Raw genomic sequence first — 72089 nt, forward strand, 5'->3', positions numbered from 1 at the left:
ATTCAAAAGACCAAAGTTACTAGCCTGGGACCAGTACTGGGGAGGTTTCTTTGTTTTCCAGAACAGCTAATAGCTGTGCCCCATGAGTTCAGCTTAAAATATCCACACAGGTACTTCGTCCTCCCTCGGGTGGGCAGAGAGCTTTGTGGTCCAGGTTGTGGTCCAGTCCCCGGCTGCTTTAGCTGGCTTTAGAAAAAACCTGAAATTAGAATTAAAACTGTTTGTACCTTCACCTGTGTTACTTACAGTGATATGTTATGTAATTTGTTAACTGTCTCTTTAAGCTTTCAGCAGCTGGAGAGTTAAAAATAGTCTGTGTGAAAATAGGCAGGCGGTGAACTCGAGCCTGTGATACGTTTTTAATGTCAGGCTGTGACCACAAACACCAGAGTGGTCATCAGCATTCAGATCAGCTGATAGTAACCAGAAACGGCTTTATGGTCATTCTCTTAATTGTTATTGGCGTTTTCTTTTATTTGACTTGTTTAAAATAATAAAAAGCTGATTTGGGTTCATTTTATAAGCAAATCACATAACTTAATACAACAGAAATAAACTGACAGAGTAATGGAAAATAAAAAATTATAAATGTGGCCCAAAGCTACACGGATCACTGGCCACAATTCATTCAGCTGGAGGTCTTTTTTTTTTTTCAAAGTTAATTTTAAATAGAAATAAATGTGGGCAAGAAATTAAAACTAAATAGGGAGCAAGCCTGAACCCTAAAGGCTTTACTAAGTGTTAATTATGCAGGTTTAGACATGGGCTGATTTGTAAGCTTGTGATAAACCTTAAATAAGTATATATGTATATTTTTGTCTGTTCCCTTGAAACGCATGCAGGTTCTGCAGGAGTTTCACCAGCAGCTGTTTGTGCAGAAGAACATGGCGTTCCAGCAAGCACCAGACTTCATGTTCCAGCCTGTCGACTCAGATACGGTAAATACTGATGTTTTTCTCTTTTTATTCATTATTAAATGCATAAAATATCACATGCGATTGCTTTTAGTGATTATTGGGGAAAATAAACTCGTATTTATTATGCATGGAATGAAATCCCCAACCTTAAAAATTTAGAACTTGATTTCTCTAAAATGTTCAAGTAAAACTTGAAGAATAATTTTTGAAACTATTAAAATCCAAATCTCAAAGTGTTTGGGTTGCTTTTAATACAAATTTTGTAGCATAAAATAAGGTTCGTGTTTGACTAATTTAGTTGGCAGGAGGTGTTAATCAGTTTACCGGAAAATCAATTTCTACAGAAAAGTGAAGTGAAATGTGGATCCTTCAGGTTTGAACTGCACAGGTTGGAAACCACAGGTAAAATGCTGTAATGAACACAGATCAGAGGAGATTGTTGAGAAGTGGAACAAAGCTCAACAGATGACAGATTAATTTGTTTAGACAACAATCAATACAAAATCAGACGAGTGGAACAAGCAGCTCACGGGCATCCTGAAAGCTGAGCTGGCCGTGGCCACAAAAGCCCGGACTGGACTCGGCTCAGGACCTTGATGCTCAAAGCGGCTTTAGGCAGAGCAGATCCACCTTTTTGGTCCAGAGTTAAACATCTCAACAATACCAGATGCAGAAAAGATTTTTTTTTTTTTAGACATTCATGATCACTGGAGTATGAAGCTTGAGAAGCTGGGTGATGACCTTTCCTCTAAATTGATACACAAGCAGGAAAAAATGTTCTAATTTTCTAAAAAATTGTAAGTAACAGACAAAGTAGCTCCATTGTTTGAGTGTCAATAATCTGTCTGCACTGAAATAAACAACTAATTTAAATAGATTTTAATCACAAAAGTGCTGCACACACATTATGGAACAGTCTGGGTAAGAAGTCAAAGCAGGAAACATAATAAGTCCTGCGTGATTGGTCTTTATCTTTGTTAGTCTGAACTATGAGCCTGAAGGCAGAACAGTGAACTTTGTACTGTACTCCTTGCCCTGCACAGGAACTTAGATTATTTCCCATTTTTAGTTTTTATTTACAGATGTGTCGTCTCATTTCCTCACCGTGGGACTATTTCCAGCTCGTGTTTGTTCCGACTTTATCAGACTGTTTATCTTCCTAAATAAATGCACAACCTCCACTTTTAATTAAATATTTGGATTGGACGTGGATCTTTAACATGTCACCAGGTGAAGGACTGGTGACATCCTTCAGAAGATGCTCATTTGTGTCAGATTTTAGTCATAGGTAAAGTTATGACTGTAGACTGACGGGTAAATCAACAGGGATCAATACCCTGCTCCTCTTTTTTCCAATACAAGTTCCTCTATCAAATCATTTTTTGACACTTGAGTCAGCAGTCCAAGCAGAGATGACCAGAAGTTCCTTTTCCCACTTAAGTGGTATTTATGGTCACACAAATGCGTCTGACAACAGACAGGCAGTGAATACTGGGATACCAGTTATAATTCTGACTTTGAAGTAAAGCCAATTTTGTTTTGGCTGTTTTTAATCAGTTCCAGTCGTGTTTAACCCCCATTTAGATTTACTTTCCCAAACTTTGTGGCACTAATGATTCTGTGTCCAGGTTTAAAACACCTGCTCTTTGAATTTGTACAGAAATTCTAGTTTAAGTCTGAGTTTTGTGCTGCTTTGGAGTATTAGTTGTTTTATATTACCTGAGTCCTGAGTAAAGTGTGGTATAAATGCAGGCATGGTCTCAGTGTTTTCTTCAGTGTTCTGGCTGATGTTATTGAAGCCACAGTGAGCATTTTTGTCCGTTCACCAGTGTGGCGGTATTTGAAAAATATACATCACGGGTGAAATGAAGATGGTTAAACTGTTACATCGCAGCTTTAATTTGAATGAACGTGTTTGTCTGTCTGCAGGCTTCTCAGCCAGACGAGCTGACCATCGAGGAGCAGGAAATCTTGGAGGTCATCGATGATGGCGACATGGAGGACTGGGTCAAGGTACAAAAATAACACAAACACAGTTATGTAGCAGATGCACTCTCATGTTTGAGGGTTGGTTGTTTTGTGTATTAGTTCACTCTCTGGCTCTTAGACTGTTTGACAAACATTTAGTTTCAGTTTTTATAAGACCCCGCACCGGTACAGACTATCTACTGGACGTTTTAGTGTTTCTCTGGGATCAGTTGAACTGATGTGGCTTCAGGAATTAGAATAATTCAACTAAAATGCCTGCGGTGCATTGAGGCAGGTCAGGTTGGCCTGGGTGGTAGAAGCTCTGCTGAACATACAGACAAATCAAAAAATGTACAAATACACAGTTCTCTGCTTCTTTTTTGGCCCTGCAGCCGTAAAGGGCTGATGGGAGATTCTCGTCACGCAGCCGGGCAGGCAGGTGGGCGGGCATGGCACCCAAGTTTGTGAATGCAATAATTCATGAATGAGGCAGTTTTTAAATTCATACCTTAAGTGCAGCTACTGAAAATCTGGGCCAAATCCTGATTGATGGTGATCCAATCCTGCCTCAGCAGCGCTCCGGTTTGATCACAGTTTGTCAGCTTCTGCTTTTTAACAGCGGTTCGTGGACTCTTGATCAGTTTGAGATCTGCGGAGTGACCTGGTCATGGATATAAAATGTTAATTTGATGATCTCCCAGCTACTTAGTTGTCATTTTCACTTTGTTTGTCACAGACTGTTACAAAGTTGCTCCTGGACCTTTGGGAGAAAATTTGAGAAGTCTTTGAGGACATTTTTCGGGTGGTCAGTGGTGTCTACTTAAATGTAGAAATGTCAGCTGTGGATGCTCCCATCATTGTGTGAAGTCATTCTTTTATAAACGCCTCTGCAGAGCTGCTGGTGTGTAGTCATTGTGTACTTTGTGTGTGGTTGTTTTCAGATCATTTCCCTGAAGGAACATTGTGCATTGTTGCTGTTTTACTTTTGTTTATTGTGTAAGTCTGGCTTTCCTGTGAGCCATTGTGCAAATGTTCCACGTGTTGAGCCAATATTTTATGTATATTTACTTAGGTGATTATCTTTTCATATACAGATATAGTGTTTTAATGGGGTATTTATTTTAATGAATATAATCATACATAAAAATGTGAGCAATATCATTTATATAGATCTGTTTTAGCATGCCCCAACAGAGATCCCAATACCTCTGAGTGTTTTCAATCTGAATGAAAATAAGTAAGCAGCGGAAGGGGAGGCCACCGGTGTTCATGAAATCAAGCTTCATGAATTCAGCAGAGGCTTGTTTAGGATTTTAGATTTCTCGTTAATTCAGGAAGAGAGAACAAAAGCTCTCCTATTATTCTCTTTGTGGCTGTTATTAAATTCTGGCGACGATGCAGTGATATTGTTACAGCCCTACTCTTTACATCTGACTTTATTTTTTCTCATTAGGAGTTTTCCTGTTGAAACATTTTTGGCTGTTGTCATCGTCTGTGTGCATTGTCTGTGTTTCCAGGCCAGAAACCGTAGCGGACAGGTGGGCTACGTCCTGGAGAAATACCTGCAGCTGCCCTCCTCCAACAGCCTGCTGAGCATGCTGCAGTCGCTGGCCGCGCTGGACGCCCGATCCCAGTCCTCCAGCAACTCCACCGAACCTGAAACCGAACTCCCAACCGGCTCCGTCAACGGAGACTCGAGGAGTGAGATCCGCCTCCACCAGATAATATCGGAGTTTTGATTTCCTGCTTTGTTTAATACCCTCGTTGCCACTGTCTGTGTTGCAGTTTCATTCGCAAAGGCTTTGTACGACTACGCGGACAAACGGAAGATGAGCTGTCGTTCCCAGAAGGCGCCATCATCCCCATCCTGAGCAGAGAGACCCACGAGGACGATGGCTTCTGGGAGGGCGAGTTTAACGGCGTTGTTGGTGTAAGAGTTCAAATAATAGTTTGCAAAAGCTTGTGACTGCAAAATTGTGTCTGCCTAAGGGACAGTTTGTTCCAGGAGATAAGCGAGAGTTAGAAGATTAATAGGAAGCACCTGGCCTCCAGACGGAGAAGATGTCCTTTTAAATGTGTCCAAAGTCGTCAACAGAACATTTGTGGTTTTGAAACTTATGCCTGTGTTGTATCTGCTTGACGCATGAGGGGGCGTCATAAAAGTAAACCCTGATGGTATAAAACAACTGCTTGTGTATCATTGGGCGGAGATCGATGCTGTCTGTGGGCAGTGTTCATCTCCCCACGCACGTGTTCATTAAAAACATTGTTTGACCGAAGCTCTTCTGGACCATTATTGTTTTGTGCTCACCCTCAATATTTGAACTCGTAACAAACAGCAATAACAGCAAAACATGTAATGGACGTGCTGGTCCACTAGACAACATCATGTTGATGTAAAGCTTTGGGTCTCTTATGCAAAGTAAAGAGGCTGAAATAAGGTGTCCATGAGTATCAGTTTTCAACATTCAGTATTAAGAGACAAAGACTGTACGGGTTGGGCCAGTCGTCAAGTCCTGGAGCAAAGTGAGCCTGCAAATCAATAAGATGCAAATCAGTTTATACCTTTCATATAATGTTTGAATTTGTTTATTCTGAGTTTTATTGTTCAGTTAGTTTCCACAGTTCATATATCATGTGTAATTTTTCATTAGTTTCAGTGTTTGTTTGTATTTTATTCTATTCTTGATGGTTGTGTTGACAGATTTGTCCAAATTTAAAGCTATAGATGTGAACTTTTGGTTCCTTTATTATTACCTGTATAATTAGTTTCAGTCTTTGTGAAGTGGGGAAGGAGGACCCAAAAGCAGGACTCGTGCGATGGAGAGTGCTCTTTATTTACAGTGGAGTAAATAAGACAACACAATAATCTCTTGAGCTCCCTCGACTCCTGTGTCATGTCTTCACCCAAAACTCCGTGCTCTCTGCTCCGTGGCTGCTGTCCACCTGTGCTCCACTCTCCTCCTCCTGGGAAAAAAACAACAGAGGCAGCCGTCAGGACACCATGCCGCCTAATCAACAAAAAACAGTCCCAGTCTAAATAATCTAAAAGACCAACCACGGCTCCAGTGATGGCAACACACAGTTCTAGTGACCAACCCAGTGGGCGGCACTCGAGACAAAGCAGTTCAGGTGGCCTGCATACATTTAGTATCAGGCTTTACAAAAAAAAGTATCAACTATGTTAGGATCCATGTTCATCATGTGTGATGTGTGTTTACATTTGAAGGTGTTTGTGGATTTGTCACCTCTCTTCAAGGTGTGGTTTGTGTTTGATGCTGAAAGAGATAAAGACTGCTGATTGGCTGAAGTAGGGTTCAATAAAAATTGTTTGGTTGTTGTTTTGGGCACTGCTCAGGTCCACATTAAATAAACTGCTGCTCATGTGTGTTTGTAGGTTCTCAGTCATCCAGGTCATGGTTGTCTAAGGAGCCTGGAAAGAAAGCGACTTTACTTCTTTAAGGTTCTGGATGATGTTTAACTTCTGATCCAAGAAGCTTCTTCAGTTGATGTGCTTCCTTTGCTCATTTTCCACCTCTGCACAGTTTCATTTGATGACAGTGCAGTGCAGTTCTCCCAAACATACAACAGAGGGCGCTATGCACATTCACTGAAGTGCAGAAAAATACAAGTGGAGGAGGAAACAAACAGCAGCATCAAGAGAGAAAACTGAAGTGTTCAAAGCGAGTTACTTTAGTCTCTTATTGTAATATTAATCGACATCTAAACATCACGTTGATGCTTCATGTTTGACTTCCGTGTCCTTTTACTGCTCAGTTGGAAAATATTGATGCAATTTAAAAGAAGAGGAGAAGAGTAATTTCTCTGTACTACTTCAAAAGTAATTTGAAAGCACTGCCTCATATGGAAAATGAATCATGATGAAATCCTGAAACAAATAGTGTTTGTGAATATGAAGAGTTTAGTTTTCATTTTGGTCTTAGAAGTATAAAAATGCAGGACTGAAGACAAGATGGAAATGATGTGTTATGAGAAATAAAACATATATGTCACTATGTACTATCATTTTATTTTGTTTATTTTTTGTTCTTGTAGGTTTTTTGCTTTAGTGTAAATTTTGAAAGCACTGCTTTTAGTTTGAAAATTGGATTCAGTGTTTAGAGTTCAGACAAAACAATGGACGGTTTCAAGAAATGTATTTTATCAACAAAACTTATTTTGATGGTTACTGTATTTATTTTAATGCCCTCAGTGCAGTGATTGAAAAAAAGTTCATCTGACACCAATGAGCCAACAGCCTCCACGTAAACATTTCTTTTTTTCTTTCTTTTTTTTTAAACAGGGTTTAATCAGCGCTGACATACAGACATTTATGCGCTGGGTATAACAGACATGCTTACCGTGTGAAAGGACCGCGGATGTCTTGGAGCAGAGAAACATGCTGTATTGTTGTTTTTCTTTATTGCATAAGCAGCGCCCGACTGTCAGAAACGCTCTGTGCGGGTAGCAAAGTCGGCTCCAACGCACCTGCAGGCATCCATTTGAAAGAAAGGTGTCGCTGCGGCTAGGCTCTCGGGATAGTCAGACTTTTATTTATATTTGCGGCATTCTGGTGCGTTAAAACTAGCAGCCTCTGTGTCCCGCTTGGATCACCATTCTGAAAATTCAGATATTTAAATAAAATGATGAATCGGCGAGTGATGAGGAGCCACGTAGATCCTGAAATGAGGTTTGATTAAATTAAACTCTTATGAACAGTGATGACGCGTTCCAAACAAACGATGCTTTCTACATGGCCAAATTGTGTGCTAACTACCTCACAGCGCTGTGTCCGGGGTCCGAAAAAAAAAGTTAAAACGATATACCTTGCGAAAGTTGTGAAGTGCTGAGGAAAATACTGTGTGTCTGATGGGGTGTTTTTATATAGGTGGACTTGGTTTCAGTTGACCTCTGACATGGAGAGATGAAAAGAGCAGTTTGTAAAGAAAAAAGGTGGAAACTATGGAACTACAGTTGGGATGTGTGTGCTGGGATGCTCTTGATAAGTATGCAGCTTTTATTGTTTTATGACTTGTTTTGCTGACTGTTGGGGCCCTACCTGTAACCCCCTCTGTCTAATCATCAAGTCTTACTGTTGCAGTGCGTTTGTGTGGCTACTAGACAATTATAGGTTGTATTAAAGCAGGGGTGTCAAACTCAAATACACAGTGGGCCAAAATTCAAAACTGGAACAAAGTCGTGGGCTAACATTAATATTTATTGAAAAAAAAATCTTCCTCCAGATATAAGAATGAATATTTTCTTATGGACTCAAATAAGTTTTGCTGGAAACCTGAATATGGAACAAGCAAAGCTTAATACTAAACAATATATATATTAGCTGTATAATACCAGTAGGCCAGCTCTAATAGTAATTTGGTATGGCTTCGCGGGCCAAATGTAATTAGGCTGCGGGCCAGAGTTTGACACCTGTGTATTAAAGGAACATTGGGGGGTCGATACAGTGCTATTGTGGCTAGTTAAGAATGTGGTTTTTAGAAGTATCACAAGAAAAGTTTATTTCTAAAGGGATACATGTTGTTTGTGGTACTCTGTTTTAAAAACTATTAGCCTCTGTGTCTTTCAGAGCACAAAAGAAAAGTGAAATGCTCCTAAACTAGTTATATTACTACTGAGGTTGAGGCAGTAACAAAGTTCTTTAAATCATCAGGCAAGAAAATCCAGAAACCTTGGGTTAGCCGTGGCTATCCGGGTCATCTGAGCCCGAATAGCCTCCTTCTCCTCCTCCTGCACAGGAAATAATCCAAAGTCCGTTAAATTCAAAAGAGTCACTGAAATAAATGTCTGCTGGGTAAAACACGGTCAGGTTAAAAGCGAGCCGTTTAATGTGGCTGATAAACGAGTACAAAAACAAAAGGCAGATGCACACAAGAAAGAACCTAACTAGAAGTAAACTGGGAAAACTAAATGCAAAGAACAAAACCTTGAACGTTGCAAAAACATAAACATGGACACTCCTGGAGACATGGAACAACAGACAACCTGACAAAGAATGAACAGAAACACACAGAATAAATACACACAAGGGTGATTAGGGGGAAGTGGAAACACATGGGGAAACAGCTGACACTACTCTGACATAAGGAGACAAAGGAAGCAAAGCTGACTACACTGAAATAGGACACAGACCTTCAAAATAAAACAGGAAACATGAGACGCAGACAAGACAATATAAACTTGATAACATAAGAGGGCAAAGGGAGACTAAAACACAGGGGTAGAAGACACAAGAGGAATCTAAATAAACAAATGAGCTTAGATAACCTGATGAACTTAAAAATAAACCATAAACATCAAAAATAAACTAAAACTTAAAACGCTGGGTCAAAAGACCCAGGATCGTGACAGTGGGAGGTTGAAGCTGCCACAGGGCAAAAGCAGGACAGGCTGCCAGTTTATCACAGGGCTAACACAATATATGTGATAGAAAATCAACTGAAATGTTTGTATTTATTTATAATAATAAGAGAATAACTACTATTTATAATAATATTATAGTTGTTATTATAAATATGTGTATATTTTTTATAACACCCAACATAAAAGGCTTCTTTCCAAACCTGAGCTGTTTCAGACGCTTCTTGAAATTCTGACTTCTCTGAACTCAAATTCAAATACAAATACAAATTCAAAATACAAATACAAATTCAAATTTTATTTGTCACGTACACAGTCATACACAGTACGATATGTAGTGAAATGCTTGGACAACTGCTCGTGACCTAAAGAAAACAAAAAAAGGAAAAGGCTATGAATAAGATAGGAAATAAATATGAAAAATTAAAAAGGGTAAATTTAACTAGGAAGGAACAGAATATAAATTAAGGTTAAAAATGAAATAACTGTACAACACAAATTAGAATGAAGGGTAAATTTAACTGGGAAGAATAAGATAAAGATAAATATATAAATTAAAGTTGAAAATAAAATAACTGTACAACAAAATACACAATATAGAACTATATAAGAATGTATGAAGAAATCTAAATATAAATAAATATATACACAATAACAGCAGCTGTACAAGTATTAACCGGAAATGAAGAATATAGTGACCAGTGTTGTGCAAAACCAAAGTCCAGAAAGTCCAGTGTGTGTGTAAGAACTGTATGTGTGGGTCAGTACTGTGTGGTGGTGTGATTGAGAGACCGTATCGCCTGCGGGAAGAAGCTCCTCCTCAGTCTCTCTGTGTTGGTCTTCAGGGAGCGGAATCGCTTTCCTGACCTCAACAGAGAGAACAGTCTGTTGTTGGGATGGCTGAGGTCCTTCACGATCTTCCTGGCCTTGGTCCAGCACCGAACTCAGTGTAAGGTGTCTGCTCCCTCACTGTGGCTGTGCCTGGAAGTACTTCTGCTTCTTGTCTTCCCCTAATGCAGCTTTAAAGTATTAAGTATGAAGCAACAGTGCTTCTCTTTGCGCCTCTGAAATCTGTGTTCTCTCTACTGATAAACAAAAGAAACAATGTAAAATGTATTAATAAATCAGTAACAAAAATATAGCGTAGAAAGTAAGTAGAGATTTTCATACCATCTTCAAGCCTAATGCTTTTAAGTCCCACACTCAATGCAGCCTGACTCAAAACCTGATTCTAAATGGTTCAGCACAGACACAGACTCGCTGACTTTTTATAGTCACTCTATAAATGCTGTCCATTTAAATCATCTCACTTGTAAACACTGCCGTATCCACCGGAGATCAGTGAGAATGGATTCTGGAGTCTTCCCATCCTCCTGTTAGTGATCCTCCATCTGAATGGATGATAACAACCTTCTGAACTGACTAGCAGGTGTAGAAAGCCCGACTAGCCCATATCTATGGGACTGATCACTGCTGATAAACCCACTAAATGGATGGATAAGAGCTCTGGTCACATTTGGAGTTGGGCCACAGCTCTGCACAGTGGCTGCCAAATGGTCGTCTTCTATTGTGAAATTCAGCACAGCAGAGAAGAAATAGCACATTATGATACAGTATGATGGAAAGGCAAATAAGAAAAGTGTGTAAATTAATAGATTCAACTCATGTTTTACTTTACATTTTGACAGCATGACTGCTCTTCCCTTCCATCAAGTACATTTTTCCACTTCTAGAATCCCTAGAAGCCAGAAACACAAAACAAGGCTACGTCCACACGTACACGGGTGTTTTTGAAAACGGAGATTTTCCGTTTTCGGTTTTTTTAAAAATCCCGTCCACACGTAAAAGCCAAAGACGAAGGAAAACGCTGCTAGGAACATGCCAAAGCAGCAGATGGCGCTATATTCCTATCCATGTAGAAATGTTGGCCAATCAGAAGTCAGCCTGGGTGGGAAAGAGTAAACAAAGATGGCGCATAGAAGCAGAACTGAGTCCTATGTGTGGAGGGACAGTAACTGTGTAAGCATTTAAACACTGCAGAGAGTAAAATGAACAGTAATGGTATTTTGTGTAAGTCCGCCATTGTAGAAATTCATTTCACCGAAACAATAACCTGGCGCACAGTGTGACGTCAAAAAATGCGCACACCTTTGACGCTGCGTTTTCTCCGTTTTTCTCGTCCACACGTAAACGCAAAAACTGAGTTTTCAAAAATATCCACCCTGGCTGGAGTTTTTAAAAATCTCCGTTTTCAGTGACCGAAAACGCCGTTTACGTGTGGACGAAAGGTGCGAACGCATAGAAAAATCTGCGTTTTCAAAAATACCCGGGTACGTGTGGACGTAGCCCAAGATACTGCTGTTATTATTAAATAGTTTCAATTTGTTTCTTAGTTTATTTGTGATTTAAATTTTCACCTTTCATCTTTATGCTTAGTTTGTTCTGGTTACTTTGAATTTTGTAGCCTCGAGCTTATTTCTCAGACTATCTCCTTTTGTAATTTGTAAAAATAGTTCAGTGAGTTTATTTTCCTCCATTGTCCTGCGTTCTGTGTCACGTCTGTGTTTCTGTTCTTGCACACCAAGTTACTTATTGTGTTAGTCTGTTGTCTCTTGTGGTTTTTATTTAGTTTTACGTCGCTTGTCTCGTTTTCTTATTTAGGTTCAGCTGCCCTCCCAGGTGTCTCCTGTTTGTCCTGAGCTCCTTGTGTATTTACTCCCTCAGTTTGTCTTAATTGGTTGCTGTGTCCTCCCTCTCTGTATTGTTTCCTTCCTCAGTGTTTCCCTGGTTTTGCTAGTATCCAGTTTCCCTGCTGCTGCCCTGCCACTGTGTTTTTGTATTTTTTGCTACTGCATTGAAGCTGATCTTTGAGTTCATCCTTTGTCTCCTGAGTTCTGCATTTGGGTCCATATTTGAAATATATTCGAAAAACTAACTCTGTAGGTGCTCACACGCCACTGCACGCTCATGCATGTGTGGGAAAGAAAGAGAAAGAGAGAAATACTGCTACAAGCTAGTTCAGAAATCAGAAATCAGAAAGGGTTTTATTGCCAAATGTTGAGCAGGTTTACAACATTAGGAAATTGCTGCGGTGCTTCAGTGCAAACATACTGTTATAAATTACGTTTAAATAGACATGAAAATAAAAATAAGAGTAAGAATTAAAAGTGCTAAGTAGATAGATATATACATGATATATACATGAGTGCAGGTGGTGATCAGTGCCAAACATGGAATGATGCAGTGAACACAGCGTAGGGTCATGTGTTAGTGGTGGGAACAGTCATACGGTTATTGTTCATGTGTCCGACAGCAGAGGGGAAGAAACTGTTCTTATGGCGAGAGGTTTTGGTGCGAATGGACCGGAGCCTCCTGCCTGAGGGGAGCAGGTCAAACAGACTGTGTCCAGGGTGAGAAGGGTCAGCTGTGATCCGAGCTGCACGCCCCAGTGTCCTGGAGGTGTACAGGTCCTGCAGAGATGGGAGTCTGCAGCCAATCACCTTCTCAGCAGAGCGCACAACACGCTGCAGTCTCTGTTTGTCCCTGATAGTGGCTCCAGCGTACCACACAGTGATGGAGGAGGTGAGGATGGACTCGATGATTGCAGTGTAGAATTGCGTCATCGTCCGTGTTGGCAGGTTGAATTTCTTCAGCTGCCTCAGGAAGTACATCCTCTGCTGGGCTTTCTTAATGACGGAGGTGATGGTGGGCTCCCACTTCAGGTCCTGGGTGATGGTGGTGGTAGTTGTGATAAATGGTAGTTTAAATTGTGTCCAGGTAATGAACCATTAAATCTCCTCTTGCACCATCTGAATCTCTCTGCAATCACATCACATAGTATGCATATTTTAATTTATACAGCCAAATATCACAAATCTGACCTTAAGGTCTTTGCCACCTGGACACACACACACCAACCGCTCTGAAGAAGCTTCGAGTGGATTTGGAAATAGACACCTGAGGTGAAAGAATTCAATTGATTAAAGTTGTGCTATTATTAAAAAGGTAACAATATCAAGATATGATTCAGGAGGATGTGAAACAACTTCTTAGGTTATGTACTTATTGATTATCAATAATTAACAATGAATATGTTTATTTTACAACCATGCAAACATGACTGATTAACCTGCATGGGGAAAAACTGAATATTGAGTATTAACAACTAAGAGTGCAATAAGTGACCACAGAAAGAGGCCCACACAAAAAGTTTTAAGGCTGTAAGACAGCTGTATGTCACAGAACAATGAACTTCATTTTGAGCTTACTCATAATCAAATAGCATTTCATATCTTTGTTCACTAAGGCAGGAAAACAGCCTCAAGGTTTTGTACTGAGTGAATGAGACATTGTGGATTTGTTTCTGTCAAACATCGGTGTTCAATGTTGTCACTTATGGAAGTGCAATAACGATATGTACAAGACAAATAAAAGAAAAGAAATTGTTATATCAAGTGAGCCAATATCACATTAACTGAACAACTGATGTTTCATGCTTTTTTTATACTGCTTTTATAAAAAGTTTGAGACAGACCCTAATGAGCTACTGAAGCAAATAAATAACTGTCACTGAGCTTTGCATCTATATCACTGAAAAAGGCAAAGAGTTTGTGAAACAGAACAATTGGGACTGCGAGTATAGTTGCTGCACAATATGTTGTTCAGGTGGTAAGCCAACCATCTGTAAGTATATTACTCTTCTCTCAGGTTTCACGGTGTGCACAGAGGTGGATTTGCACAAGAGAATCTTTCACGACCATAGCTGTGAGAAAAATGATCGTCTGTATCACGTGCACATAACTCTGACCCATGGAACACATTACCATCATCTATGTGGCGGCTCTCTGATCCACAGCCAGTGGGTTCTAACTGCAGCTCACTGCTGGAAAGATCAACCTGGATGGTGAGAAATGACTGTTTCACATATTTTAAAAAAACCAGTCCAGAGACAAAAATCATTACTGGTATTTTGTTCTTTTACCATTTCCATTGTTTAGGACTATGTCTGCATATGTAGGAATTCATCCAGGTCCAGGAAGAATGGTGACAATTATTGATCACAAAATCTTTGAGGACCAAACAGGAAAACATGACATCATGCTTCTGAAAATCGACCCACCAGAGAATAAGATTAAGCCTGTTGTCTTCCCTAAATGTACACGTCGCAAAAAGTGAGTTTTGAGTAACCTTTTAAGTATAAAGTTTGAATTCTGGAGGTCCTTGAGATGTTGATATAATATGTTTCAGGCAGAGTGTAATGTCTTTTTTTTTTGTTAGATCAGATATTGTTTTTAAATTAGATATTGTGATAGTTTATTCTGTAATAAAGAGAGACAGATTCTGTTTTCACAGGAGGAACCAGTCAGGCTAAATGAATAAGACAAAGGCCTTTAGACTCAACACAGTGAATATGTTACATTTATGTTCTCGAAGTGTTACATTAATCCAACACTAGCATGAAAATAATTCTTTTTAAACTATAGCAGCGACAGAAATTATTCACATTTTCACAAATGCATGAAACAAATCTGCAAATATGCTTCAGTATGAGTTTTAAAATAAATCTTTTCCCTTTCAAAACTCACATTTTGAAAGTTTTTAAAATACTTAAATCCCCAATGTCACAAGGTTTCACACTTAGAAATCAAAGTTAATACAGCAGGAGAAGATGTTAAGATCCAGGAAGAGCAAAAAAAAATGTAGCAACATCTGTAGTCTATGAACAAAATGACATCATGCTTTTGAAGTTACAAACCCCCATTAGTGACTGCAGAACTTCTTTATTAACAATAATGTAACTGAGACTTGAATATTGAGCAGAGGGTTCTGGTTTTGATTTTAGGTACCTGCTTAGGAGCTACATCCATGATCTATAATAACTGACAATAAAACATGAGCATGAGGAAATGGAAGGAAATGTAATGTTTTAATAAAATGTTTGAATCTGAAAAGATTAGCTGACTTAGAGTGAACTGGAAATACTCAGCCTGCAGACATGGAGATGGAATTTTATTTATTTTTTAATTTGTAGGATGGATGTCATTCAGATTGCAGGCCATGGTGGCTATACGGTTGATGTAAACTACAACAAACGTAAGACCAGTATTGTTTTGATTATTTCACAATTTTTTAGTTTATATTATACTTTGATTTTGTCTTGTGTGCCTGTTATAGTTACTTTTTCATTTTATTTGAAAACTGTGATGACATAAAGTATTTATTTCATTTTTTTGTGGATATACTGTCAATTTCCCTCCTTTTTAAATGCTGCTCAGCTTCTTTTAAAGAACACATTTTGTTCCAGAAATGAGGCAAATCATGTTTCTTTCAATATCTGATTTCCTTGCATGAAACATGCAGTAGCTTTTGTTTTTTACATTTTTTTCTCTAGTCTCTGGCACACCGCCTCATCTCCAGTGTGCAAAGATGCATGTTGTTAACTGTGGGCTTAACCTCACTCCATGTAATTCAACATTCTTATGGCCAAATGGAAACACGATGTGTTACAAAGAACCTCGAGTGGACATATGTAAGGTGAGTTACCATGCTGCCAACATTTTATCTGTATCATTATCAGATGTTTTGGTACAAAATATTTATGTTTTCTCTCTCAGGGTGATTCTGGTGGTGGAGTGATGGCCAAAAACAACAAGATTCATGGTGTGCTTGTTGGTGGTTGTGAACCTGCCTGTACCGGACCAACTATTTCTCTGAAGGTCTGCTCTTACATTCATTGGATAAAGCCGATCATTACACCAAATAATGGAAAATAATAAAATTAAAATAACATTCAAAATAAACAGTCCGCTCTGCAAGAAGCTGCTTCGGTGTGAATTGTTTCTACATGTGAACTTTCGATTGTTAAAATATAAATACGTCATGTGTGTTTTCAATGTAGTTTCAGGCGTCAAGTAGATCATTCAGTTGTTCAGAAACTGTGAAGTTTGCATGAAGGTTGTTGGGTCCTTTTTGCCAGATGATATTAAGTACAATTACTACAGTAAAGTACAAATGTAAGGAATTTGTACTTTATTTTATTTTATTTGGTCTTTCCATCACATTTGTGGCTTCTTCTCCGCTGCTTCTAAGTGGAAATTGGTACATTTAACTTCACTACAAATATCTGACATCTTTAGTTGTTATTTTACAGATGAAGATTTGTGCTCGTGAAACACATGAAGTACAATTTTGTTTCTGTAGTTGATCAATCAGTTATTTGACTTGCATGAATTTAGCAACTATTATTATATGTTTAATCTTTAAAAGTACTTACTGTTGATATTATTTTCTGTAAATTGTTCAAAATCATAAATGTGTGAGAAGCACTCAATCAGGGGCGACTCCAGCATCAAACCTTTAGGAGGGCTCAGCTCAGTCTTAATGTCATGCTTTTAGTGTTGCCTTCAAAAGAAATGTAATTTTTGGATGACCTACAGCAGTGTCTAAGAATAACAGATTTTAATATAATACATCAGCTTTACGGTGGTCACTTTAGTTTAAAACCCGATGCAATGGCACAGTCATGTTGACCAGTAAATTTCAAAAACAGTTTAAGAAAAAGCAGATCAGAGGAGAAACCTGCACGGCATTGTTTCAGTCTCTTAACCACATAGAGGCCAGTCCACCAAATCATCAAGTATTTAAAGTACCATTATACAATACAGACAGTTCAAAATCCCCCTGCAACTCCACCTGCACAAGAAGCAAACTGGTAATAGAGCTGGTTTTAAATGGCAGCTTTTGAATTCATGCAAACCCAAACACTTTGTTGAGCAGACTCAGCACAGAGACTCGTGTACACCAATTCAGAGAGTGGAGAACAGATTTGTAGTCTGTCACATCAGTATAGTAGCATTCATCCTGTTCAAGTTTACAGTGATGTGAATGCTGCTAAATGCTATTATTCACATTAAGAGCATCGTTTGATAAGAGCATAGCACCCTGCTTAGTTATGAGCGATCACCATAGATGAATGTGGGCAAAGCAGAAGTGACATATATGTAGCCAGGTGGAAGGTCTTTATTATCGGACATGTCCCTGACTTTGACTTCATGTCCACTCTTACCTGTTTCTTATATGTGCTGAGTTCCTCCATCTTTCTCCCTCTCTGTCATCCCCTCTCAGTCTTTGTGCAGTCACCCAAAGGTTAATTATAAAAGTATATCAGAGTTTACAACCAAATAAAAGGCATAAACTGGTCCATATCAGTTTGCTGCTGCTGGCGAGGGCGTTGCTAGGATCTTGAAGCATACAGGGCTTACAACAGCCCTGAAGTCTTTTGAATTTTCACTCAATAACAGCACCTTTTAAAGTTATTTGTTTTTATTCATTTAAACATATAGTAAAATTAATATAAAGTGGTAAATGTTATGCACTACCTAAAGTGTGAAGTCACAGAATGATACTATTTAGTGCAGTTTTTAATCATTACCAGTCTTCATCTTAGAGCTTGTGCTCTTATTGTGCCATGATGTCTCCTTTTAAACTGTGTGGATGTTCACCTCTTCTTCATCCTTCCTGTTCCTTTCACCAAACTGCTCACTCTTGTTCTCCTCTGATCTCACTTCCTGTTCTGGTTATAAGAAGAATGCAGTCAGCATGTGTCAAAGACACTCCCTTAGATTAGATATTTGACATTTTATTTATCAACTATTTTATGCACTAAATCAATTATTAAACAAATATCATATTGTAGAAAAGCAAATAATAATGCACTAAGCAGTTTCATGCCACAAGAGCTAAATGGTCACGTCACTGTATTTATTTCCCACAAACTACTATACCTAGGATCTTCAGGTTTCCACTATATTTCATTAATCTGCAGCGACTGTAGAACATAAAGTATATTGACCTCTATTGTTTTCTTTATGACTTGGCCTGAATACACACACATACACATCTTTGAATAGCACAACAAATGAGGTAATTTTCCATGTGTTTTAATAGGTTTTAGTGATTTATGGGTTTTATGTATGTGTGTGTATTTTGGTCTTCAGTGTAAATTTATACAAACTGTAATTATTTCAGATGAAAGATCCGTTATTTAATGTTGCTTTATGTTGTGTGTGTGTGTGTGTGTGTGTGTGTGTGTGTGTGTGTGTGTGTGAGAGTGTGTGTGTGTGTGTGTGTGTGTGTGTGTGTGTGTGTGTGTGTGTGTGTGTGTGTGAGTGTGTGTGTGTGTGTGTGTGTGTGTGTGTGTGTGTGTACGCTCAGCAGAGGGGAGGTCAAGGCAGGAGCTGAGTTGACCTGGTACATCAAGTTTGGATTTGCCCAGTTGTTGGTAAACAAAAAAGATTTAAACTTAAAAGATTTTGAGTTGATGCACACTGGAAAAAAAATTCTCTTCATCACAATCATTTGTTTAAAAATATGGCTATTTTACTGATCTATGGTTATTATTAAAGAGGAAGGAAAGAAGAAGAGGAAGCCTGAGCCCAGGTTCTGTCCATTTTCATAACAAGTGACAGCACAGACATCTGAGCTTTTTCGTCATAAAGATTGTGATGTGAAGCATCAGCAGGTAAAGTGTCGTTAAAGTGTCACTTCAATAATGCTGCTGGCAGAAAGAAGTGTTGACACATACTAGCTTTGAATAAAAGGCTTAAAACACAAACAGTCTAATCCTGGGTGTTGCTTTTAAGCTTAAAGAATATAATAAGTTCTAAGACAATTCAGTTTACTTCTTACTGTCCATGTTGTGTTGTGGTATTTACTTTATCATGAATGTACGCTACTTTGTTCGAGCGACTGTAAAAAATATTTGTATTCATGAAATAAACTAGACTTTCACAGTCTGCATCTTCCACAGTTTTCATGCTTTTGTTCACTCCAAGTTTGACACAAACCCACAGACAACCAGAGTTAACTATGTGAAGCAATCACAGACACTGTAATGGCTGATTTTTCTAATAAACACAATCAGGTTAACATTAAGGTTTAACATTGAAGGAGATTTGTTCCATAGTCACAGTTATACTTGTATTTCCTTTACTTACATCCAACACTACTATGTTCTGTTTCAGTCCAGGTGCTGGCAGTTTATCCTTTGTTGTTTGGACAAATAAGCTTAAAGCTAAACCTTCATGTTTTTGATGGGAAAGTTTGTTAAACCATTGCTCAACTTATGTCTGCACAGAGCAGATAATTATGATGTACTTGTAAAAAGACTTGATAAGCAGGTCACAGCTGAATCAAGGGGTAATAAAAGTAAGACCACGCGGTCTCAGCACGACTACACATGCAGTGGGTTATCGCACACATTTGAAAGACTCATTGTGTAACTCAGGATGTGACCCCTTATAAAGGAGACAGAGAAGTTCTGTTGTTCAGTCAAGTAAAACCTGGTGAAAGCGCAATTCTAAGACTCTGGTCGTTGCTTAAGTGTATAGATAAAAAATCTTTTTTTCATACATTATGTTCTTACTATATTAGTATAATCACCAAATCGATCATTTCATATTTATCTCCTGAAACGATCTACATTAACTTTTTATCCCTAGAAATGTGTTTCCAGAGTCCCAGGTTTAGTGACTTCCTGTCCACCATCACATTAGCTGAGTAGTTGTCAAATTTGAGGGGAGCAGAGAAGATCAGACACCAGTCAGCAGGTCAGAGGCCATCTCTCATTTTACAAATCAATCGCTTGATTTATAAATGGAACAAACACCCCATCAGACCAGGTAATGACCCATTATGAGACAACAGCCGTCTGAGAGGAGATGTTCTGTATCACAAAACATGGGAAACAAACAAACTCTAGGCATTCTGAAATATATAAAGCTCAACAAAAAAACAAAACCATATCAGATCCTGATGTAATTCATTTTGTTGTTGTCTTTATTAGTCATTTAAAAAGAGGTGTAGAAAAAGTGTCCAGGAAGAGATTCTACTATTTATGCAGCACTGCCCCCGTGTGGCCACAAAGACACACAACAGCTTCATTTCTCAGCCTGTTGCCTTCTTTTTCCTTCATGATGTAAACAGTGAATGAACTGAAAGAAGTCAACCCATAAACTGTTAAACTGATACAACAGTCATGATGATTATGTAACAAGTTGTAGTTGACTTTCTGGTGGTGGTTTTGGTATACAATTTAAAAGCCATTTTCTTTTATAAATACACCATACACTTTGTTCTTGACCATTTCTTTTCCTCATATCCTTAATGGACAGTGGAGGAACACTACATCTAGCTTCTGTTTAACATTTATCCAGGCGCCCCCACACTGTACCTCTACAGAAACCAAGGGAGAGAGACAGACACACAAAGATTTCCACTTGAATCTTGATCTCAAAATAGAAAAAGTTTTATCACAAAATAATTACAAGAGCTCAGCCAGGTGAGATATAGCAGAACCATCAATTCAGAGTCTGACAGTAAGGGTGAAGACGAGCCTGACTGTTGGTCTGCTCCAAAACAAGCCCATAAGCAAGCTTTGAAATAATATGTTACAAAATTGTGAAACTGCGACATGAAATTTGATTTGAAAATGAAATTCATCCTGATCAGGAGCTGTTATGATCTAAATGGTGTTCTAGATCCAGTAAGCATTCATTCAACTTGTCTGCAGCAAAATTAAAAATAAGTTACCACAAGTTGTTTTTTAATTTGGTAAATAATTGATAAAATGTTAAAAGTACTGGTTGTGTTTGACCTCATCACCAGGATGAGTTGGAAATACTTCAAATTCCCTCAGGTGGCCTTTTGCTGGTTGGATTGCCACTACAGTCTGTAAACTGTGGAGGTAATTTTGTGAGCTCATTGGATGAGCAGTTTCTGAAATACTCAGACCAGCCCATCTGGCACCAACAACCACGCAATCTCTTTCCCCCATTCTGATACTTGCTTTGACCTTCAGCAGGTCATCATGAACATGTCTGTATGCTAAAATACTTTAATTTGCTGACGTCTGATTGGTTCACTAGACATTTGTGTTTAACGAGCAGGTGAACAGGTGTACCTGGCAAAGTGTGTGTAACCCTCAGTGTTACTGACATGTTCCACACTGATGCACAACAATACTCTGGGCCCCACACTGTTTTATTAAGTATGTCTAATCACTGTAGACATTACATGTACCTTCTTGAAGGAGAGGTCAAAGGTCAGTTACGTTTATAGGTTCCTGCTATATGTTGTGACATATACACAGCACAGTTGTAGGAATGATAGTTTCTAGATTAAGTTGATAAAGTTGACCTTGAAGACCACAAGTTTGAATGGATTGTTAACATGACCCCACTCTACAGCACTGCAACATTTTAACATGAGTTATTTAAGACTTTCCAGGTATCCTGGTTACAGAAAAAGATTGATGAGCAGAAAAAAAGAAACAAACTTTAATTGTTTCTGATTAGAAGCTGTACAATCCGGACTGACTTTAACAAATGTGCTATAGGCTCAGCTGGAAAATAGTGAGCTTTACAAGACTGATTTTGTTCCAAAGGCTTTCACAGACCTCAACCAATCCTAAGGCTAATTAGCACGGCTAGAATTTTAAAAACATTTGTTAAATGTTGTCATTGCTAACATATACCTGTTTTAGAGCATGCTGAGTAGCGAGAATGCAAAGTTATTGTTACCTCTAAAAAAAATGTGAAGATGTGATATTAGCATGTACGGAGCCCCTCTGATGACATGGTCCAAAAAATAAATAAACTGTGGCCACAAAATACTACTTCGTGGCCACGAAATGGGTATAACGTGCGCACGAAATGCTTATTTGTGAGCACGAAACACTTGACCAATAACCGTGATCCTTCCCAGGCCCTTGCAGTTGGTTGACAATAGAATCTATCCCAACGTCCGGGTCGTACTTACGTCTGCAATGCAACTGGGCTCTTAATATCCTGTTTAACTGTCTCTCCATAATAATGGTTCCTTTCAGTGCCAGGCTTTTCAAAATGCATGTGTAGCTCATTCCCAGCCTAAAATTGTCAGGGATCTGGGTCTGAGGGACCTAGACCTATTATTGTGTATTGTTTACTCCACTGTAAATAAACGCATTTTGGGTCCTCCTTCCCCACACACCCAAGGTCTGCCACGCAGACCATGACAAAAATAAAACTCAATCATACTGTCTCTGGCCATGTTGTACAGGTTTAGCCTACTCTTATGCTTATGTCTCTACACAGCTGTCCAATGTATCAATATGATGTGCGCACGTCATCTATTTGTTGCCACAAATGCGTAATTCGTTGCCACGTTATACCCAATTCGTGCCCACAAATTAGCATTTCGTGCGCACGTTATTTCGTGCCCTCGAAATAGTATTTTGTGGCCACAAATAAGTATTTCGTGGGCACTTATACTATTTCGAGGGCAGGAAGTAGTATTTTGTCGCCACAATCTATTAATTTTTTGGAGGATGTCATCAGAGGGGCTCCGTAAGCATGAGCTATATAGTATCTCCAAGAGAAAAGCGATCAGCTGATCATTGATCAGTTTCATGATTTAAGTAGCAACAGGAGAGAGAGGGAGAGAGAATGGGAGAAGAAGAGGCAGCTGGCCACGTAAAGACACAGAAGAACTCCAGCTTTGTGTATTTTTTTTCATTCAAGCTGAAGTCCGGGACAAATCGGGTTCCTTTTCAATACGAGACGCGGCCGGTCCGCGGGTCTCTCCTCCTCCTTCCTCCCCTTTCCCTCATCCACCTGCTGTACTCAAAATTTGTACTCAAGTACAAGTACTGTTACACTGGTTAAATTGTACTCAATTACAAGTAAAAGTACTGGTGTTAAAAAAATACTTGAGTAAAAGTACAAAGTACTCTTCTCAAAAACTACTCAGAGTATTAATTACTTTTTAACAGACTGATGTTTTATTCTGTCGTCAATAGCAGGCATTCAACTCGATTCACCAGTATAAATATTTATGTTCAAAGCACATTTCTCAGATGAACAAGGTATAGAAAGGTAACTTGTTTTGTAAATAAATGTAGATATAAAAGAAGGAATTTTGTTTGTTAAAACAATGACAAATATGTTTCTGAACATGCGTAGAACCATTTAAACTTTTCCCCATACACTGAACAACAGGCAGGTGAGTGTCTTAAACTCTTAGCATTTCTGTCACACTTGAACCTTTTGTTCAGTTTCAGCAAGAGCTGGTTTTCTAAATTAACAGAGGCAATCCGACTTTGTTTGGCTGTGAAGAGTAGACCAGCACAGCTAAAAAGTCGTTCACACGCAGCAGAAGCAGGCAGAGCTGTGTTCAGTTTAAGAGAGAGGTTTTTGATACCTGAGAAGGAGTGCAGCAGCTCCATGGTGTCTGTGGCACAAGCAAGGTAACCATCAAGCTCAACTGCACTTTGCAGCCTTCTGGAGATTGGTCTGGAGAAGAATTCATCTTCATCAGATGACTCTCTTTGCTGATCCTCACTCTCATGCTCTGTCGTTTCAAGATGTTGTTTGATGTATGTCAAGGCTGTAATTGTAAGTAGATAACACAATTTTGTTATTTAAATTTCAGTGATTATTCCTGAACACAAATTTAAAAACGGCAAATTCTCAAAAAGGATTGTTTAGTATTCAGGACAGACCATCAATAGCTTACAATGTATTAGGTGAAATACTCACTTAAGCATGTGTTCAAATGTAAAAATACACAAAAATGGGATCACATGAATCCTTACCAGCCTCTGTTACATCTGCTCTGTCAGTCCAGGAAGTCTTGAACTTGGGTAAGAGGACTGCAGCTGCAGCCAACTCTGGATCCTCCATCATCGCTCCAAAACGCTTTTGAAGGCCATTTTGCAGGGCTCTGATAAGATAAGATAAGATAAGATAAGATAAGATAAGATAAGATAAGATAAGATAACCTTTATTAGTCCCACATGTGGGAAATTTGTTTTGTCACAGCAGGAAGTGGACAGTGCAAAAGTTATGACGCAAAAATTAGAATACAATAAGAATAAATACAGTACACAGCTGTACAGAATAGAATAAAATAATATACTATATACAGTAGAATAAAATAGAATAAAAATATACAATAAGATAAAAATAGAATACGAATGCTATATACAACTGAGTAAAATACAACGATGCCAGAAAAGATTATTGCACTTAGTGTTATTGCACATGTGTGGATGTGTGTGTTTGTTCAGTTAAAGTCTTTGTTGTGGAGTCTGACAGCAGTGGGGAGGAAAGACCTGCGAAATCTCTCCGTCCCACACCGTGGGTGCCGCAGTCTCCCACTGAAGGAGCTGCTCAGTGCTGTCACAGTCTGCTGCATGGGGTGGGAGACGTTGTCCAACAGGGATGACAGCTTAGCCGCCATTCTCCTGTCACTCACCACCTCCACTGGGTCCAGAGGGCATCCTAGAACAGAGCTGGCCCTTCGGATCACCCTGATGAGTGGCACACATGTCTTGCTTGATGTCTCCAGCCTGCTAAGTTTGGACAGTAGTTGTTGGATTACTGGCAGGAGCCATCCCATAAAGGAAGTGGACTCAGACTGAAGAATGTTTGAAGCTTTCACCAGTGGCTTCATGGTGGTACAGTACTCCCTAAGGAATGCAACTTCTGCAGGACTCAACCTGTAAGACACAACAACAAAACCCACCATGACTATAATAGGGATCTTCTGATTTAATATTAAGAGTCTGCTCACGTTTTTAACCATCCATTAAGGAAAATTCACAAAATTTGCAACCATATTGGTAGGTGTCCAATTTTACTCACATTTTCACCTTGAACTCCTCACAAATGCTCCTGATGTCATTTTCCCCCTTCTCATCAATGATGCGTATTATCCTTTCAATGGCAAGGTAGGTTGAATTCCATTGTGTTGCATTGGGACGAATGATCTGTAGTTCACACTTGTCCTCTACCACTTCATTAGCCAAATGAGTTTTGTTCCAAATGGCCTGGCATTTTGCAAAGCTTGCACGGGAGAGCCTCTTGTAGGTTTCATTCATGCTCTCTGCTAGGGCAGCATCAGATGTTGCCACAAGGTTTAGCAGGTGACATGCACATCGCTGATGAGGCGGGAGTTGATACTCCAAACCAGAGTCTTCATCAAGAATTGCACTTGCCTCATGGTAGTCAATATGGTCAGTCAGGTCAATAGTTTCTGGGTCTGCTTCATCTTCAGCTTCATCTGCATCATTTTGTGCCCCAAACATGTGGAAGGCCTTGACAAAGTTGGATCCACTATCAGTTGTGGTTCTTACAACTTTGCCTCTAATCTTGTATTGGCAATGGATATCATCAAGCGCACCAGCAAGCATGTCAAATGTGTGAGACCCTCTCAATCTTTTGCATGCTGGTGCTGCAGATCTTCTTTCCAGGGACTCTTCCTCCAATGGCATGTGACTCCAAGGTAACTTTTCTGATGAGCTGACCAACAATCAGTAGTGGTAGCAACCAATTTGACTTTATCCAATGCTGCAACCAAAGTCATCTTCATGTGATCAGCAGCTTCACAGATTCTGGCACGGACAGTGGGTCTGGAGATGACTTTGGCTTGAGGTTGTAATGTGGTAACCAATTCTTTGAAAGATGGCTGTTCTACCACTGCAAATGGCTGTAGACCCTCACATGTGAAATTGATGACAAGCATGTCAACAGTTGCTTGTGGAACATGTTTGTTTGCAGCTCTCAACATCAGGTCTGGTAACTTGGCTTGTGTATTTGCTGAGAGCTTGTTTGGTGTGGCTGTGGTCTTTCGCTGACGAGATGTTGATGCCACAGTGATATTGTACTGCTCAATCTTCGATGGATGTTTCCTCTGTAGAGATAAATATTATCATACGTCAGGTTCATACATTACTTCATAACATCACTGTGATTAACACTACAGGAAAACACATTTTTAAAACATCATTCAACTAGACATGAGCTAATCTTTGATTGTTTAGCATAGTATAAAAGAGTGGTGAATTTGGTCAAATCTTGCAGATATATTGCTGTATTTATTTACAAATGTAAACCAATTTTGAACGATCATTGCAAAAAACATGAATTTCTGTATACATTCTAAGTTCTGTAATCTGTATACTATCTGTAAAAAGAGTATCGACCAATGTATCAGTATCTAAATTTTTAACTCCTTTTTATCAGTATCACCCTAAAGTTTTCAATATTAGTCGGGTTCTAAAAATACTAAGAGAGCAAAATATGTGTATATAGCAAATGTAATTTAAGAAAAGGGATCACATACACAAAAATGCTGCCCATACAGCTAACAAATAAAAACAATCCACATTATGTTCTTTAAAAAAAAAAATCATATTGGGAAACATATAACCCTACTGATTAAGAGCCATGTCACTATGATAGACCTATATCAGGCCAATGATCCTGATCAACTGATCCATCAATCGGGCTCTGGTACATGTCAGCTGAGAGCTGGAAGATTAATTTGAGATGCAGCTCAGCACTGTGTTCAAATTTTGTTTTTGTTTTTTATATAGGCCAGCTGATTGTAGGCCTGTGAGTTTTAAATGACTACAAATTTAATTTATTGTAATGACGGTGGTTATCCAAATAATAAGCTAAAACATTCCTACGAATTTAGCTCAATTATGCACACACACGCACATTAGCTAGCTCCGTCTTATTTTAATATCAGGCTAACCAATGGCGGTGACAATATCTTAGCCAAACTAATAACCTTAACACACATGAAAAATAAGAAGGCAATATTGTACACGTATAGTTGTAAAACCTCTTACCTCAATGTGTTTTTTTAAGATTAGACGCTGAAGTCTTGTAAGCTGAAATGACTGTAGAGGTCAAACAAAGTTTGCACTGCATCTGGACGCTGTCTCCTTTTCTCCCTCTGCACATGAAAAATTCCTCCAGGTATGGCCACGGGCACGCGTCCTCTGTCTTTTCTACGTCGTTTTCATGGTTGACAGTGTTGTCCTCTGTCTCCATTTTGGCTTCTTTGTCTCCAAATCTTCCGTCTATAAAGTAGTTTGTACTCCACCATGTAGCACCTCCAGACACCTGTGCCTGCTGCTGCAGCAGAGTTTATCTTTGCTTATGTCTTAAATTGGCCGGTCGGGATTGCACGGCCTTATTGGCTGCAAAAATGCAGACGAAAGGTTTGAATATTAATTCAAATTGTGGGCGTACTCAGTAGTACTCAGTAGATTACATGGTGTAAGTTGTACTCAAGTATGAGTAAAATTACACACTTGAAAAATTACTCATAAAAGTACAAGTACCCAAAAAAATCTACTTAATTACAGTAACGTGAGTATTTGTAATTCATTACTTCCACCCTGACAGTAAATGACCATAAATTAACTGTAATTACACTGTGGTGAGCTCCATTCCTATACTTCTATCCCGTGCACGTGTACACGTTGACAACCGTAACCATGGCCGCCGAGGGTATATAAATGCTGCACAAGGTTCCAAACGTCTGTTTACACTTGCTCGTGGACTTGTTTCGACCTGCTCCAACCTCAGCCTGTGGAAAGCTAAGTTTTGCAAACCATTTTACTAAAAGCGGATATAACTTGAACGCATAACAAGTACTTCATCTGTGGATCGTTTGTACTTGTTTTTGTTTTTCAAGTTTGAAGATGGCTCGCCGTGGACCCGGACTCCCCGACTGTCACCTGGACTTCGCTGCAGGTACGTTTGAAAATTTCTTTAAATGTAAATTACTGTAATAATTTAACAAGTTCCAGTGTGAATATCAAGTTTTAACGTGATCAAATATGTGTATTCAAGATTGTTTCCGTAAATTGTTTGTATGTTTTAAATTTTCCGGGAGAGGTGTAGAAATTATTAACGACTGGTGTATGAATATGAAAAAAGGTGTTACTTTGATTTGAAGGCTTCAAATTTGACACTTTTCTTTAAAATGAAATGGTTAAAAATAGCTTAATGGACTAAAATTTGTAAAATGCCCAAAAATCAGTTTCTGTGGTAACGGCATCTTCAAGATGTCATGGCCTCAGAACACGCAGGCGTAAACACACAGATCCAGGTCCCCTCCTGACATCCTTTTCTTCTCCGGATCAAAGGCTTTATTGACATAAACTATATTTTTTCTCTGCTGCAAAACACAAAGATAAAAAAATACAAATAAAATAATATCAAAAGAATATGAAAACAGTAGTAATAATGGCATTAAGACCCATCTTCTGTTACGGTAATGCTTTTAACCTTATTAGATAGCAGAGAGAGATATTGTACACAGGGATATTTACACAGGGATAGCATGTTTACCACAGATTAGATGTATCTGTCCTTATGGCAGATACAGTCCTTGTGCACATTTCTAAAAATGTGGATTCTGAGTTAAGAGTTTCTGTTTGTTTGTTTGTTTGTTTGCTTGTTTGTTTGTTTGTTTTTCACTTGACCATCATTTTCAGACATACCTGCAGAGCTTTGTGTGTGCAATTCTTGCCAACTCTTGCCAAGAAGGTTGTGTTTTTATTTAAAAAAAAAAAAAAAAAAAAATATATATATATATATATATATATATATATATATATATATATATATATATATATATATATATATATATATATATATATAGGGTGCAAGATGCTAGCAGGCAAGGCATACATGGAACGCCATAACCAAGTGGCCGGCATAGTGTACAGGAACATCTGTGCCGAGTATAACCTAGAAGTCCCGAGGTCAAAATGGGAGATATATATATATATATATATATATATATTTAGGACATGCAATTGGTACATGTGGTCTAAATGTTACATTATGGTTTGCATCCACATATTTAACCTATGAGCTTTTTTCAAAATGTGTGACATCGTGAATTGTAAATAAAACAGGAGAATGAGCTGCATGGTTAGTTATAAATGTACTGTAGTATATTTATATAATAAGTTACTCATGTCCGGCTATTTACAAATCAATACCTATTATCCATTACCTACTCCAACATAGTGTTTGCATAAAGGCTTACAAGGAACAAATAAAACAAATTGAATGTACACAAAATACAGTGTCATTTATAGTGTCAATATAGTGTCACCTTAAAAGTACACAGAGTGAGCTGCCTTGGTGGAGGTTTGGTGGTCTTCTATTAAAAAACTTCACTTAAAGATTGAACAAGTAGAAGTGTCATTCAGTCTGACATAAAATGCTTTTCTCTCATCCTCTGCTCAAACTAACAGATGTAGGTCTGTTGCTTTAACACTGGGTGTCTATTACATTCCTAATGTTATTTTAAAAATTGTTTCCTCACAGGGCGTCTTGACTATGTGGTTGAACGCCCTGCAGAAGAAGGCCTTCCTGAAGTCATCAGGATCCTGGATGACAGTCTCCAGAGCACCACCTCTTCTGGTGAAGCTCAGGACACTGATACCCAGCGTATCAGCGAAGGTGAGTATGGTGAGTATTTTATCCCTCTCTCACCCTCACCCTCTTCTGATGAAGCACCAGATGCTGATGTCGGTGAACAGCAAGGTGAGTATGGTGAGTACCCCCCCTACCTACCTGTAGACGATGAAGAGGTGAGTGAACAGACTGACAATTCATCTGACTGGAACGACTCAGAAGAGTGGGGGGATTGGCTTAGCGATGACTCTGGGTATGACACCATGGATGAGAGAGATGATTCCCCTCTCATCCGGGAGCACCCTCCAGAGCCGTTTTGGCACGATTGGCAACGTCCTATTGCTCCAGGTGCTGCCCCCATCGCCATGCCGCCTTTCGGCCAGGCCAATGCCCCACTCTTCCCTCGAGTTGTTGCCCCAGTTGGTGATCCGCCAGCTGCTCCTCCCTCAGCTGCTCCCTCTGCTGCTCCTCCCTCAGCTGCTCCCTCTGCTGCTTCTTCCTCAGCTGCTCCTTCCTCAGTTGCTCTCTCTGCTGCTCCCTCTGCTGCTCCTTCCTCAGCTGCTCCCTCTGCTGCTCCTTCTTCAGCTGCTCCCTCTGCTGCTCCTTCCTCAGCTGCTCCCTCTGCTGCTCCTTCTTCAGCTGCTCCCTCTGCTGCTTCTTCCTCAGCTGCTCCCTCTGCTGCTTCTTCCTCAGCTGCTCTCTCTGCTGCTTCTTCCTCAGCTGCTCCTCCCTCAGCTGCTCCCTCTGCTGCTTCTTCCTCAGCTGATCTCTCTGCTGCTCCTTCCTCAGAAAAGAGAAGCAGAGAAGACATCTGCACCGAAGAGGTAAGTGCAAAGAGGTGCAAGGTGAGTGACCAGTTTGATGCCCCTTCAACATCCTCAGGTAGTTTTGGAGTCAGACGTTTCTGGGAGAGGCCTTTTAGCCTTTCCATGGATGACAGTGACTCTGATTAGTTTATGTTAGAATGTGTTTTTAAACTTTGTTTTTACAGATATAAGAACATGTGACTCGCACATGTGAAATGTATTGCTTTTTTTGTTGATATGTGACATTAATATTAATATTACATTGTGAATTAAAGGTAGTTTTTTAGTTGTTATTACTTCCAGTTACGTCCAAGATGGAGCAAACACCCCACCCAGAAGACAGCCTTACCCCAACCAACCCGATGAGAAGGATGGATGACCAAGTGAAAAACGGGAGAGTGGTGCTGTGTTCCAACTATGTAAGTTATCACCTCACATTGACAACAAACTGTATTGAAGACAAAATTCTTCCAATAGTTGGTATAAATCATCATCCTATGTCAGCAGCACTGTAGGTTTAGCTTTATTTATATTTTTCATGTGTATACGTTGGGTTTAAAATAGTTTTTTTAACAACATACTGCAGCTACCAACAATGAAAATGCTGTTTTGTGTTAAAATGACGTCTTTCTTGTGTTATTACTTTGCAGGGCAGCTGAGAGTGGACAGAGCTGCACAGAGGACCAAAGATCCACTCTCAGCACTTCATACCTGACTGGCCACAGCACCAACCCTCCTCACCCAGGGTGAGGAGGGTCCTGACCCCGCCTGCACAGAGGGAGTTGTGAACATGCACTTCTGTGTTGGTGGGTTTAGGATCCTCCTCACACTCACACTGATGAAGACTGTCACTGGAAGATGTCTCCATTGCATCAGCAGGACGTAAGCATTTGTAAAATATTACAGTTTGTGATGTTTTATACATATTTTTATTGCATCATTTAAAACTATGAGATATAAAATAAACCAATTTTCATAAAATTTTCTGTGTATTTAGTTGTTTTCTTAATAAGTTCTTTGGAACATCATTGCAACCTGTCAGCTTTTTATTGAGGATTTAGAAAGTTGCTGGTGGCCCGAGTGTGTAGAGTGGGGTGTTGTTTTTGTCACATGGTGAAAGTGACCTCATGGGGAGCAAAGAGAACAACTGAACAATTTGGGGATTCACAGACTTTTGTAATCGCTAAAAACAATTAATAAAAATTGTTCTGTGTGAACTAAAAGCTCAAATATAAACCATCCTGACACTGACACAAATGATCTGCTGTTTATAAGCAGGACAGTGTTTTCATGAGCCTGGATGAAGCTAATTTGCATGAGTTTAACCTGCTGGTCAAAAACTTGCATGACTCTGATATCACTCTAACTTTCTTCTGTTTATTTATTCATTTTTGCTAATTGTAGTAGATTAATATGTTCACCAACTGATTGTTGGCCTGAATGTTTGAATGTTTGCAGTTTCAGGTCCTACTGATCAGTTTTAAGTATTGTAGAAAGTGAGCAGCAATTGAATCAAGTCCTGGGATGAAATGGGACAAAAGGGTAATGTGACAGCCACATTAGTTCCCTTCCCTCGTTTAACAATGTGTAAGCAGACTGCTTTAACCTGCAATTTACTGCATGTTGTTAGGCTGCATGGTACAACCACAGTCTGCTAACCACCCGTGGTGATCGAAGGTTTTGAGGTCTTGCTTGAGCTACTGATGAAGTTTTATCAAAGCTTGTTAAGTTTCCCAACCACATTTTATCCTGATGGTCCAAGGCTTACATCTTTATGCTCACAGACGTACTTCTGTAATTAATCAGTGACCGATTTATTACTTTAAGTTACAGTGTGAGGGGCATTAATGAACATAAATCAGATTTAACTGGATTATGTGTTTAGGTCAAGAGACACAGACCTTCATCTTTAAGAGGCTCTTCTTGAATATCTAATCACGATGTTTGCCATGCAAGTACACTGGGCGGTTGTTTTTAACAGAATCATTTGATGATTCTGATGAAATGAAGTATTGTTTCAATGAGTTGTGGCACCATTCTTGCTTTAGCAGTGAAAGGAGTCAGGTAGGGCTCCATCAGGAAGAGGGCCCCAGAGGTCCTATCCCCCCGCCCACTTCCCTGGGGCTTGAACATCAGTGGATTTCCACTTAAGCAAAGCCTCATCAAGTTCCTGCAAACAGCACCATACACACACTATCATGTACAGAGTGTGGATGCTGTGTCTAAGACCACGATCAATGTGTTTCCACCATCTGGTGCAAGCTTCATCTGTCTCACTGTGTTCTCCTAAAGGCCAAGACAGCAGGACAGTGAACTCAATCTCACTTATAGGTGCCAGAAATCAGTGGATGTGAGATTAATGGTGGTAATCAGGTTATGCATTTGTTGTCTTCTCAGCAGGTGGGAAACATCTCTCTTTATTTGTTTATGTACATGTGTATCAGAAATCTATTTTCCTGTACAGCTCAGGATTAAGGAACAATGTTGATCTAATCTAATGAAGATCAGTGCCTTTTTAGAGTCAGTGAAAATACTGACATTAGTGACGTTAACCCTTGACTAAGAGTTTCTTAGTCAATTGTTAATGGGAAACACATTTCCACACCACCATCTTCTAAGCTGTGATGCTACATGTGCAGCAGCAAACGTCCAATTAGTACCGATCAGAAGGTTGGAGGTTCGATCGCAGCCTGATCTGATCTGTATCTCAAAGTATCCTTGGACACGATACTGAACCCCAAACTGCTCTTTCATGTGTCCATCAGAGTATGAATGTTAGATAGAAAGAACTTAGGTACAGAAAAGTGCTTGTATGAATGGGTGAATGAGGTGTATAAAGTACTTTGAGTGCTTGAGTAGAAAAGTGCTATTTAAGAACAAGGATGTGCAAGAATTTGCTAGACACGCTCTTCTTTTTCCAAAACTAAAAATGTTATTTCAAATTTGGCAGCCTGTGTGTCAAAGAGACTGAAGAGTAACTAAAGGGCAAAGTCCAGGAATACAGCCAAACTCAGGAGACCAGTTAGGAGCACAACTGAGCAAAGGTGATTCAAAAAAATGGAGAGAAACTCTGCCATGCAGTGCCATGCTGAGCAGACTGGTTTACAGCCACAAGAGAGACTCAGCGTTCACAGATCATAAAATCTTCAGGGAGCAAAGCTCTCAGAGAAGCTATAATGCAATCCACAGATAGAATACAGTCAATAAACTCCAAGTGAAATGTTAAACAGTGCATGGATAGCTTTTTGTTCAGCTTTTTCGTCGTATCCTTTTTTCCCCCTTTCTAAAGTCTCTTCAGAGGCTTTGCAGTTTGTCAAACAGCAGCTGGTAAAAAGGCTTTTGCAGTGAGGCAGGGAGCCTGTTCAAACCAGATTATGCTTGATTTGATGACTGCAGAGAACTTGGGGCTGACAGCTCCGATTCGGATCGGTTCTCCCTTGAAAAGGCATTAGTGTGTTCTGTCATGGCAGGATTTCTGTTCAATGTGCAGGTAGATTGAAATCAAAGGGCACCAAAGACACCCAAACCTGAGGGATCATTACGTGACACCCAAAGCATCTGAGCAGTCTTATTCCTTCATCTGTACCAAATTACTCAGATTCACAGACGTCGTGCACAGCAGACCTGCAATACAACAATGAATAACAGGAGTTACGCCTGCGTTTGACAGGTCAAAATGTCACAGGGAGCAGTTCAGTTAAGTTTCATTCCCCTCCAGAAATCACTTCATGCATGATTATCAGGAACCTTTGAGTAATGACAGCATTTAAGTGAGTGTTTCCTTACCATGTTCCACTTTGTCACCAAGTTTTAGGATGAGAATGTTTTTTTTCTACTTTATTTTTTTTTATATCGTTGTTATTATTTCTGTTGTAATTTGTGTTTGTTTTTTGTTTGTTTGTTCAGTTTTTCAGCCTTGTTGCATTTTTTTCTATTTCCGTTGTGTTTTATTCAACTTCTGTTACATTTTGCAGGATTTTGCAGCTTTTTCTATTGACGGGTGTTTTCTTCAGGGACTCCATATTATTATCTTTAAAACTGCATTTGAAACTTAATGCTGAGCTTTTACTTTCTGCAGTTGAAGTTATCTAAAGAAACTGTGTGTGGGTGCAGCTGAAAAAACGTCTTTTGGCAAATAACACAGAAATTCTGAAATCCTCTACTGCTTATATCAAAGAGAATAAAAGAAACCAAAGCTAAACTCTAAAAGATTATTTATTTCAGCTTGTTTACAGTTATCCACACCTCACAGCTTTTTATGGGTTGATAGTTTTCCTGATCCAATCTGCATACTCAGGATCACAGAGGTCCATGAAGGCAGCCGGTGCTCTGCATACAAAGTCTGGATCTCCCACAAAAGAAGAGACCCCATAAATCCTGCCATTATGAACCACTCCTCCACCAGAGTCTCCCTGCAAGACAGAAATACAGTTTCCCAGTTTTATAAAATCTTTCTGTATTTTGAATGTTTAATAAATGCAGCTGTGAGCTGAGGGATCATGCAAACTCACTCGACATATATCTTTCCCAGGACTTTGTCCACAGAACCAGTGCTGATAGCTCCTGACTCGGTGGACCTCGGGGAATTATTTCTGTAAAATATCATTGAGCTCTGTACAGCTGACAACCTCAGTCTCTGCACAGTGAAGAGAGGGTGATTCACCAGGTTGTAGAAAAAAGGGACAATTAGTTCAGCTTAAAGCACTTTTTAAAAAATGATGCAGATTTGTATTTTATGCAGAAATGCAGCAGAAAGAAATAAAATGGTCTGAGCTCACAGGAAAAGCTTGTTTTTGCTTTGAACACATTAGAAATGAAGAAAAATACAATTTCAGTACAAATATCTGCAACATCTCTTTACTAATAAAGTAACAGTTTGGATGGTTTGTTTTCTTTTTTCTTAATACAACAAATTTGTTAAAAATCATCTTCCTTCTTTTCTCATTAGCTAGTCCAGTGGTGGCACCATAACCTGCGACCTCAACTCTGGAATGACACAAGAAGTGTTTGGATGCTTTTCTCTCCTTTTTTTTGTCAGTTACATACAAATACATATATTGATTGTTTTGCACGTTAACTTTGAAATGTTGCCCTGAGGCCTGTACTATGAAGCAGGATCTCATCTCTCCAGGTAACTTCAGAGTTCTATATGAAGGATTTTGACTTCTTACCAGAGAAAATTGTAAGAGTAACCCTGACCTGCTGTTATATTAGTTATGTCCTTTATAGAGTTTTAGTCACCACTTTATCATCACGCACCACACCTGGCTAGCATGCTTGGACTGTGCTTGCTCAGCGCATTGGGACACCATTCAAGCTCACTGCAGCACATGCTACTTCCTGTTTTAAAGGGCCTTGTAGCAGCCCTTGTTACATGCGTGGGCACGGAGCGTGAAGCAGAAAGCACAGCTTAAAAGAGAAGTTGATATACCCGGCGGCGTGACACTGACTGGTGTTTTACGTTTTCTCAAGCCAGCTAACGCAAAGTAAGCCAAGCCTTGTTGAATTTTCTTTGTACTATATCCCTCTGGTTAAGTTCAAGCTTAGAGATCATTTGTCCAGAAAAGCAGCATCACCATTCCTGGAAGATCCCTTGAAACTTTCAACTTTAGACCCTCCTACTGTACTACATGGACAGTGGGAGGGGCTAAAATTCTTCAATAGCATTTTTTCGTAGACATTTTTCAGTTTGCAGCCTATGTTTAAATTCTGTTGTTATATTAAGTTTTATTTTCTCTTAAACTAATAAACAGCAGAAAGTTTGCAGCTGACAGAATAAAAGCTGAAACTGTCTTTCAAACATTAATTAAATGAAATACTTAATTATCCATCCATCAGATTCTCCTGTGTAATGATAGGTCGTGATGTCAGTCAGGATTTTTGCTGTCTTTTTTTTTTTTTTTTTTTTTTGCCTGTCCCATTTGGTTCTTTAGCCATCAGAATTGTTGTCTGAAGACCAACAAGGATACCCAATGGATTTACTTTGCCAAATGGATCATCGTGGCATTGCCGTATTGGTCCATTTGGTCGATCTTTGTTTTTATTATTTATTATATTTTATTTTCAGATTTTACAGACGGGACAGACATGAGTGAGGGATAGGAAAGGAAGAAAGAAAGAGGAAGGAAAGGAGAAACAGAAGGGGAGAGGGACAGTGAGAAAGGGGGGGGAGAAAAAAAATCTCCTGGATCACCTGTTGAGAGAAAAATAGAAAACAAGCAAAAAAAACAAAGCAACATACTAAACACAACACCATCGCATTAATCTAGCTAAGTGTAAACAGCAGTAAATACTAAATATTCAATGTTGTTGTGCAGCACGCAGGACAGATGTGCTTCGAAGTAGCAGCCAAGAAAGGTGTAATTTAAGTCTACGAGCAGTGAACACCCGTGTACATACCTGTGTGGATCAGCGCGCTTGTATTCCAAAGGTTTCTCCATGTAACGATCTGCTAGGGAGTGTGGGGGGGCCACAGCCCCGTCCTCCAGGGTGTGAAGCGGGTATGGAGGAGGTCAAAACTCCAGACATCCAGAGGCCCCCAGAACACAAGAGACCATGGAAGACCAACAGAGGGGCAGCCGCGCCACTGTTCCAGTAAGAGCTGAGGAGAGTCCCAGATGAGGGTTCACTCAGCAGCCGCGGAGCAGAAGCCAGGGGGAGTTGCAGTGACGCGCCCATGAGCTCCGCCGGCCCCCAGCTGCGCCTGAGTGACCGAGCCCCAGGCCGAGAGGCCGGGGGCACCCCACCTCCGAAGGGGCCCGAGCGAGCCCCAGGCTCCAGGCCCCGATAAGCGGCCACCAAGGAGTGAGCCGGTGTGTACCTGGACACCCACCCCCAGACACAAAGAACCACCAACGCACCGACACCTGAGGGAGTCCGCCACCGGCAGGGGAAGTGGTGGTGGGTGGAGATAGGCCTCCAAATCTTGGAGGGCCTGAGGTGTCCCCAGAGAGGTGGCGTCTGATACCCAACCTGACATATAGACACAGACATACGGGCACACACAGACACAAACATCCATTCCCACCCTCATGCTCTCATGTGCACTTACTCCACACTCAACCAACGTGGAGACAGACATAAAGAGACGCTGTACACACGATCACACTCCCCAAGCGTACTCTACAAACCGGGTCTAGGTACCCTTGCCCCTGGAGGGGGGAATTGCACCCAGACCCAGGTGGTGTTACCCTTTTCCCTGCGGTGGGGAGAGGCAGACCACCCCGACTCCGTAGCAGCAGGGAGGCCCCACACCCCAGACCGCAGTCGGACGGCCAACTTCTCCTAGCCCTCCCGCTCCAGCAGGCCGCAGAGAACGGGGGTGAGAGAAGACTCCAAACCTCCCTCCACCCGCTCATTGTAGTGTTGATGCATGTGTGTTCTAAGGTGCAATTAAAACCCAGGAGGGCATAGAGCTACCTGCCAAGGAGCAGCAGGTAAGCGCATAGTCCCTCCTGATAGTCTTATTGAACAAAGCATCTGAAGTTCTTGCACATTCATACAGTGCTTTTACTACTAAGCAATTTTCCACTCACACACACACACACACACACACACACACACACACACACACACACACACACACACACACACACACACACACACACACACACACACACAACACTGGTTTTTCTGCAGCAGCTGTTACTTTCAGTCTGTATTATGCATTTAAACCCTTCATATTTTTCTAATATTACAGTTTTATCTTCCTTTTTAAAACCTGCACTGCCAGTATAGTTTATCCACATCCATTAGGATTGAAAGCCCTGGTTAACTTGATAACCAGGGCTTTCAATTGATAAGCAGCTTCCTGTGAGTACTTATCCTGATTCCCACTGTTGGGATAAGATAAAGGAAATATATTCTACATATGCTGAACTCACTTCACAGCACAGAGCTCAGGTCAAGAAGAAACTTTAAGAAAAAAAACTTCAAAGCAAGAAACTTTGAGCCACAGGAACATCAAAGTATCATTTGAATCTAAAACTGAAGTTAGCACGACGTATCAGTATCTGTCAGAACACATGAACCTGAAGCAGAAACATCCACAACTCACAGTCAGGTAGTTTTATAGGATGGACATCAGAGCTGCTAGTAGCTGCAGCAGCATGATGTCATGAACTCTGCCTGTGCTGGTGTCTTTGTCTGTATAGATCTCAGCTTCTGCTGTTATCTGCACTTCTTGTTCCGGACCCCCTTGATGCACACTTAGATTTGCAAACATGGTCCTGCATGTGCACAGCAAACATAAAACATGATTACTGATGGTCACCATATTTTATTTCTCATCTTGTCTGAATGTATTTTACTTTTTACTGAATAGCAAAAACATGGCTACTAGACATTCCTTGGGTTAACAAGTTTTAGTTGCTGCTCTGATCTCCTCACCCTCCTGGCTTCAGACGGTGAGCTGCAGAATCCAGCGGTCGCTGATCAAAGAGCCTCCACACAAGCTGGAAGGTCCATGTGGATAAACTGCTCTGAGCTGTACATGATACTGTCGCTCACATTCATCACCTCCAATGACTCTCTTTTGCAGAGCGACCTCTGTGTTCGCCGTCACACCTGAAAGAGGAATCCCCCGCCCACCAGGTCACTGCCAGTTTTTCTTTGTACCTGTAAAATATCTGCTCTCAGAAGTAAGGCAGAAACACACAGTGAGGACCAGAGCCATTAAATATAGATACTGTAGCTGAACACTCGCTGATACAGAGAAAAGAGAAAAGGGCACCACACATAGTGTTGCTGCCATTCACTCTCTAATGACTGCATTTCAGTTTGAATATTGGACACTGCATAGTCACATAGTGTCATTATGAAGCTTTATGAACTGCAAAGCTGCAAAGCTCCACACATTTATGCAAAGTTACTTATCGTCTCTTTTTGCTTTTGGCTTTCATAAAGTTACAGAAGGGAAATGAAGGTAAAATATTTCTATAGAGAAAGTGCTTCACAATAATAATCAATAAAAATAAATACAAACATTAAAAGACAATAATAATATCCACTACCTAAAATTAAGCCTGTACAAATAAGTAGAGCTGCTCTTTCAAATGTTCAGACCGCAGAGATCAAATGTAATATTAGTGCATTCCATAGATTATCAGCCAACAGCCTTGAAGACACACTTAGTCTCTTTTGGTTTTCAGCCTAGAACGAGGAACCACCAGCAGGTTTCTGTCAGAAGACCTCAGTGACCTGCACCTTATAGATGGAAGCAAATGAAGTTTGATCTCAGCTTCATGCTCTTGTTCTGCTCGTGCTCTGATTTGAATTACATGTTCTACACACTTCACTGTATCTCACTGTCAGTTTGTCAATTTGTGACATTAATTCAGAGGAATATGGTGTAAACCAATGATTTATAAACCTAAAACAGCTCATGATCACTAACCAATGCTAACTTTGAGAAGCAATGCAGAACATATTGTGCCCTCTGTGTGGCTAATGGAGCTCTTAAGAGTAGAAGAGCAAAACAAAAGAAAAAAAAAACCTCGCTCACGAGTCTGCGACTGCGTGCTGACAGAGAGCGAGTGGGTTACCTCTGTGTGACTTCAAGCAGCAGAGGGTAAGGCTCTGACTGTGGTCTGCATATATGTGCCGAGCAGCAATTCAGAATACCCACCGTGCACAGTTTCTGTGAGGTTTGGCATAACTCGATGCATTGAATCATTTTCATATTATACAGACAGAATTATGCAGTAAGAACCTGCAGTTAAATATAGAAACTGTTGTTGAATACTCACTGATACACAGAGGCAAGAGAAGAGGCAGCAGACACAGTGTTCCTGCCATTCACCCTCTAACAACTGCCTTTCTGTTGAGCAAACACTTTGGCGACAGTGGGAAGGAAAAACTCCCTTTTAACAGGAAGAAACCTCCAGCAGAACCAGGCTCAGGGAGGGGCGGGGCCATCTGCTGGGACCGGTTGGGGTGAGAGAAGGAAGACAGGATAAAGACATGCTGTGGAAGAGAGACAGATTAATAACAAGTATGATTCAGTGCAGAGAGGTCTATTAACACATAGTGAGTGAGAAAGGTGACTGAAGAAGAAATACTCAGTGCATCATGGGAATCCCCCAGCAGCCCACCGCATTGCAGCATAACTAAGGAAGGATTCAGGGTCACCTGGTCCAGCCCTAATTATATATTTTGGAAAGTTTTAAGCCTAATCTTAAAAGTAGAGATAGTGTCTGTCCAAACAGGAAGCTGGTTCCACAGAAGAGGGGCCTGAAAATTGAAGGCTGTCCCTCGTATTCTACTTCTAAATACTCTAGGAACAACAAGTAAGCCTGCAGTGTGAGAGTGAAGTGCTCTAATAGGGTGATATGGTACTACAAGGCTTTTCAGGGAGTTTTTAGGACATCCTGATAATAATGAATTACAGTAGTCCAACCTGGAAGTAATAACTGCAGCTTCACTCTGAGACAGGATATTTCTAATTTTAGAGATGTTGCTCAAATCGAGGAAAGCAGTCTTACATAGTTGTTTAATATGTGCATTGAAGGACATGTCCTCGTCAAAAATCACTCCAAGGTTCCTCACAGTGTTACTGGAGGCCAAGGTAACGCCATCCAGAGTAAGAATCTGGTTAGATGCCATATTTCTAAGATTTTAAGGGCCGAGTACAATAACCTCAGTTTTATCTGAATTTAAAAGCAGAAATTAGAGGTCATCCAGGTCTTTATGGCTTTGAGACATTCATGTAGTTTAACTAATTGGTCTGTGTTATTTGGCTTAGCTAAGCTAAGGTAGCAAATTCCTAAAAATACAGGGAGTGAATACAAGAGAGTGTGCTTCGGATGAAGCAAGTGAAGATTAAACTATGAAATAAGAAGTTATCTATAAGTTTTTAGTTATTTCGGCTATCCAGATAAGCTACACAAAAACACAACCATGTGTTGGAACAGGAAGTGATAGGAGGTGAGAAAAATAACCTTAGGACAGGTGAGATTGGTCAATGGTAGAGCTATTTTTCTGAAATTACACACGTTAGTAACGTGTGTAATTTCAGAAAAATAAAATAAAAATAAAAATAAATAAAATAAAAATAAAAAATAAATAAAAATAGGAAGACACAGTGCTGGTTCAACAAGACAAAGTGGACAAGTTTACAACACCATTCAACGCAACACCACACAAAGTTGTAAGCAGAACTGGAAACCAAGTCATTATTGAATCACCAACAGGAGCTCGCTATCACCGGAATACCACACATGTGAAGAAATACGAGACAAATGAGACCAGAGAAGGACACTATGACACAATACCTGAAAGGGAGGAAGGTGAAACACCCACAAAGACTGACACCTTCACTCCAACACCACAAGAGGGCTCCCAGGGGCCAGAGAGACCAAGTAGATCACAGAGGGCTAAAAAGATACCCGAGAGGTTTCGTGATTTTGTGGTGAAATGAACTATAATATGTTAAGGTGAAGAGGTAACTTACATTTGGCAAGTTTCAAGTTCATATGTGTATTTCGACATGTATATATTGAAAAAAGAAAGGTACATGTGTGGTGAGACATTTAGATTATATAATTGTTAGAAAGTAAGACAAGAAGAATGTTCAATGTTGGGGGAAAAAAAGACATCAAAGTTATTACAACTAAAGTTTGAATCTAAGGAAAAGGGGGGTGTCATGTATTGATATGGCTATGTCTTAATGTGATGACCTTTGAACCGGATGTGGTTGTCCGAAGGAAGCCCCGTTAAGTGGCTAGTTGTAAGATGGACAGTGTTCAATAAAGCAACATAAAGACCGTGCTTTATGTCCTGATTCAATTCAGAGTGCTCTGCCTAATTTAGTAATAAGGTGGGCACACAACAAGTGGGCTTGACTTTTGCGCCTATTGGCTGATCGTTTACTATCGACTAGTTTTCCTGGATACCTGCTCCGCGGACGGCTGCCACAGGTAGCAAAAACGTGCTAGGTCAAAGGTCAGGGAGGATGGCGGACTGGTGTGAACTTCAGTCAATTCTGCTCATTTTAGCAGATCAGATAGAGAGGGTAGATACATTTACCTGTAGATACTGTTTTGAGTCGTTTAGATGATGTTTCTGAAATGCTTGGGATGATAATTGCTCTTCAAGATGTTAGCATCGATGACAGCATTGTCGAAAGTTTAAGATCAATTCAGCACCGTGTTCGTTTGGAATACGCCGAGGAAGAACAGTCTTCAAATGTTGGTCGTCCACGTCTTGAAATCCCGGCTGCAGCACTCAGGACTTTAGTGCTGTCCTGGATAACCATCGGGGTAATTGCCGATATGTTTTCTGTGTCTCCGAGCACAATTAGGAGGAGAATGACGGAGGAAGGTCTAAGGTAAGTTTATGCTGTAATTTAACACCTGTGTGAGTCTGTACACAGCATTATTTAGATGTTGACCTTAATTATGACGTTTGATATTGAAATATTATCGCTTACTTTTTTATTGTGAATGTCTAAAATAAGCGGGGCAGCTACGGCTAGTATAATAACTATACTAACTATATTATATATGTCAAAAAATACACTCTGTTAATATCACTAATGGCACAGGAGGATGAGTGTACTTAAGTAGTATTTGCACAGACCTAATGGAAAAGCAGAGTGTGCCATGGTTAGCAGGTGTTTCTACATTTTGGGAGAAAAACAGCAATCAGACTGCGTGAATGTTGTTCTTCCAGCAATCTGAACTCTTAACTCTATAAATATGTTTAAACAACAAACAGAATCACGTATATCCTCCCTAACCACCAGCAGGATCTCAGATAGTGTTGACTGTTTGTCATAGTTGTTCTATGTTTGACAGTTTACGTTATTTCAGTGACTTTTCTATTTCAGGAAATCCATCCATCTTTTTAACTACTGGGTCATTAAGGAGGCTGAAGCCCATCCCAGCTGTCATTAGGCAAAGGGCGGGGTAGACCTCGGACAGGCCATAAAACAGGATTAATCTGGTACACTAGTCTCTTTCTTTCTTTAAAAAAACATCTGTGTCTGCAAACATTTGTGTTATCAGTTTCATTTGAGCCTGAATACATTTGAATACGAATATGAAATTTCTCAAGTTTTTAAAAATGAGAAATTAAACTGTTATTCTACTATGAGACCACACGGGGGCAGCCCTGCCTTATTATGTATTATTCTCTCTTACTAGACATGGTTAGGATGGCTTTTGTGTCAAACTAACCAAAGTAATGTTGTTGGTTAATGTTTTTGTGAACAGTGGTATTTCAAGTATGGTCCTGTTTTTTTCTCCATTACAGGAGTTTCACTGGTTAAACAATCAGTGAATTGAAAGATTGTTGAATGAATGAATAACCAATGAAATGAAAGGTTGCCTATGACTTGTTGGCTGATCGCTGACCTTCTCTACTCTCCCCACAGATTCGACAAATATTCAGCTAATGTGATGGTGGACAGCAAGCCGATCAACCTGGGCCTCTGGGATACAGCTGGACAGGAAGATTATGACAGGCTCCGCCCACTGTCCTAGCCACAGACGGTACAGAATCACACATACACACACAGGCACACACAGTAACTAATGGACATAAAGTTACAGAGACAGAACTTGTATAACATGTCAGCTAATTAAAACTGCAGCAGCTATTCTAATTCTTTGTCTCCTTGTCTCTCCATCCAGGATGTTTTCCTAATCTGCTTCTCCCTGGTTAGCCCGGCATCCTATGAGAACGTCAGAGCTAAGGTGAGTTTTGGCTGTTTTTTATGAGGCCTGTCTCTCAGCTGCCGAGGAACAAAATGTAAAAAAGAACAAACAGAACAAAAGCAGGAATTTATTATAGAGAAAAAAAATAGGTACTTGGATTACAAAATGGAGAAAAAGCCTAAACAGGTCTAATAATTGATGTGAATGAATGATTGATGCTGTGGGTGAAAGTTGGATGATGTATTTCTCTCATCTTTAATAGCTACAGCATATCATTTGTTTTTCATGCCTTCATCCACCTTTCTGTAACACCTGGCATCAGAGCTTCATCTCCCTCCACCTTTGATTCTGTTTTTTGCCTCTAACACGTTCCTTGATTTTGCGTGTTCCCCTTTCTTGCCTCTTATTTAGTTTTCCTTTACTCTGTATTCTGCCAGTGGTACCCTGAGGTCCGTCACCACTGCCCCTCCACGCCCATCATCCTGGTTGGCACTAAGCTGGATCTGAGGGATGAAAAGGATACCATTGAGAAACTGAAGGACAAGAAGCTGGCGCCTATCACCTATCCACAGGGCCTAGCTCTGGCTAAGGAGATAGGTCAGTCACTCTTACTTTATTTGCTTGAAAAGCACTTTAAGATTTGAAGCTCTCCTCACCAGTGAAGATATGAAACTAGCAGATGAAGATGCTAGAGAACTTTGTAGCCTGACTGCCTCTGCAAATTTTTGTTATTCCCCTCATTTCCTGGCATCACAGTAAAAGTATAGTAGCTGTAGTTGACTATAGTGTTCTTTGAAAGTTGAACTTATTCTTCTCCACTACCAGCAAACCTTTCTTCTCTTACTTTGTCTTTGTAGTTCTTTCTCTTCTTTTATTAACATATATGTGTCTTCGCATGTATAGATGCAGTCAAATACCTGGAGTGCTCAGCCTTGACCCAGCGTGGTCTGAAGACTGTGTTTGATGAGGCCATTCGCGCCGTCCTCTGCCCTCAGCCCGCCAAGGTCAAGAAGAAGCCCTGCTCGCTGCTGTAAACGGTACGACTGAATAAAACACAGAGGAAGAGGAGGAAGAGAGATTAGACGTTTGAGAGAAGAGAGAAACAAAGTGAACTCGCTCATTAAATCAACACATAAAGTAGAGTAGAGGTTTGAGGGCTTCTTTTCTTTTCTTTGAACATAAGTCTGAAGCTATTCAATCAAGCCTTTTATTTGTCACATGCAATGTTTACATCTGCAGTGAAATTGGACACCCCCCCCCCCCCCCCCCCCCGAACATACATACGTATCAGCTCCAGCCTTGAGACCACAGCTGACACCGATACGGTAGCTGCATGAAATGATGGTGGTTTTCCTTTAGTGCGAACAACTGCATGTCAATTTCACAGTTGGTCTAACAGTCCGTCACTGGTCTCTCAGTCTCCCGTTGGAGAGCTTCTCTGAGATGTTATCAATCTTGTGCTCAGAGAGCAGAGACTGCCGTGAGCTTCTCCAAGATCTTATCCGTGCTGCGTTCAATGAGCCCATTTTGAGAAGTCACGACCCGTCCCATCATTTCCATCATAGCGGGCAGCCTTGTGGGGTTTTGGAAAGCCAATTCCGCCTTCCTTGATAAGCCAGGGCCAAGCCAACTCCGAACAGCAAGAACCCTGTTATCATGGTTCCGAAAAGGTAGATGTCTACAATGTTCTCGATTGACAGTCCCGCCAGGCACACGACCCTCCAGTTCCTCCACCCGTCCATTGTGTATCCAGAGGGGAACGTCCCTCTAGGACACTCGGACTTACTCAAGCCCAGGCTTCTCGTTGAGAAGAGCGTGTCAATTGCATTCAGGGACCAGTTGTTCAAATCCATAATTCCTCTTTTAGGTTGTAACAGACCGTGAGAGTCATCCAGGGCAAAAGTAGAAAAGTAAACGAGACTAGACAAGGACATTGAGAAGCCAAGCAGGAAAGAGAAGGAAGAGGGAGAGGAGAAAAGTGCGACTGCCTTCGTCCAGAGCCAAACGAGAAAGGAAACTGTAGACACTTATCACTAAGAGGTGATTCAGAAGTTTGTTCTTGCACATATAATGGACAGAAACATTAAAGAGAAAAGAAAAGACATAAATGAACACAACACAAGACAGAAAAGTTTCACATGCTTTGTACTCAATTTCATTTTTTTGCAGAGGAAAAATAAATTTGTCCTGAATATTGTTGGAGTAATTTTGTCCCACAGGCATCAATTTAACCCCATGATTTATGTGACCTTTGTTTTAGATTCTCACAGGAGCACAGAAGAAGAGAAAAGGACTGCAGACCCTGAAGAATATATGCAAATCTGCCATGTCTCTAATGTATATCTACAACTTTAAACAAAACAAAAAACCAAACAATGTATGGTGTGCAGGTTTGCTATTGTTTTAGAAATGCCAACGAGCTCTTAAGTCCAAATCCAGACGCTGCCCAGACAGGATTTCTTTGTAAAATATATCAGTTTAGAGATTATAGACCCTTTGAGTTTAAGTGTAAGTCTGAGAGCAGCATGCTGCCTTCATCTAAAGTACTGCCAACAATATATATGTGTTTCATGAAACCTAAAATAAAAATAACTTTTGTAACTGAAATAAACACGGTGTTTCAGTATGATTTGTTCACTGTGCTGTTTTCAGGGTGATGAATGTAAGGAGCAGAAATGGTCGTTTGTGAGGAAGCAAGCAACAAGCAAACTTGTGTCTGAATAAGATTTATTAACAAATGTATTATTTGTTGTGCTATTAAAATAAAAATAAAACATTTGATTGCACAAAAGATTCACATTATTTCTCCACAACATGTGACCTTTTGGATTGAATGCCTATACTCAACTATGGGGGATATAAAATTCTCATTTTGATACAGCTGCTGATATCGCCTATACTCTGTCCTTATTTACATATTGTGGAGAACAGCATCTTTTTCTGGTGGTGGGTTGAAAATCTTCAGACTCAAACAGCACTTTCAGTTTTGCAGTTTAATGTTTGACCAGCTTTTTTGCCAAAACACCTTCATGTTTCAATCATTTTAGTAATCCTGCGAACAGTTAATCATGTCACATGGTGCTCAAGTCTTCAGCTGTGATTTTATTTGTTATTTAATTAATACAGTTTAATGTCTTATAATATAGATAGCTACACAGGCATACAGAGAGATTGTTTACTTTATTAATCCCCAGTGCGACTGAAGATTAAACTGAATATAAAGCATTTAAAAGAAGCTCAATCTTAAACTCATAACAGAACAGTAATGTTAGTCCATATAAAACTGATGTGGAATATTTTCCTCTTGAATTATTAGGTTAACTTTGATATTTTGTGGTTAGTTTGCCAGGATGATGACTGTCATCCTCTCTGCCTTTCTGCAAGAGGCTCCATATGCCGCTGTTCTAGTGGATACTGTAAAAATAAATAAGCAATGATATATGATAATACATTATCATTAAACTCTTAACTATACAGTAGTAGTAAAAAATATTTTACTACTTTCCAAATATCAATGAAAGTATAGGCATTCATGTAATAATAATAATAATAATAATAATAATAATAATGAACATGAATTATGTTTCATTCACAAAATATTTTCTCTTGCCAGTTAGTATTGTATTGTAGTGGTATTGTAATTTTCAGGAGACTGACAGTAACAGAAATTAATTCCATAGACAAGAAATCAACATGGACGTGGACCGCCACACTGCAAAACATTTGGTAATCTTTTCTGAATGGTTTATAGTTATGACCCTATTAAGGATACACAGAAGACAATGGACGAATGGACAAAATAAAGCATGTAGAGTACTTTTCAAATTCTTTTTGGTGTTTGCTCAAATATGGGACCTTAAATAATTTTTTTTTAATAATATAATTTAACTAGACCATACCTAGAATTTTTTTGTGGTACATTTCCCTGATGACAGATCCTGATTTAATTTCATGGTTGGAAGGACCAGGAAAAATTCTAAAAATTGTTTGAGTTGAGACAAAATGACCCTATTAGCAAATCACCATCGGTTTAAGAAAGGACACAAAAAAATTCAGTTAACATACAAAATCTGATATGAAAGAGGCAACACACAGTCTAACTCTTTTGTTTTTATGTTGCATAATACAGAGAAAAACTGTTTTTACGACACTAATGATGCCAGTAACAGTCGCTGTTGGGGAGGACAGTTTACACTGAGCATGTGCAGTTTAAAGATGCCTTTTATTTTTAAGGAGGAAACCATCCTGAGCTGCTAGCTGTCCAGTTTAAAATCTATAGTGAAGCACTTTCTGATGTCTTCTTATTCCTTTTCAGTATTGTGGATGTTTTGTTCAATATTTCCTTTTTGATGTTTGTTTACCAGCCGTATTGGTATCAATACTTCCTGTTATTTAGCCGTAAATAGCCATTGTAGTGTCTTTGATTGAGATATGACTTATCGATCGTATTGATAATTTACGGAGAGCTTAGAGATGGATATCTGTGTAAGTAATGGCACAGCTTTTTTCCCCTTTTTTGTTTTTAGAATTAAGATTTTAAGAAAAGAAAAACAATTAAACCGTAGCTGAATCTGATCAGAGGAAAAGAGGTATCCGTCAGCTGTGACGCTGCGTTCTCGTTGATCTCCTTGAGATCTGAATGACATCAAACTTATTTTTGAAGTTTGCATTTACCCTGTTGTATTAAAAGAATACCTAAAGTTTCTTTTCCATTAGAGAATTTTTTGTTAACCTGTTTACTGGTCTTGATTATGCATCAAGTCAGAATCTGAAATTCATTTTTTTTAAAAAGGACGTAAAAACTCCCACGTTTTACAGCGTCGGCTATGCGGAGGCTGCCAGGCGTCGTATTTACACACCCATGGATGTTTAACTGTATTTATTGCGTACAAATAAATGTGAAATAAAGATAGCTTAAATGGAACAAGACTCTGTTTTAACACTTAATTCCTGCATCCACCTGTTTAAAATATATTATTTTAAAATAATGTGTTACATGACTACACAGAAGGATGTTTCAGCTCAGTATATAGCAAATAGAAAAAATATAAATAATTCTTAATTTTAAAATAAACATTAATCTGATTATTAAAAAAAATTATTGGACAAAAAGTACATGGAAAAAAGAACTCGGTGAAATGGAAAAAATAAAGTTCAATATCTTGAAAATCAAATAGAATACAAGCTTTGTTTTCTTCCTTGTTTTCTGTATTTATCTGTTTGTATAAGACAAACAGTTTATCATAAGTAACTGAAAGTCTTTCGGCTCTTCGAAGAAAAACTGATGGAATCCAACAAATAAACATAACTAAAAACTGCAGCCTCAAAAGTAAAACTCATTTGTTGCTGATAACGAATGCAAATCCAAAGTGTTGTTGTTCCCACCCCAGAGCAGCAGGTGGCAGCAGCACGATACAAAGGAACTGTACTGTACTGGGATTTCTGTTCGTTTTTGTTTTTATTTTCCAAAAGAAGAAGCTGTTTTTAACGTAAACTGTTGATTATAGAGTTTTTTGTTGCAGTTTGACCTTCAGCTGAACTTAATGTTGGGTTTCTATTGATTTTAGAGAAGCTATTCGCTGAGAGGTTGTCATAATTCATGCATGAAAGGGTTAAAACATATCCTTTGTTTCATTTTTTAGTGAAACTCTGGTAGAGTAGCTTTGAAACTGATAATTCAGCATATACTAAAAAATAAAGCCTTTTCTTACAGTATATTTGTGTGTATTTTATTTTGCAATATTTCTAATTACCACACTTAAAAGTGAACAGCCTATAATGCTATCATGACTCATCACTCAAACGCATCTTTTTCTCTCCGTTTTGGCCTTCCGTCCACACTGAGACAGCGTTTTCGGTCAAGGAAAGCGCAGCGTTTTGAAAACGCTCTCCAAAGCGTATACATTTGACGCCGTTTTCGCATAGCATTGTGGAAAGCGAACTGGAGCCTTTTTAAAAACAATGACACATTGTAGACTACGTCCACACATACACGGGTATTTCTGAAAACTGAGATTTTTCGTTTTTTTTTAAAATCCCATTCACACCTCAACACCAAAAACGAAGGAAAATGCTGCCAGGAGCATGCCAAAGCAACAGGTGGCGCTATATTCCTAACCGTGTAGAAATGTTGGCCAATCAGATGTCTAGACGCCTGGGCGGGAAAGAGTAAACAAAGATGGCGGCGCAAAGAAGCAGAACCGAGTACTATGTGTGGAGGGACCGTAACTGTCTGTGTATGTAAGCATTTAAACACTACAGAGAGTAAAATTAACAGTATTTTGTCTAAGTCCGCCATTGTAGAAATTAATTTCACCGAAACAATAACTTGGCGCACAGTGTGACGTCAAAAAAGGCGCACACCTTTGACCCTGCGTTTTCTCCGTTTTCCTTGTCCATAGTAAACGCAAAAACGGAGTTCTTGAAAATCTCCACCCAGGCAGGAATTTTTAAAACTCTCCGTTTTCAGTGGACGAAAGGTACAAACGCATAGATAAATCTACGTTTTCAAAAATACCCATACATGTGGACATAGCCTAGTCAAGTGATGCAATCATGTGATAAATTGTGACAGCCCCGTTAAAGATTAATATCAGTTTGTACATCCTCCAGATAGCTTTTCTTCAAATTCTTTAATTCTCAATCGCTTTTGTAACTTTGTACTTTTGTATTACTTGCAGCAACAACTCCACCTCATTGTTAGTCCATTTAAAAAACTAGTCGCTTTTCCTTTTCATTTTGCTGCATGTTTCAAAGAGCCGGAAAGTAAATAAACGGCAGACAGAAATGAGGCAGGTCGAGTCACCTTGCGTTTCACGCATGCGCAGTGCTGGAACAACTCTGTCAAAACGGTAGTTTGGACACGAGCATTTTCAGACAAAAACACCTTTTTCAAATTGATCCGGCCTAGTGTGACGTAAGATCACAGGCCGTTCCAATGACGTCACCAATCACCACACTTCAAAGCACAAAGCCTGCGTTGTCACAGTAACGCATTCTGCATAGGAGGTCATATATAGGAGTGAACTTGACTCTCACACAGCCTTAACTGTCTGTCTGTCCTCATGTCTGCAGTGCTGCTGTCTCCTGTCACCCTGCATGTTTCTAAGGTTAGTTTTCTCCATATTTATATTGTTCTTGTAGTTTTTGTCCTCTGGTTTTTGTCCTTGAGGTTTGAATATATGTGTGTGTGTGTGTGTGTGTGTGTGTGTGTGTGTGTGTGTGTGTGTGTGTGTTTGTGTGTGTAAATATATATATATATATATGTATATGTTTTTTGTCCACAGATGAGGTTTGAAGTGTCTGTGTGGTGCAGCTGGTCTGGTCTGTCTCTGTACAGTCGAGGCTGCACCCACCCATAAAACGGTGGAGGCTCACCAGGACATGCACACCTCACAAGTTCCCGGCTCTCTCGACTCGGTTGAAGACGGGTTTCTTGGAGAAGGGGAGGGCAGTGAGGCACAGTCCCCCGTCCCCACTTTCTTGCACTGAGGTCTGTTTGTTGCAAATATTTTTCACTTTGTTGAATTCTCCCAATTCTTTGAATCTTTGGGCTGAAGGAAGGACAATACTCGGTGTATCAATGCTCAATCAACAATCATTTATTTCCATACAATTCAACAATAAGAGCATTACAACGTCCGGACGGGAGAGATGCTACCAGAGGGTCAGGCACATGTCTCAGAATGGTGACGGGTTGCTCAGCTTTTTATAGTCTCTAGTGGCCCCCAGCTAGTCGTAAAAGCCAAAACATCACATTTTTTCTCTGTTACAGCGCCTAAGTTATGACCTCGGCAGTTGTTTCTCTGCTTTCTGTAAGGTGGGGGTGTGGAATGTGGTCTGTCTATCTCCCCTGTCTTTAGACACAGAGTCTCCTGCTTACAACCTTCTCTTCATGATTCAACAATTAAGCATGTCAAGAAAACAGTGTAACACATTCCCAGCAGATCAAGGATACAGAGTGATGCACATTTATCTAATGAACTAATATGTGAATATGTTCTGTTAACTCAAAAGTATAATGAGAACTAAACTACATACAGCTCACACACTCTATATTAAAGGGTATAATGTGATCTACAGCAGTATTCTAATTCAACTACTTTGATTACATATATAAGGTAACATATAATAACAGAATAATCTAATAACTTGTTTTTATGTCTTATCATGTTTATATGTGTATTTATGTCTTGTATTGCTGGTAAGTAACTTTCTTGCACTGAGGTCTGTTTGTTGCAAATATCTTTGACTTGTTTTTATGTCTTATCATGTTTATATGTGTATTTATGTCTTGTAATGTTTATATGTGTACTTATGTCTTGTATTGCAGGTAAGTAACTTTCTTGCACTAAGGTCTGTTTGTTGCAAATATCTTTGACTTGTTTTTATGTCTTGTAATGTTTATATGTGTATTTATGTCTTGTATTGCTGGTAAGTAACTTTCTTGCACTGAGGTCTGTTTGTTGCAAATATTTTTCACTTGTTTTTATGTCTTGTAATGTTTATATGTGTATTTATGTCTTGTATTGCTGGTAAGTAACTTTCTTGCACTGAGGTCTGTTTGTTGCAAATATCTTTGACTTGTTTTTATGTCTTGTAATGTTTATGTGTGTATTTATGTCTTGTATTGCTGGTAAGTAACTTTCTTGCACTGAGTTTTGTTTGTTGCAAATATCTTTGATTTGTTTTTATGTCTTGTAATCTTTATGTGTGTATTTATGTCGTGTATTGCTGGTAAGTAACTTTCTTGCACTGAGGTCTGTTTGTTGCAAATATCTTTGACTTGTTTTTATGTCTTATCATGTTTATATGTGTATTTATGTCTTGTATTGCTGGTAAGTAACTTTATTGCACTGAGGTCTGTTTGTTGCAAATATCTTTGACTTGTTTTTATGTCTTATCATGTTTATATGTGTATTTATGTCTTGTATTGCTGGTAAGTAACTTTATTGCACTGAGGTCTTTTTGTTGCAAATATCTTTGACTTGTTTTTATGTCTTATCATGTTTATATGTGTATTTATGTCTTGTATTGCTGGTAAGTAACTTTATTGCACTGAGTTTTGTTTGTTGCAAATATCTTTGACTTGTTTTTATGTCTTATAATCTTTATGTGTGTATTTATGTCTTGTATTGCTGGTAAGTAACTTTATTGCACTGAGGTCTGTTTGTTGCAAATATCTTTGACTTGTTTTTATGTCTTGTAATGTTTATATGTGTATTTATGTCTTGTATTGCTGGTAAGTAACTTTCTTGCACTGAGTTTTTTTTTGTTGCAAATATCTTTGATTTGTTTTTATGTCTTATCATGTTTATATGTGTATTTATGTCTTGTATTGCTGGTAAGTAACTTTCTTGCACTGAGTTTTTTTTGTTGCAAATATCTTTGACTTGTTTTTATGTCTTATAATCTTTATGTGTGTATTTATGTCTTGTATTGCTGGTAAGTAACTTTATTGCACTGAGGTCTGTTTGTTGCAAATATCTTTGACTTGTTTTTATGTCTTGTAATCTTTATGTGTGTATTTATGTCTTGTATTGCTGGTAAGTAACTTTATTGCACTGAGGTCTGTTTGTTGCAAATATCTTTGACTTGTTTTTATGTCTTATCATGTTTATATGTGTATTTATGTCTTGTATTGCTGGTAAGTAACTTTATTGCACTGAGGTCTGTTTGTTGCAAATATCTTTGACTTGTTTTTATGTCTTATCATGTTTATATGTGTATTTATGTCTTGTATTGCTGGTAAGTAACTTTATTGCACTGAGGTCTTTTTGTTGCAAATATCTTTGACTTGTTTTTATGTCTTATCATGTTTATATGTGTATTTATGTCTTGTATTGCTGGTAAGTAACTTTATTGCACTGAGTTTTGTTTGTTGCAAATATCTTTGACTTGTTTTTATGTCTTGTAATCTTTATGTGTGTATTTATGTCTTGTATTGCTGGTAAGTAACTTTATTGCACTGAGGTCTGTTTGTTGCAAATATCTTTGACTTGTTTTTATGTCTTGTAATCTTTATGTGTGTATTTATGTCTTGTATTGCTGGTAAGTAACTTTCTTGCACTGAGGTCTGTTTGTTGCAAATATTTTGCACTTGTTTTTATGTCTTGTAATGTTTATATGTGTATTTATGTCTTGTATTGCTGGTAAGTAACTTTCTTGCACTGAGGTCTGTTTGTTGCAAATATTTTGCACTTGTTTTTATGTCTTGTAATGTTTATATGTGTATTTATGTCTTGTATTGCTGGTAAGTAACTTTCTTGCACTGAGGTCTGTTTGTTGCAAATATCTTTGACTTGTTTTTATGTCTTGTAATGTTTACGTGTGTATTTATGTCTTGTATTGCTGGTAAGTAACTTTCTTGCACTGAGTTTTGTTTGTTGCAAATATCTTTGATTTGTTTTTATGTCTTGTAATCTTTATGTGTGTATTTATGTCTTGTATTGCTGGTAAGTAACTTTCTTGCACTGAGGTCTGTTTGTTGCAAATATCTTTGACTTGTTTTTATGTCTTATCATGTTTATATGTGTATTTATGTCTTGTATTGCTGGTAAGTAACTTTATTGCACTGAGGTCTGTTTGTTGCAAATATCTTTGACTTGTTTTTATGTCTTATCATGTTTATATGTGTATTTATGTCTTGTATTGCTGGTAAGTAACTTTATTGCACTGAGTTTTGTTTGTTGCAAATATCTTTGACTTGTTTTTATGTCTTGTAATCTTTATGTGTGTATTTATGTCTTGTATTGCTGGTAAGTAACTTTATTGCACTGAGGTCTGTTTGTTGCAAATATCTTTGACTTGTTTTTATGTCTTGTAATGTTTATATGTGTATTTATGTCTTGTATTGCTGGTAAGTAACTTTCTTGCACTGAGTTTTTTTTGTTGCAAATATCTTTGATTTGTTTTTATGTCTTATCATGTTTATATGTGTATTTATGTCTTGTATTGCTGGTAAGTAACTTTATTGCACTGAGGTCTGTTTGTTGCAAATATCTTTGACTTGTTTTTATGTCTTGTAATCTTTATGTGTGTATTTATGTCTTGTATTGCTGGTAAGTAACTTTCTTGCGCTGAGTTTTGTTTGTTGCAAATATCTTTGATTTGTTTTTATGTCTTGTAATCTTTATGTGTGTATTTATGTCTTGTATTGCTGGTAAGTAACTTTCTTGCACTGAGGTCTTTTTGTTGCAAATATCTTTGACTTGTTTTTATGTCTTATCATGTTTATATGTGTATTTATGTCTTGTATTGCTGGTAAGTAACTTTATTGCACTGAGGTCTTTTTGTTGCAAATATCTTTGACTTGTTTTTATGTCTTATCATGTTTATATGTGTATTTATGTCTTGTATTGCTGGTAAGTAACTTTATTGCACTGAGTTTTGTTTGTTGCAAATATCTTTGACTTGTTTTTATGTCTTGTAATCTTTATGTGTGTATTTATGTCTTGTATTGCTGGTAAGTAACTTTATTGCACTGAGGTCTGTTTGTTGCAAATATCTTTGACTTGTTTTTATGTCTTATCATGTTTATATGTGTATTTATGTCTTGTATTGCTGGTAAGTAACTTTATTGCACTGAGTTTTGTTTGTTGCAAATATCTTTGACTTGTTTTTATGTCTTGTAATCTTTATGTGTGTATTTATGTCTTGTATTGCTGGTAAGTAACTTTATTGCACTGAGGTCTGTTTGTTGCAAATATCTTTGACTTGTTTTTATGTCTTGTAATGTTTATATGTGTATTTATGTCTTGTATTGCTGGTAAGTAACTTTCTTGCACTGAGTTTTTTTTTGTTGCAAATATCTTTGATTTGTTTTTATGTCTTATCATGTTTATATGTGTATTTATGTCTTGTATTGCTGGTAAGTAACTTTCTTGCACTGAGTTTTTTTTGTTGCAAATATCTTTGACTTGTTTTTATGTCTTATAATCTTTATGTGTGTATTTATGTCTTGTATTGCTGGTAAGTAACTTTATTGCACTGAGGTCTGTTTGTTGCAAATATCTTTGACTTGTTTTTATGTCTTGTAATCTTTATGTGTGTATTTATGTCTTGTATTGCTGGTAAGTAACTTTCTTGCGCTGAGTTTTGTTTGTTGCAAATATCTTTGATTTGTTTTTATGTCTTGTAATCTTTATGTGTGTATTTATGTCTTGTATTGCTGGTAAGTAACTTTATTGCACTGAGGTCTGTTTGTTGCAAATATCTTTGACTTGTTTTTATGTCTTATCATGTTTATATGTGTATTTATGTCTTGTATTGCTGGTAAGTAACTTTATTGCACTGAGGTCTGTTTGTTGCAAATATCTTTGACTTGTTTTTATGTCTTATCATGTTTATATGTGTATTTATGTCTTGTATTGCTGGTAAGTAACTTTATTGCACTGAGGTCTTTTTGTTGCAAATATCTTTGACTTGTTTTTATGTCTTATCATGTTTATATGTGTATTTATGTCTTGTATTGCTGGTAAGTAACTTTATTGCACTGAGTTTTGTTTGTTGCAAATATCTTTGACTTGTTTTTATGTCTTGTAATCTTTATGTGTGTATTTATGTCTTGTATTGCTGGTAAGTAACTTTATTGCACTGAGGTCTGTTTGTTGCAAATATCTTTGACTTGTTTTTATGTCTTGTAATCTTTATGTGTGTATTTATGTCTTGTATTGCTGGTAAGTAACTTTCTTGCACTGAGGTCTGTTTGTTGCAAATATTTTGCACTTGTTTTTATGTCTTGTAATGTTTATATGTGTATTTATGTCTTGTATTGCTGGTAAGTAACTTTCTTGCACTGAGGTCTGTTTGTTGCAAATATTTTGCACTTGTTTTTATGTCTTGTAATGTTTATATGTGTATTTATGTCTTGTATTGCTGGTAAGTAACTTTCTTGCACTGAGGTCTGTTTGTTGCAAATATCTTTGACTTGTTTTTATGTCTTGTAATGTTTACGTGTGTATTTATGTCTTGTATTGCTGGTAAGTAACTTTCTTGCACTGAGTTTTGTTTGTTGCAAATATCTTTGATTTGTTTTTATGTCTTGTAATCTTTATGTGTGTATTTATGTCTTGTATTGCTGGTAAGTAACTTTCTTGCACTGAGGTCTGTTTGTTGCAAATATCTTTGACTTGTTTTTATGTCTTATCATGTTTATATGTGTATTTATGTCTTGTATTGCTGGTAAGTAACTTTATTGCACTGAGGTCTGTTTGTTGCAAATATCTTTGACTTGTTTTTATGTCTTATCATGTTTATATGTGTATTTATGTCTTGTATTGCTGGTAAGTAACTTTATTGCACTGAGTTTTGTTTGTTGCAAATATCTTTGACTTGTTTTTATGTCTTGTAATCTTTATGTGTGTATTTATGTCTTGTATTGCTGGTAAGTAACTTTATTGCACTGAGGTCTGTTTGTTGCAAATATCTTTGACTTGTTTTTATGTCTTGTAATGTTTATATGTGTATTTATGTCTTGTATTGCTGGTAAGTAACTTTCTTGCACTGAGTTTTTTTTGTTGCAAATATCTTTGATTTGTTTTTATGTCTTATCATGTTTATATGTGTATTTATGTCTTGTATTGCTGGTAAGTAACTTTATTGCACTGAGGTCTGTTTGTTGCAAATATCTTTGACTTGTTTTTATGTCTTGTAATCTTTATGTGTGTATTTATGTCTTGTATTGCTGGTAAGTAACTTTCTTGCGCTGAGTTTTGTTTGTTGCAAATATCTTTGATTTGTTTTTATGTCTTGTAATCTTTATGTGTGTATTTATGTCTTGTATTGCTGGTAAGTAACTTTCTTGCACTGAGGTCTTTTTGTTGCAAATATCTTTGACTTGTTTTTATGTCTTATCATGTTTATATGTGTATTTATGTCTTGTATTGCTGGTAAGTAACTTTATTGCACTGAGGTCTTTTTGTTGCAAATATCTTTGACTTGTTTTTATGTCTTATCATGTTTATATGTGTATTTATGTCTTGTATTGCTGGTAAGTAACTTTATTGCACTGAGTTTTGTTTGTTGCAAATATCTTTGACTTGTTTTTATGTCTTGTAATCTTTATGTGTGTATTTATGTCTTGTATTGCTGGTAAGTAACTTTATTGCACTGAGGTCTGTTTGTTGCAAATATCTTTGACTTGTTTTTATGTCTTATCATGTTTATATGTGTATTTATGTCTTGTATTGCTGGTAAGTAACTTTATTGCACTGAGTTTTGTTTGTTGCAAATATCTTTGACTTGTTTTTATGTCTTGTAATCTTTATGTGTGTATTTATGTCTTGTATTGCTGGTAAGTAACTTTATTGCACTGAGGTCTGTTTGTTGCAAATATCTTTGACTTGTTTTTATGTCTTGTAATGTTTATATGTGTATTTATGTCTTGTATTGCTGGTAAGTAACTTTCTTGCACTGAGTTTTTTTTGTTGCAAATATCTTTGATTTGTTTTTATGTCTTATCATGTTTATATGTGTATTTATGTCTTGTATTGCTGGTAAGTAACTTTATTGCACTGAGGTCTGTTTGTTGCAAATATCTTTGACTTGTTTTTATGTCTTGTAATCTTTATGTGTGTATTTATGTCTTGTATTGCTGGTAAGTAACTTTCTTGCACTGAGGTCTGTTTGTTGCAAATATCTTTGACTTGTTTTTATGTCTTGTAATGTTTATGTGTGTATTTATGTCTTGTATTGCTGGTAAGTAACTTTCTTGCACTGAGGTCTGTTTGTTGCAAATATCTTTGACTTGTTTTTATGTCTTATCATGTTTATATGTGTATTTATGTCTTGTATTGCTGGTAAGTAACTTTCTTGCACTGAGGTCTGTTTGTTGCAAATATCTTTGACTTGTTTTTATGTCTTGTAATGTTTATGTGTGTATTTATGTCTTGTATTGCTGGTAAGTAACGTTCTTGCACTGAGGTCTGTTTGTTGCAAATATCTTTGACTTGTTTTTATGTCTTATCATGTTTATATGTGTATTTATGTCTTGTATTGCTGGTAAGTAACTTTCTTGCACTGAGGTCTGTTTGTTGCAAATATCTTTGACTTGTTTTTATGTCTTATCATGTTTATATGTGTATTTATGTCTTGTATTGCTGGTAAGTAACTTTCTTGCACTGAGGTCTGTTTGTTGCAAATATCTTTGACTTGTTTTTATGTCTTATCATGTTTATATGTGTATTTATGTCTTGTATTGCTGGTAAGTAACTTTCTTGCACTGAGGTCTGTTTGTTGCAAATATCTTTGACTTGTTTTTATGTCTTATCATGTTTATATGTGTATTTATGTCTTGTATTGCTGGTAAGTAACGTTCTTGCACTGAGGTCTGTTTGTTGCAAATATCTTTGACTTGTTTTTATGTCTTATCATGTTTATATGTGTATTTATGTCTTCTATTGCTGGTAAGTAACGTTCTTGCACTGAGTTTTTTTTGTTGCAAATATCTTTGATTTGTTCTTATGTCTTGTAATGTTTATATGTGTATTTATGTCTTGTATTGCTGGTAAGAAACTTTCTTGCACTGAGGTCTGTTTGTTGCAAATATCTTTGACCTGTTTTTATGTCTTATAATGTTTATGTGTGTATTTATGTCTGGTATTGCTGTTAAATGTGTATTTATGTCTTGTATTGCTGCTAAGTAACTTTCTTGCCCTGAGGTCTATTTATTGCAAATATCTTTGACCTGTTTTTATGTCTTGTAATGTTTATGTGTGTATTTTTGTCTTATATTGCTGGTAAGTAACTTTCTTGCACTGAGGTCTGTTTATTGCGAATATCTTTGAGTTGTTTTTATGTCTTTTAATGTTTATGTGTGTATGTATGTCTTCAATTGCTGTTAAGTAACTTTCTTGCACTGAGGTCTGTTTGTTGCAAATATCTTTGACCTGTTTTTATGTCTTATAATGTTTATATTTGTACTTATGTGTTGCATTGCTGGTAAGTAACTTTCTTGCACTGAGGTCTTTTTGTTGCAAATATCTTTGACTTGTTTTTATGTCTTGTAATGTTTATATGTGTATTTATGTCTTGTATTGCTGGTAAGTAACTTTCTTGCACTGAGTTTTTTTTGTTGCAAATATCTTTGATTTGTTTTTATGTCTTATCATGTTTATATGTGTATTTATGTCTTGTATTGCTGGTAAGTAACTTTATTGCACTGAGGTCTGTTTGTTGCAAATATCTTTGACTTGTTTTTATGTCTTGTAATCTTTATGTGTGTATTTATGTCTTGTATTGCTGGTAAGTAACTTTCTTGCGCTGAGTTTTGTTTGTTGCAAATATCTTTGATTTGTTTTTATGTCTTGTAATCTTTATGTGTGTATTTATGTCTTGTATTGCTGGTAAGTAACTTTCTTGCACTGAGGTCTTTTTGTTGCAAATATCTTTGACTTGTTTTTATGTCTTATCATGTTTATATGTGTATTTATGTCTTGTATTGCTGGTAAGTAACTTTATTGCACTGAGGTCTTTTTGTTGCAAATATCTTTGACTTGTTTTTATGTCTTATCATGTTTATATGTGTATTTATGTCTTGTATTGCTGGTAAGTAACTTTATTGCACTGAGTTTTGTTTGTTGCAAATATCTTTGACTTGTTTTTATGTCTTGTAATCTTTATGTGTGTATTTATGTCTTGTATTGCTGGTAAGTAACTTTATTGCACTGAGGTCTGTTTGTTGCAAATATCTTTGACTTGTTTTTATGTCTTATCATGTTTATATGTGTATTTATGTCTTGTATTGCTGGTAAGTAACTTTCTTGCACTGAGTTTTTTTTGTTGCAAATATCTTTGATTTGTTTTTATGTCTTATCATGTTTATATGTGTATTTATGTCTTGTATTGCTGGTAAGTAACTTTATTGCACTGAGGTCTGTTTGTTGCAAATATCTTTGACTTGTTTTTATGTCTTGTAATCTTTATGTGTGTATTTATGTCTTGTATTGCTGGTAAGTAACTTTCTTGCACTGAGGTCTGTTTGTTGCAAATATCTTTGACTTGTTTTTATGTCTTGTAATGTTTATGTGTGTATTTATGTCTTGTATTGCTGGTAAGTAACTTTCTTGCACTGAGGTCTGTTTGTTGCAAATATCTTTGACTTGTTTTTATGTCTTATCATGTTTATATGTGTATTTATGTCTTGTATTGCTGGTAAGTAACTTTCTTGCACTGAGGTCTGTTTGTTGCAAATATCTTTGACTTGTTTTTATGTCTTGTAATGTTTATGTGTGTATTTATGTCTTGTATTGCTGGTAAGTAACGTTCTTGCACTGAGGTCTGTTTGTTGCAAATATCTTTGACTTGTTTTTATGTCTTATCATGTTTATATGTGTATTTATGTCTTGTATTGCTGGTAAGTAACTTTCTTGCACTGAGGTCTGTTTGTTGCAAATATCTTTGACTTGTTTTTATGTCTTATCATGTTTATATGTGTATTTATGTCTTGTATTGCTGGTAAGTAACTTTCTTGCACTGAGGTCTGTTTGTTGCAAATATCTTTGACTTGTTTTTATGTCTTATCATGTTTATATGTGTATTTATGTCTTGTATTGCTGGTAAGTAACGTTCTTGCACTGAGGTCTGTTTGTTGCAAATATCTTTGACTTGTTTTTATGTCTTATCATGTTTATATGTGTATTTATGTCTTCTATTGCTGGTAAGTAACGTTCTTGCACTGAGTTTTTTTTGTTGCAAATATCTTTGATTTGTTCTTATGTCTTGTAATGTTTATATGTGTATTTATGTCTTGTATTGCTGGTAAGAAACTTTCTTGCACTGAGGTCTGTTTGTTGCAAATATCTTTGACCTGTTTTTATGTCTTATAATGTTTATGTGTGTATTTATGTCTGGTATTGCTGTTAAATGTGTATTTATGTCTTGTATTGCTGCTAAGTAACTTTCTTGCCCTGAGGTCTGTTTATTGCAAATATCTTTGACCTGTTTTTATGTCTTGTAATGTTTATGTGTGTATTTTTGTCTTATATTGCTGGTAAGTAACTTTCTTGCACTGAGGTCTGTTTATTGCGAATATCTTTGAGTTGTTTTTATGTCTTTTAATGTTTATGTGTGTATGTATGTCTTCAATTGCTGTTAAGTAACTTTCTTGCACTGAGGTCTGTTTGTTGCAAATATCTTTGACCTGTTTTTATGTCTTATAATGTTTATATTTGTACTTATGTGTTGCATTGCTGGTAAGTAACTTTCTTGCACTGAGGTCTGTTTGTTGCAAATATCTTTGACTTGTTTTTATGTCTTCTAATGTTTATGTGTGTATTTATGTTTTGTATTGCTGGTAAGTAACTTTCTTGCACTGAGTTTTGTTTGTTGCAAATATCTTTGACTTGTTTTTATGTTTTATAATGTTTATGTGTGTATTTATGTCTTGTATTGCTGGTAAGTAACTTTCTTGCACTGAGGTCTGTTTATTGCAAATATCTTTGACCTGTTTTTATGTCTTGTAATGTTTATGTGTGTATTTATGTCTTGTATTGCTGGTAAGTAACTTTCTTGCACTGAGGTCTGTTTATTGCAAATATCTTTGACTTGTTTTTATGTCTTTTAATGTTTATGTGTGTATGTATGTCTTCAATTGCTCTTAAGTAAATTTCTTGCACTGAGCTCTATTTGTTGCAAATATCTTTGACTTGTTTTTATGTCTTGTAATGTTTATGTGTGTATTTATGTCTTCAATTGCTGTTAATTAACTTTCTTGCACTGAGGTCTGTTTATTGCAAATATCTTTGACCTGTTTTTATGTCTTATAATGTTTATGTGTGTATTTATGTCTGGTATTGCTGTTAAATGTGTATTTATGTCTTGTATTGCTGCTAAGTAACTTTCTTGCACTGAGGTCTGTTTATTGCAAATATCTTTGACCTGTTTTTATGTCTTGTAATGTTTATGTGTGTATTTTTGTCTTATATTGCTGGTAAGTAACTTTCTTGCACTGAGGTCTGTTTATTGCGAATATCTTTCAGTTGTTTTTATGTCTTGTAATGTTTATGTGTGTATGTATGTCTTGTATTGCTGTTAAGTAACTTTCTTGCACTGAGGTCTGTTTGTTGCAAATATCTTTGACCTGTTTTTATGTCTTATAATGTTTATATTTGTACTTATGTGTTGCATTGCTGGTAAGTAACTTTCTTGCACTGAGGTCTGTTTGTTGCAAATATCTTTGACTTGTTTTTATGTCTTCTAATGTTTATGTGTGTATTTATGTCTTGTAATGATTATGTGTGTATGTATGTCTTGCATTGCTGGTAAGTAACTTTCTTGCACTGAGGTCTGTTTATTGCAAATATCTTTGACCTGTTTTTATGTCTTGTAATGTTTATGTGCGTATTTATGTCTTGTATTGCTGGTAAGTAACTTTCTTGCACTGAGGTCTGTTTGTTGCAAATATCTTTGACTTGCTTTTATGTTTTATAATGTTTATGTGTGTATTTATGTCTTGTATTGCTGGTAAGTAACTTTCTTGCACTGAGGTCTGTTTATTGCAAATATCTTTGACCTGTTTTTATGTCTTGTAATGTTTATGTGTGTATTTATGTCTTGTATTGCTGGTAAGTAACTTTCTTGCACTGAGGTCTGATTATTGCAAATATCTTTGACTTGTTTTTATGTCTTTTAATGTTTATATGTGTATTTATGTCTTGTATTGCTGGTAAGTAACTTTATTGCACTGAGGTCTGTTTGTTGCAAATATCTTTGACTTGTTTTTATGTCTTATCATGTTTATATGTGTATTTATGTCTTGTATTGCTGGTAAGTAACTTTATTGCACTGAGGTCTTTTTGTTGCAAATATCTTTGACTTGTTTTTATGTCTTATCATGTTTATATGTGTATTTATGTCTTGTATTGCTGGTAAGTAACTTTATTGCACTGAGTTTTGTTTGTTGCAAATATCTTTGACTTGTTTTTATGTCTTGTAATCTTTATGTGTGTATTTATGTCTTGTATTGCTGGTAAGTAACTTTCTTGCGCTGAGTTTTGTTTGTTGCAAATATCTTTGATTTGTTTTTATGTCTTGTAATCTTTATGTGTGTATTTATGTCTTGTATTGCTGGTAAGTAACTTTCTTGCACTGAGGTCTGTTTGTTGCAAATATCTTTGACTTGTTTTTATGTCTTATCATGTTTATATGTGTATTTATGTCTTGTATTGCTGGTAAGTAACTTTATTGCACTGAGGTCTGTTTGTTGCAAATATCTTTGACTTGTTTTTATGTCTTATCATGTTTATATGTGTATTTATGTCTTGTATTGCTGGTAAGTAACTTTATTGCACTGAGTTTTGTTTGTTGCAAATATCTTTGACTTGTTTTTATGTCTTGTAATCTTTATGTGTGTATTTATGTCTTGTATTGCTGGTAAGTAACTTTCTTGCACTGAGGTCTGTTTGTTGCAAATATCTTTGACTTGTTTTTATGTCTTATCATGTTTATATGTGTATTTATGTCTTGTATTGCTGGTAAGTAACTTTATTGCACTGAGGTCTGTTTATTGCGAATATCTTTGAGTTGTTTTTATGTCTTGTAATGTTTATGTGTGTATGTATGTCTTCAATTGCTGTTAAGTAACTTTCTTGCACTGAGGTCTGTTTGTTGCAAATATCTTTGACCTGTTTTTATGTCTTATAATGTTTATATTTGTACTTATGTGTTGCATTGCTGGTAAGTAACTTTCTTGCACTGAGGTCTGTTTGTTGCAAATATCTTTGACTTGTTTTTATGTCTTCTAATGTTTATGTGTGTATTTATGTCTTGTAATGATTATGTGTGTATGTATGTCTTCAATTGCTGTTAAGTAACTTTCTTGCACTGAGGTCTGTTTATTGCAAATATCTTTGACCTGTTTTTATGTCTTGTAATGTTTATGTGCGTATTTATGTCTTGTATTGCTGGTAAGTAACTTTATTGCACTGAGGTCTGTTTGTTGCAAATATCTTTGACTTGCTTTTATGTTTTATAATGTTTATGTGTGTATTTATGTCTTGTATTGCTGGTAAGTAACTTTCTTGCACTGAGGTCTGTTTATTGCAAATATCTTTGACCTGTTTTTATGTCTTGTAATGTTTATGTGTGTATTTATGTCTTGTATTGCTGGTAAGTAACTTTCTTGCACTGAGGTCTGTTTGTTGCAAATATCTTTGACTTGTTTTTATGTCTTATCATGTTTATATGTGTATTTATGTCTTGTATTGCTGGTAAGTAACTTTATTGCACTGAGGTCTTTTTGTTGCAAATATCTTTGACTTGTTTTTATGTCTTATCATGTTTATATGTGTATTTATGTCTTGTATTGCTGGTAAGTAACTTTATTGCACTGAGTTTTGTTTGTTGCAAATATCTTTGACTTGTTTTTATGTCTTGTAATCTTTATGTGTGTATTTATGTCTTGTATTGCTGGTAAGTAACTTTATTGCACTGAGGTCTGTTTGTTGCAAATATCTTTGACTTGTTTTTATGTCTTGTAATCTTTATGTGTGTATTTATGTCTTGTATTGCTGGTAAGTAACTTTATTGCACTGAGTTTTGTTTGTTGCAAATATCTTTGACTTGTTTTTATGTCTTGTAATCTTTATGTGTGTATTTATGTCTTGTATTGCTGGTAAGTAACTTTATTGCACTGAGGTCTGTTTGTTGCAAATATCTTTGACTTGTTTTTATGTCTTATCATGTTTATATGTGTATTTATGTCTTGTATTGCTGGTAAGTAACTTTATTGCACTGAGTTTTGTTTGTTGCAAATATCTTTGACTTGTTTTTATGTCTTGTAATCTTTATGTGTGTATTTATGTCTTGTATTGCTGGTAAGTAACTTTATTGCACTGAGGTCTGTTTGTTGCAAATATCTTTGACTTGTTTTTATGTCTTATCATGTTTATATGTGTATTTATGTCTTGTATTGCTGGTAAGTAACTTTATTGCACTGAGTTTTGTTTGTTGCAAATATCTTTGACTTGTTTTTATGTCTTGTAATCTTTATGTGTGTATTTATGTCTTGTATTGCTGGTAAGTAACTTTATTGCACTGAGGTCTTTTTGTTGCAAATATCTTTGACTTGTTTTTATGTCTTATCATGTTTATATGTGTATTTATGTCTTGTATTGCTGGTAAGTAACTTTATTGCACTGAGTTTTGTTTGTTGCAAATATCTTTGACTTGTTTTTATGTCTTGTAATCTTTATGTGTGTATTTATGTCTTGTATTGCTGGTAAGTAACTTTATTGCACTGAGGTCTGTTTGTTGCAAATATCTTTGACTTGTTTTTATGTCTTGTAATCTTTATGTGTGTATTTATGTCTTGTATTGCTGGTAAGTAACTTTCTTGCACTGAGGTCTGTTTGTTGCAAATATTTTGCACTTGTTTTTATGTCTTGTAATGTTTATATGTGTATTTATGTCTTGTATTGCTGGTAAGTAACTTTCTTGCACTGAGGTCTGTTTGTTGCAAATATTTTGCACTTGTTTTTATGTCTTGTAATGTTTATATGTGTATTTATGTCTTGTATTGCTGGTAAGTAACTTTCTTGCACTGAGGTCTGTTTGTTGCAAATATTTTTCACTTGTTTTTATGTCTTGTAATCTTTATGTGTGTATTTATGTCTTGTATTGCTGGTAAGTAACTTTCTTGCACTGAGGTCTGTTTGTTGCAAATATCTTTGACTTGTTTTTATGTCTTATCATGTTTATATGTGTATTTATGTCTTGTATTGCTGGTAAGTAACTTTATTGCACTGAGGTCTGTTTGTTGCAAATATCTTTGACTTGTTTTTATGTCTTATCATGTTTATATGTGTATTTATGTCTTGTATTGCTGGTAAGTAACTTTATTGCACTGAGTTTTGTTTGTTGCAAATATCTTTGACTTGTTTTTATTTCTTGTAATCTTTATGTGTGTATTTATGTCTTGTATTGCTGGTAAGTAACTTTATTGCACTGAGGTCTGTTTGTTGCAAATATCTTTGACTTGTTTTTATGTCTTGTAATCTTTATGTGTGTATTTATGTCTTGTATTGCTGGTAAGTAACTTTCTTGCGCTGAGTTTTGTTTGTTGCAAATATCTTTGATTTGTTTTTATGTCTTGTAATCTTTATGTGTGTATTTATGTCTTGTATTGCTGGTAAGTAACTTTATTGCACTGAGGTCTGTTTGTTGCAAATATCTTTGACTTGTTTTTATGTCTTATCATGTTTATATGTGTATTTATGTCTTGTATTGCTGGTAAGTAACTTTATTGCACTGAGTTTTGTTTGTTGCAAATATCTTTGACTTGTTTTTATGTCTTGTAATCTTTATGTCTGTATTTATGTCTTGTATTGCTGGTAAGTAACTTTATTGCACTGAGGTCTGTTTGTTGCAAATATCTTTGACTTGTTTTTATGTCTTGTAATGTTTATATGTGTATTTATGTCTTGTATTGCTGGTAAGTAACTTTATTGCACTGAGGTCTGTTTGTTGCAAATATCTTTGACTTGTTTTTATGTCTTGTAATCTTTATGTGTGTATTTATGTCTTGTATTGCTGGTAAGTAACTTTCTTGCACTGAGTTTTTTTTGTTGCAAATATCTTTGATTTGTTTTTATGTCTTATCATGTTTATATGTGTATTTATGTCTTGTATTGCTGGTAAGTAACTTTATTGCACTGAGGTCTGTTTGTTGCAAATATCTTTGACTTGTTTTTATGTCTTGTAATCTTTATGTGTGTATTTATGTCTTGTATTGCTGGTAAGTAACTTTATTGCACTGAGGTCTGTTTGTTGCAAATATCTTTGACTTGTTTTTATGTCTTGTAATCTTTATGTGTGTATTTATGTCTTGTATTGCTGGTAAGTAACTTTCTTGCACTGAGGTCTGTTTGTTGCAAATATCTTTGACTTGTTTTTATGTCTTATAATGTTTATATGTGTATTTATGTCTTGTATTGCTGGTAAGTAACTTTATTGCACTGAGGTCTGTTTGTTGCAAATATCTTTGACTTGTTTTTATGTCTTATCATGTTTATATGTGTATTTATGTCTTGTATTGCTGGTAAGTAACTTTATTGCACTGAGGTCTTTTTGTTGCAAATATCTTTGACTTGTTTTTATGTCTTATCATGTTTATATGTGTATTTATGTCTTGTATTGCTGGTAAGTAACTTTATTGCACTGAGTTTTGTTTGTTGCAAATATCTTTGACTTGTTTTTATGTCTTGTAATCTTTATGTGTGTATTTATGTCTTGTATTGCTGGTAAGTAACTTTATTGCACTGAGGTCTGTTTGTTGCAAATATCTTTGACTTGTTTTTATGTCTTGTAATGTTTATATGTGTATTTATGTCTTGTATTGCTGGTAAGTAACTTTCTTGCACTGAGTTTTTTTTGTTGCAAATATCTTTGATTTGTTTTTATGTCTTATCATGTTTATATGTGTATTTATGTCTTGTATTGCTGGTAAGTAACTTTATTGCACTGAGGTCTGTTTGTTGCAAATATCTTTGACTTGTTTTTATGTCTTGTAATCTTTATGTGTGTATTTATGTCTTGTATTGCTGGTAAGTAACTTTCTTGCACTGAGGTCTGTTTGTTGCAAATATCTTTGACTTGTTTTTATGTCTTGTAATGTTTATGTGTGTATTTATGTCTTGTATTGCTGGTAAGTAACTTTCTTGCACTGAGGTCTGTTTGTTGCAAATATCTTTGACTTGTTTTTATGTCTTATCATGTTTATATGTGTATTTATGTCTTGTATTGCTGGTAAGTAACTTTCTTGCACTGAGGTCTGTTTGTTGCAAATATCTTTGACTTGTTTTTATGTCTTGTAATGTTTATGTGTGTATTTATGTCTTGTATTGCTGGTAAGTAACGTTCTTGCACTGAGGTCTGTTTGTTGCAAATATCTTTGACTTGTTTTTATGTCTTATCATGTTTATATGTGTATTTATGTCTTGTAATGTTTATATGTGTATTTATGTCTTGTATTGCTGGTAAGAAACTTTCTTGCACTGAGGTCTGTTTATTGCAAATATCTTTGACCTGTTTTTATGTCTTATAATGTTTATGTGTGTATTTATGTCTGGTATTGCTGTTAAATGTGTATTTATGTCTTGTATTGCTGCTAAGTAACTTTCTTGCACTGAGGTCTGTTTATTGCAAATATCTTTGACCTGTTTTTATGTCTTATAATGTTTATGTGTGTATTTATGTCTGGTATTGCTGTTAAATGTGTATTTTTGTCTTATATTGCTGGTAAGTAACTTTCTTGCACTGAGGTCTGTTTATTGCGAATATCTTTGAGTTGTTTTTATGTCTTTTAATGTTTATGTGTGTATGTATGTCTTCAATTGCTGTTAAGTAACTTTCTTGCACTGAGGTCTGTTTGTTGCAAATATCTTTAACCTGTTTTTATGTCTTATAATGTTTATATTTGTACTTATGTGTTGCATTGCTGGTAAGTAACTTTCTTGCACTGAGGTCTGTTTGTTGCAAATATCTTTGACTTGTTTTTATGTCTTCTAATGTTTATGTGTGTATTTATGTTTTGTATTGCTGGTAAGTAACTTTCTTGCACTGAGGTCTGTTTATTGCAAATATCTTTGACCTGTTTTTATGTCTTGTAATGTTTATGTGTGTATTTATGTCTTGTATTGCTGGTAAGTAACTTTCTTGCACTGAGGTCTGTTTATTGCAAATATCTTTGACTTGTTTTTATGTCTTTTAATGTTTATGTGTGTATGTATGTCTTCAATTGCTCTTAAGTAAATTTCTTGCACTGAGGTCTGTTTATTGCAAATATCTTTGACCTGTTTTTATGTCTTATAATGTTTATATTTGTACTTATGTCTTGTATTGCTGGTAAGTAACTTTCTTGCACTGAGGTCTGTTTGTTGCAAATATCTTTGACTTGTTTTTATGTCTTATAATGTTTATGTCTGTATGTATGTCTTCAATTGCTGTTAAGTAACTTTCTTGCACTGAGCTCTATTTGTTGCAAATATCTTTGACTTGTTTTTATGTCTTGTAATGTTTATGTGTGTATTTATGTCTTCAATTGCTGTTAATTAACTTTCTTGCACTGAGGTCTGTTTATTGCAAATATCTTTGACCTGTTTTTATGTCTTATAATGTTTATGTGTGTATTTATGTCTGGTATTGCTGTTAAATGTGTATTTATGTCTTGTATTGCTGCTAAGTAACTTTCTTGCACTGAGGTCTGTTTATTGCAAATATCTTTGACCTGTTTTTATGTCTTGTAATGTTTATGTGTGTATTTTTGTCTTATATTGCTGGTAAGTAACTTTCTTGCACTGAGGTCTGTTTATTGCGAATATCTTTGAGTTGTTTTTATGTCTTGTAATGTTTATGTGTGTATGTATGTCTTCAATTGCTGTTAAGTAACTTTCTTGCACTGAGGTCTGTTTGTTGCAAATATCTTTGACCTGTTTTTATGTCTTATAATGTTTATATTTGTACTTATGTGTTGCATTGCTGGTAAGTAACTTTCTTGCACTGAGGTCTGTTTGTTGCAAATATCTTTGACTTGTTTTTATGTCTTGTAATGTTTATATGTGTATTTATGTCTTGTATTGCTGGTAAGTAACTTTCTTGCACTGAGGTCTGTTTGTTGCAAATATCTTTGATTTGTTTTTATGTCTTATCATGTTTATATGTGTATTTATGTCTTGTATTGCTGGTAAGTAACTTTATTGCACTGAGGTCTGTTTGTTGCAAATATCTTTGACTTGTTTTTATGTCTTGTAATCTTTATGTGTGTATTTATGTCTTGTATTGCTGGTAAGTAACTTTATTGCACTGAGGTCTGTTTGTTGCAAATATCTTTGACTTGTTTTTATGTCTTGTAATGTTTATATGTGTATTTATGTCTTGTATTGCTGGTAAGTAACTTTCTTGCACTGAGTTTTTTTTGTTGCAAATATCTTTGATTTGTTTTTATGTCTTATCATGTTTATATGTGTATTTATGTCTTGTATTGCTGGTAAGTAACTTTATTGCACTGAGGTCTGTTTGTTGCAAATATCTTTGACTTGTTTTTATGTCTTGTAATCTTTATGTGTGTATTTATGTCTTGTATTGCTGGTAAGTAACTTTATTGCACTGAGGTCTGTTTGTTGCAAATATCTTTGACTTGTTTTTATGTCTTGTAATCTTTATGTGTGTATTTATGTCTTGTATTGCTGGTAAGTAACTTTCTTGCACTGAGGTCTGTTTGTTGCAAATATATTTGACTTGTTTTTATGTCTTATAATGTTTATATGTGTATTTATGTCTTGTATTGCTGGTAAGTAACTTTATTGCACTGAGGTCTGTTTGTTGCAAATATCTTTGACTTGTTTTTATGTCTTATCATGTTTATATGTGTATTTATGTCTTGTATTGCTGGTAAGTAACTTTATTGCACTGAGGTCTTTTTGTTGCAAATATCTTTGACTTGTTTTTATGTCTTATCATGTTTATATGTGTATTTATGTCTTGTATTGCTGGTAAGTAACTTTATTGCACTGAGTTTTGTTTGTTGCAAATATCTTTGACTTGTTTTTATGTCCTGTAATCTTTTTGTGTGTATTTATGTCTTGTATTGCTGGTAAGTAACTTTCTTGCACTGAGGTCTGTTTGTTGCAAATATCTTTGACTTGTTTTTATGTCTTGTAATCTTTATGTGTGTATTTATGTCTTGTATTGCTGGTAAGTAACTTTCTTGCACTGAGGTCTGTTTGTTGCAAATATCTTTGACTTGTTTTTATGTCTTGTAATGTTTATGTGTGTATTTATGTCTTGTATTGCTGGTAAGTAACTTTCTTGCACTGAGTTTTGTTTGTTGCAAATATCTTTGACTTGTTTTTATGTCTTATCATGTTTATATGTGTATTTATGTCTTGTATTGCTGGTAAGTAACTTTCTTGCACTGAGGTCTGTTTGTTGCAAATATCTTTGACTTGTTTTTATGTCTTGTAATGTTTATGTGTGTATTTATGTCTTCTATTGCTGGTAAGTAACGTTCTTGCACTGAGGTCTGTTTGTTGCAAATATCTTTGACTTGTTTTTATGTCTTATCATGTTTATATGTGTATTTATGTCTTGTAATGTTTATATGTG

At 37.0% G+C, this 72089-nt stretch overlaps 2 protein-coding genes and 1 pseudogene across 2 annotated transcripts; all 3 read left to right on the forward strand.

The window, feature by feature from the left end:
• Window positions 1–836: 836 nt before the first annotated feature.
• LOC147327230 (serine protease 1-like) lies at window positions 837–16036 on the forward strand. The gene is made up of 9 exons (XM_086297374.1): window positions 837–938; window positions 2847–2930; window positions 4403–4586; window positions 4685–4815; window positions 13838–14166; window positions 14261–14434; window positions 15295–15356; window positions 15655–15797; window positions 15878–16036. Exons 1-9 carry the CDS (start codon window positions 837–839, stop codon window positions 16034–16036), a joined length of 1368 nt encoding a protein of 455 aa, XP_086153500.1.
• An 11662-nt stretch (window positions 16037–27698) lies between these two features.
• LOC147327231 (uncharacterized) lies at window positions 27699–30483 on the forward strand. Its single transcript, XM_086297486.1, has 2 exons — window positions 27699–27850; window positions 29441–30483. Exons 1-2 carry the CDS (start codon window positions 27799–27801, stop codon window positions 30481–30483), a joined length of 1095 nt encoding a protein of 364 aa, XP_086153612.1. The 5' UTR covers window positions 27699–27798.
• Window positions 30484–42410: 11927 nt separating this feature from the next.
• On the forward strand, window positions 42411–45557 carry LOC147327232 (ras-related C3 botulinum toxin substrate 2-like; annotated as a pseudogene).
• Window positions 45558–72089: the final 26532 nt, after the last annotated feature.

Source organism: Aulonocara sp. 'chitande type north' Nkhata Bay, linkage group LG6, assembly GCF_057382095.1.
Source record: "Aulonocara sp. 'chitande type north' Nkhata Bay isolate Kocher_YH1m ecotype deep benthic linkage group LG6, A_spYH_male_GT1.1, whole genome shotgun sequence".
Classification (NCBI taxonomy): Eukaryota; Metazoa; Chordata; class Actinopteri; order Cichliformes; family Cichlidae; genus Aulonocara; species Aulonocara sp. 'chitande type north' Nkhata Bay.

What these genes read in the sequence shown, in the direction of transcription:
- LOC147327230 (XM_086297374.1), top strand. Translation starts at nt 837, where the DNA reads ATGCAGGTTCTGCAGGAGTTTCACCAGCAGCTGTTTGTGCAGAAGAAC. An exon ending in AGCCTGTCGACTCAGATACG is followed by an intron (nt 939 to 2,846) that starts GTAAATACTGAT and finishes GTCTGTCTGCAG; the next exon opens with GCTTCTCAGCCAGACGAGCT. An exon ending in ACATGGAGGACTGGGTCAAG is followed by an intron (nt 2,931 to 4,402) that starts GTACAAAAATAA and finishes CTGTGTTTCCAG; the next exon opens with GCCAGAAACCGTAGCGGACA.
- LOC147327231 (XM_086297486.1), top strand. Translation starts at nt 27,799, where the DNA reads ATGGCTCGCCGTGGACCCGGACTCCCCGACTGTCACCTGGACTTCGCT. An exon ending in TCACCTGGACTTCGCTGCAG is followed by an intron (nt 27,851 to 29,440) that starts GTACGTTTGAAA and finishes GTTTCCTCACAG; the next exon opens with GGCGTCTTGACTATGTGGTT.